Source organism: Quercus robur, chromosome 9, assembly GCF_932294415.1.
Source record: "Quercus robur chromosome 9, dhQueRobu3.1, whole genome shotgun sequence".
Taxonomy (NCBI): Eukaryota; Viridiplantae; Streptophyta; class Magnoliopsida; order Fagales; family Fagaceae; genus Quercus; species Quercus robur.
Genome location: NC_065542.1, coordinates 33,627,320 through 33,699,408, shown reverse-complemented (window position 1 = coordinate 33,699,408; position 72,089 = coordinate 33,627,320). Strand labels below are relative to the sequence as shown.

Genomic DNA, 72,089 nt, shown 5'->3' with positions numbered 1-72,089 from the left:
TTTGACAGAGCTGGTTGGCAATTTGCAAACCTATGAGTTAGGTTTGACAAGAATATGGAAATCTAGTAAGGGAAAGAGCATGGCATTGAAGGCTAAGAGCAGTGACACTAATGAGTCTTTAGACGATGAAGATTCTAAGATGAAATCCTATATCTCCAGGAAATTCAAAAAGTTTATGAAGAATGCCAATGCTAGAGGATTTGATAAAGACTGCAAGCAGTCTAGTTCGTCTCAGTTCAAGAACCAAGACAAAGGAAAGAAGGATGCTAGGGATGGTGATCAATACACTTTTCCCTTAGGACCAAAATGCTTTGGGTGTCAAGGCTTTGGTCACATGAAACAAGAATGCCCTATGTATCTCAAAACCGTTGGGAAGAGCAAGGCACTTGCTGCTACTTTGAGTGACATCGAGCTTAAAGATGATTCTGACAATGAGGATGATGGAATCCTAAATGCCTTCACTACCACTATAAATCCTACTGAGAGGATTTTTGAAGATGTGGATGAAGAAGAGGACTTAGTGGAGACTAAATTTGAGAAGATGGATGAATAAGATGACGTCCACACAGCCTATGCAAAATTATACAAGGTCTTGGAAAAACATGAGAAGTTGTATAGGTTGGCCACCAAGAAGCTCAGTGAAGTGGAGCTTGAACAAGAAGAAATCTCCACGAAGTTTGATGAAGCCAACCAGACCATTGGAGCATTGAGATTTGAGAATGATTTCTTGGCTGGATAGACCAAAAAGCTTAAGGCAGAATTGTTCCAAGTCAGAGCTCAGTTGGAGAGGACTACAAGTGCAAAGCTTGATGAGCTGCTTAGTCTTCAAAAATTTGCCTTCAATCAAACCGATTTAGGGTATGATTTCTCTTCTCTTAGTATTGCTTCTACTAGTACTACTGTTTTTGTTTCTCCTACTAATAATGTTGATTCTGAAAACAATGATGTGAAAAATGTGTTAGCTAGTGAGAACATAGACAAGGGTAAATCTATCTTAGGAACACCCCCTAAACTTAATAAGAAAGAGATTAAGAACCCTAGGGCTAAGAAAGGAAACACTTAAAAGCCTAAACAATAGAAGCAATATCTCTGTCATCATTGTGGAGTAGTTGGACATACTCGACCTAATTGCTACAAGTGGTTAGCCACTCAACAGAGCAATAGTATGATCTCATCAGGAAACTAGAATCAGTTTCCATCCTTATTTGCTCTTTTTGGAGATCTACTCAAAGCCCTCATGTTCCTTTCAAATTTGAAAGGTTTCAATTCTTCCTTCTCACTGTCGGATCAAGGGTTTGCAAAATGGAAAGGTCCCTCCAAGGTGTGGAAGGAAAAAGGCTCCAAGTGATTGAGTCACTTTTTCTCTCTCACTTTCTTGTTTTTGAGTTTGCATTACTTGTGTGTTTTACTTTCTTGTTTTGAGTCAGTCTAGTTTATGCTTTGCTTTGTTTAACATGTTTTTGTTTGTCTATTTTCAATTTTGTTTTGTTTTACTTTTCATAAAAATAAAAATAAAAATTGAAAAATCAGAAAAATACAAAAATAGTGTGTGTTTTGTGTACATTGGTACTTGTGCACATTGGATGGCCATTGAAACAAAGTTCTCTAAACTTTGTATCTTTTGTAGCTTAGATGATCATCTCTATGCACAACTAAGCAAGTGAGCTTTGTGGCTTGTGTTTTTGATGAGTGAAATTAAGTAATCTCCTGTACTTAATACTCGTATCACTCTTTTTTTACGGGAAGGATTAGAAAATCCTAAGAGAAAGACATAAATAACTGTCTCACCACTGTTGCCTGTCAATCATGAAATGACATCTGTATGCTTCAGCATAGCAAAAGTACAATGTCAAAAGCTTAACATCATTGGGTGTTTTCTCTCTCCTATATACCTATGCATGGTTTGCTTAAAAGAAAAATATGCAAAGAAAAATAAAAGCGAAAAGAATCAAAATGCTTTATATATGATTGCAAGCATGTCTTCTAGGAAATGTGGGAGTTATAGGATGTACCTTGAAGGTGATAGTCCCCATCAAGCAGTTATGATTGTGTGTGAGTTAAAGTGATTTTCTCATATCTGAAATCGTCATAACATGTAGACACTTATGCAATCTTGAGATATTTTTCACACACAACACGCAACATTCTTTGCTACTCTTGATACATGTGCAGGTACAATGTGATTTGGCCATTACAAGGAATACATGTGTTAATGTATACTCACTAAACTGTCTAGATTTGTTTTTAAAATAAAAATTTGGTTAGACTTGTTTAGTGTGTGTGTGTGTTTTGGATTCAAATGCTTGACATTTTTCTTGATGAGAGATGTTTTTAAGATCTTAAAATGTTGTTTGGATCTTTGGTTGTGTAGCATGTTTGATTGTATTCATGTTTGTGTTTTTCTCTTCTTTGAAAAACTGTTTTAATCAATCTTGACAGTTGTTGCACACCTCTCGACAGCTAGACTATCTATCTAGCTCTTCAGCTTCCTTTCTCGATAGTTGTTATTGTAATCTTGATCCATCGAGATTCTTGAGATTCAATCTCGACAGCTACTCGATCCATCAATGAAGTTTCTGTATGCTCGATAGATGCTTGATAGCTTCTCGATCCATCAAGGTAACCTTGCTGTTGACACCTCTCGTTAGCTCCTCGATAGCTAATTATGAAATTTTTTATTCTTGATAGCTTTTGACACCTCTCTATCCATCGAGAAACTAAAATTTCTATAAAAAGGGTCAGCGTAATTCTTTTTCTCATTTTCTCCAATTTCTCTCGATAGAAACTCTCTCCACTCTCTCCCAAACCCTCTTTTCTCACTCAAAACCTCTTCCTCACTTAATCTTTGGCCTCAAGGGAAATCTTCTTTTGGTATGATCTCTTTTCTTACACTTTTTCATGCATTTCATCCTTTTGACCTAACTTTTGGGATTTTTTGATAAACTTTGGTGTTTTTCAAAATTATGGAGGTTTGTGTGAAATTTTTGGGATGGGTTTTTGTTTAAATGATGTTAACTCATCATGCATTGCATTACATGTGAATTTTAACTATGATTCATGCATTTTAGATGTGTGAATATTATGTTGAAATGTTGTGTGCTAGTAGGTTTGGATTGGGCTGACCCTATGATGCTTTTAATGTTGCATATTACATGCTTATGCATTTTTCATGCATACGTACCTTCATTTTTTTATATTCTCATACTGAACTACTTGGTTCTTTTCTGTTTGATCCTTTCTCTCTCTTTTTCTTTCGTTAGTTGCTCTATGGCACCTAAATAAAAATCTACTTCGTCCCAGAACCCTCTTCATGCTGAGGCATCTTCTTCTTCTTCCCCCTCTGATTCTACTCCATCTCACGTTCGGTTCTGTGATGATAAAGCCCGTAAGGACTTTTTGGAGAACTTTTCACGTCTAGGCATTCATTTGGAACGCCAAGTCTTTCTATCAGACTTTTCCAATACTGACTTAACAACTGTCATCTATAATAGGGGTTGGGAGTCATTGTGTGGCATCCCAGTGACTTGTCCCTCCATGATCATACAGGAGTTTTACTCCAATATGCACATATTTGATTATTCAGTACCTCATTTTGTCACTTGCTTTTGATGTACGCGCATCGTAGTCACTACAGATATTGTATCCGAGGTGCTACATGTTCCTAAGGTAGCGCATCCTGACTACCTTGGCTGCGATTGTCTGAAGACTGTCTCCAAAGAAGAACTCTCGTCTCTTTTCTGTGAGACACGTTTTTCTTAGGGTGACCATCAAAACTCCCCTTGCTCAGACTTTGCAAAAGGTCCGAGGTTCCTTAACATGGTGATGACATTTGTTCTTCATCCATTGTCTCACTATAACTCTATCACAAAGCCTCGCACTCGATTTTTGGTTATCCCTCCTTAAGAGGTTTACCATTGATTTTCCCTTTCACTTCATTCTATCCCTTATAGATGTTTATAGGGTTACAGCAACCCATTATAAGCTCATTTTTCCTTCGGCTATCACGCGGATTCTTCGCCATTTTTCTGTCTCCAATCTCAAGTCTCCTCATTTTTTTAGATATGTGTGCCATAGATGCTGCTACCGTCAGACAGAGCGAGGCCCAGCTTCGACCGAAGTGGCCACGGACAGAGACAACGACTCCTCCAGCTTCTTTTGCTCCTTCCACATCCGCACCTTCTTCATCGGCGAGTGGTATGACCCTCAAGGTGGTCATGGCATAGCTGCAGTGCATGGATGCTTGCATTGACACACTCATTGATGAGTTATGTCAGGTGAACATCTGTGTCGGCCGTATTGCTCGATGGCAGGCTTGCCTTGGTGGCTTTGTAGAGTTTCCTTCTCCTTCTTTGGAGGCATTTGTAGATGAGGACAACGATGGTGACTCCGACGATGATGATGATGAGGATGAGGATGCTAGCTCTTCTGGTGACGACACGATGATTGCTTGATTTACTTACCCTTAGTCATTTGTGACAAAAATGGGAAGTAGTTTTGGATATGAGGGTAGTTATGTACATAAGGGGGGAGTTAGCATAGGAGTTTTTGTTAGGGGGAGTGTTTCCTTTTTAAGGGATGTAGTGAGGACATACTCTTTCTTTTCTTATGTTTTAGATACATTGTTCTTACTTTGTGATAGAAAACCTTGTACTTATGATGTTATATATATATATATATGATGAGGTTGTTATTACAGTTCTTTCACTTATCTTTACATGTGTTATTTCTTTTCTCTCTTTATGCACATGCTTTTGATATATTGTATGCAATCTTTTATTTCTATTTCACACTAAGATGTCGTGATGAGTTTTGTTTAAAGTGTTCTAGAAATACAGGTTGTCAAAGTCTTCTTGCCATAAACTCTCTTCTTACAAAGTTTTTCAAGAGTTTGTGTTAGGATAGATTTTATTGTATTCAACAAGTGAGTATGAGTTGAGTGATTTATGACTTCTCTCATATGTTCATTTGTTTGTTGTGGTTCTGTCATGGATTGCCAAAGGGAGAGATTCTTAGGACATATGTAAATCATGTTAGGAACATATGTCATTATAGAATTGGCTAATCTTTTGACAAAACGCACTTTACTTGTAATTGGGTAGATCTAGGATGTGTTTAATACTTTAAGGAACAAGGTTTCAAGTTCAAGTGTTAAAGTCGTGCAAGTCTGTCCAAGAATCAACTGAAGAAGTGTTGGATTTTAAAGCTCGACAGCTAGTATCTATCAAGGTTTAAAAGGCTATTTAAGCCCGATGCTCGACAACTGCTCGATAAATAGGGTCTCTATCGAGATTTAAGAAATTCAGATTTTCATCCAATCCATGTATAGATGTTTGGGCTTTCTTTTCTCACAACCCTAAACATATATAAGGATTGTTTTAAGAGCTGTCACAACTGATGCATCTCAATACAAAAGTTTTTCACAAGCATATTGTGAACCGGAGACATATGCCCTAGTTCATCTTTCTCTTCAAGAAGCTGTTGCATTTGTACGTCGTAGGGTTTTGTAACCAAGGAGCTTCATTATCTTCATTGTGTTGATGAACTTAAGAACTTTGCAGCCAACATCCTTCTCAAGTTGGTGTGTAAGCCGCGTACTAGGATCCGTGCATCGAATTGGTTAGTCACGTACTGGGAGCCGTGCATTGAAAGGAGAGCTTGTCAGTACAGAACAAGTCCAATTAGGTATTGGGGTAAGAGTTCAATTGTAGGTTGGTATAAGGTACTGGGATTCTTTTACTTGTAACTGCTTGTTGTGATAATAATGAATTTTCGGCAATGGTGATCTTAAAATCACGCAGTGGGGTTTTTGCTGTGTAGGTTTTCCCTATTTGTAAACAAATCACCATGTCAATTTATTTTCCGCTGCATTTTAACTTAGTTGGTGATTTGTTTGTGCTAGCAAGCTTATTGCATGCTAATTGAATTAATTAATTAACTTGGCTAATTAATTGGTTAATTCATCACAAGGGGTTAATACATTCTTGGCCTATCATGGATGATGGCGAGGGTGGATGATGGCAAGGGTGGATCAGAGACATGCAGCGGTGGAGCATTGTGGTGAGGTTGAGTGGGAAGAAAAGATGGGGAAAACTTGCCATTGAGTGGAGGAAACGGACGGCTTGGGTGGTAAGAGCTGAGCTTTGGAGAGAGTGTATACTGAGAGTGAGGCATGTGAGGAATGAACCAATTTGAAGCCCAAACCCACCTAACCGACGAATCCGACCTGTTCAACCGATGACCCAACCCATTTATCGGGTCGGTTGCGAGTCACATTTTTGGTAACCTGACCCACTCGAGTCGAGTCTGGGTTAGGCCCAAACCCGAGCCGACTTGACCTATGGACAACCCTAAGTTAATTGCATACTAAACGACAAATGTTTAATAGAATTGGATGAAAATACTTGAATTTAGTAAATTTGAAACTTAGAAATCTCAATTAAATAAAATTAAGGTTAAAGGAATGAAATAAATTTCGATCAAACTTAAAAGATCCAATTTGCATTTCAACCTAAAAAATTATATTCAAATATGGTATTGTTGGAAATAAAAAGTCTACAGGGAAGTTGTGAAAGAGTACGAAGGTTCCAAGAAGTTTCATCTTTACTTTTAAAAGCACTCTCACGTGAGCTTGACTTCACTTTCTATTATCTCACTCTCGCCTTTTTCAGCTTTCCCATTTTTTAATTGTTTTATGTCTCATCTTGATTCTAAATAATATGATTATTAATAAAAATGAATAAGTATAATATTTTTTATTAATAATATTGTTTAGATTCCAATTGAACCAAGAAAAAAAGGGGAGGGGGGGGGGGGGCAAGAATCCACCTCATGAAATGCTTATTATTGATGAATCACCGTCCATTATCGGAATAAAATTCTTCTCTTATTAGTTTAACCTTTGGATAACATCAACATCAAGAGTTTAGGCTATGATATTTAGCATGAAAGGGAGACATCAAGAGTTTAGGCTATGATATTTAGCATGAAAGGGAGACAGTGTTAGGATATTGACTGTGTTGTGCTTAGTAGTATGCTTAGCTGTAATTGTAATGTACTTAGCCATGTGCAATGCATGTGCAAGGTGTAATGCTTGGTGTTGTATTTCATTGTAGCAATTAAGTAGTCAGTTAGTGCTGAAGAAGTGGAAGCAATTAAGGGAGTTAGTTAGAAGGTTGTTAGTTAGTTAGTAGTGACTGGTTTGACGGAGTGTGTGCTTGGCAGGATCATGATTGATTGTAATTGTATATAAACATAATTGTTGAATGAGAATGGACAAGCATAGAATCAACCAAGTTTCTCTTCCCTATTCCTCCCTAATCCTTGCTTTGTTTTGGAGGTGGTTGCCCTTGAAGTAACCAACATGTCATCATCCCAATTCTCCATTTCTGTCATCACCCTTTTCCTTCCTTCCACTTTTTTGATTGGCCAAACACTTAACAGATAGCCATGTTATTATACTTCGTCCGTTTGGGAGGTACTTATAAGCCACATTGTTATTTAATTTTTTTTTTTTACTATTTGTAGGTCCTACATAAGTTGCCTACTTATTTATTAACTTTTATTAATTTTTTTCTACTATTTGCAGATCCAATGTAAATCATCTATTTATTATATTTAACTTTTACCTTTTTTTTTTTAGAGTTTGCAACCTACAACGTCTGCTTCTAATAATTGTGTTTTTTTATCATTAGACCAAGACAAATCGGTTTTTGGTATAGGTGAGGATTGAACCCCAGATCTTTTATTTAATTACCAGAGACTTTATCAGATGAGCTAACTGGAACCCACTAACTTTTACCTTTTACTTATAGTACTTTCCACAAAAGCTAGATAAATTGTTCTCAAACGGACACTATCATTTCCTTTACGTCATTGTGCTTAATAGGGTTTGGCCATGTGCTCTAACATACAAAATTATGGTAGGTCTAACTAATCCATTTCCTTGATTAGCTAAGTATATAAAAAAAATGACAATATTTTTTACTTTCTTTGTGTACTTTTTTCTACTAATGGAAAACGACCATATCTCTTTTCAAGAATCAAGCATCACTTATATCAACATTAGATAAATTTCATTCGAAAGTTATACTTGATGTAGTAATACTTTTTTGGTCAAAATGAAAAACTCACCCTTTAAATTTCACAAATTTTCATTTCACTCCTCTAAATTTGGGTTTTGTTATTTCAATTCTTTTAGTTTCATTCATTTCCAATTGATTCCTCTGTTAGTTGTTTCCATCAACTTACCAAAACGACGATGTCTTGGACTTTATTTAATATTTATTTATTTATTTCTTAATTTTAGAAAACATAAACTAAATTAGAGGGGAACGACATCGTTCCCTCCCCCATGCCTAAAGAACAAAATTAATCACCACCCACCAATACCCTAGCCCAATACTAATTACTGAGATATTGAGGGAGAAAGAGGAGTAAAGAGAGAGAAAGAGAGATCAAAAGGGGCAAGAGAGACTGAGAGGGGGAAAGAGGGAGAAGAGAGACAATGAGACTGGTGTTTACAGCGGCTCGGTCTAGGGATACTCGATGGCTCTGCTCCGATCTAGGAAGTGTACTTGGCGGCGCCACTCCAGTAGGCGTACTCGGCGGCTACGAAATCATTTGGTAAGTTGAGCTAGATTTTTAGTTTTTGTTCTTGTGGGTATTAGCTTAATTTTGGGAGCATTTCTTATTTTCAAGCACATGTTCTAAGAAAGATTTTTCTCTTTTAAAATGATTCAGACATAACCCACTGTAATATATGTCTTATATCAGTCAACCATTGATTTATGTCATTAATTCAGACATAACCCACTCTAGTTGTGGTACTTAGGTTAGATCTCCTTATATTTCAATCAACTAATTAAAATTGATTTAAGCTCTATGCCGAGTTTCTCTATTTCTTGAGAGGGAGGAGTGGGCGCTCTGACTTCCTTGCACTATAGAAAAGTTTGTCCCTTCTAGTGAAGGTGCTGTTAGGTCCCTGGGAATTACCAAGTGTATTCCTAGGCTTGTGGGGTTTTTTTTCAAGGGGTGTGGGAAACAATTTTCCAAGTGGTGGGGTGGAAGGCCAGACAAAACCTATGGAGGAGCTTGCACAATCTTGGAAGCGTCTATCCTTATCAGAAAAGGAAGGACCGGGCTGTTGCCTCACTGAAGAAGAGAGTGTGCACCAATTCTCTATAGCTGCAAAATTTACAACAAAGAGAGCCATTAATGTTGACTCAATAGCAAGAACCTTTAACCTTTTGTGGGGGGCGAAGAAGGGATTCAAAATACAAAAGATTGGAGATCATGAGATGCTCTTTTCTTTCGAGACAAAGGAGGATGTTGACAGAATTCTAAGTAGCGAGCCTTGGAGTTTCGACAAGCACTTGGTCATCATGCAACGTTATGATCATGAGCAACCTTTTCAGGACATTAAGTTTGAAAAGACCACCTTCTGGGTGCAAGTCCATGGACTTCCGATGAAGTATATGACAGCTGCAGCAGCGAAAAAAGTTTACGGAGTCGTGGGAGATGTTATCAGCCAATCTGAGCAGAAGCTTTACGATGGGGGTCAATTTATTCGAGTGAAAGTTATAGTTGATGTTACGATGCCATTATGTCGGGGTCGCCTTTTTTCTCTAAGCGATAATAGGCAGGTGTGGGTTTCATTTAGGTATGAAAGGCTACCGAATCTCTGCTATTGGTGTGGTAGCCTCTTACACGATGATCGGGACTGCGAGAGGTGGATAGAAAGTGAAGGGACCCTTAAGGTTGATCAAAGGGAGTTCGGACCTGGTTTAAGAGCACAGCCTTTTGTGGTTTCGAAGAAGAGTGTAGTCTCTGTGCCAGGGTATTATGCCACTAGGAAGAAAGACCAGTGGGGTAAGGATTGCCAACCAACGGAAGAGACGATATCGGTTCAGTCACACCCAGAGTCGACCACCATGCCAAAGGGAGCAAAGGAGGATCATGGCCGTTACAAATTAGGGTGCAATCACAATTCAATGCGTAATGGTCATAGCGGTTTAAACGCCATTAAGACCGCCGACCCAATAATCACGCCCATAAATAATTCCACGAATTATGGGATTCCGGAAGACTCCACTAATGTGGAAACGGTGCCAGCTAAGGAAAATTACACGGCTAAGGTGTCAGGAAAGGAAAAAGAGGATGAAGTAGAATCAGTGACACGTGAAGGAATTAATTGCGAGTGCAAAATTCAGGAGTTGAATCAAAAAATTTCTCATGTACCCACTAGGGTTTCAACACAAGCAAAATGTATTCTACCACCTTGGACACGTAGATGCAGGTCGGTCACATAAACTCAGAAGCAAACGATACCAAAAATCACAGGAAAAAAAAGGGAGCTTGTGATATCAAAGGACTATGTGCAATTAACCTCAAAACGTCTTCAGATTTCTCACAATGTTGATGAAACACCTATCATATTGGCAGAGGCTGATCATCAACCCTACCAGGAGCAATGAATTGTTTAGCCTAGAACTGTCGTGGGCTTGGGAACCTACGTACAGGAAGAGAGCTTGCAGAAATCACACGAGCAAAAGATCCCTTTGTAGTGTTTATGGTTGAGACACTTACAGATGATGAAGGCTAGAGATTGTACAATGAAGTATTGAACACGATCATAGATGGGTGGTCCAAAGGAAAGGTCGAGGAGGTGGTTTGGTTTTGTTTTGGAAGTCCTCCATTAATCTGACGGTAATAGGTTCGTGCAAGTATTACATTGATGCAATAGTAGATAAGGGTACTGAAAATGAGTGGCAATTGACCGGTTTTTATGACGAACTTGAAACAGCAAGAAGGGTAGAGGCATGGGAGAAGCTCAGGTCAATTCCATATCTGATATTCCATGGCTATGTTTTGGGGATTTTAATGAGATAATTAGACAAGATGAGAAAGTGAGCGGTGCTCTCAGGCCCTATAACCAAATGCAGCTTTTCAGAGAAGTTTTAGATGAATGTGGATTTATGGATTTGGGGTATTTTGGACCCAAATTCACATGGGCTAGACATTTTGATAATGGTAACTCAATTTGGGAAAGACTAGATCGAGGATTGGCCACAAATAATTGGTTTTTAAAGTTTCCTGGCACGAGGGTCCACCACTTACGTTGTGATTCATCAGACCATGTCCCAATCCATATTGTGTTCTCCGGTTTGGACCCTCCTAGAAGGAAGAAGTTGTTTCGGTTTGAAGAAATGTGGCTGTCTAATCCTAGGTGTTTTGAAATTGTCCAAGCCGTGTGGGATACGGGTGTTTCTGAATTTGAGGAAGGGATATTGCATAGAGTGGAAAAGTGTGGTAAAGATTTAAGTTGGTGGAATAAGAATGTGTTTGGGAATGTGCGAAGGGAACCAGAAAAATTGGGGAAACTACTCCTCAAGGCCGAAGAGGAAGCTATCCAAAGGGGAGACAATACTAGGGTTAGTCAATTAAAAAAAGAAATTGAAGAGTGGCGTGATAAGGAGGCTACTATGTGGGCACAGAGGTCAAGATTATTATGGGTAAGGCAAGGAGATAGAAACTCGAAGTAATTTCATAGCTGGGCCATGAAAAGATACCGGAAAAATTTGATAGAAGGGATTAGAGATGAAGGGGTCTCATGGAAAACAAATATGGAAGAGATTGCTGAAGTCCTTGTAAGCTACTATCACTTTCTTTTCACTTCTAAGGGTCAAGTGGATGCTTCTAGGGTGCTGGAATATGTGCCCAATGTGATTACTGATGAAATGAATGCTTTGTTGAGCCAAAAATTTGAAGTCCATGAAGTGGAGGTGACCTTGCATCAAATGGCTCCACTAAAAGCACCGGGTCCAGATGGGATGCCACCATTATTCTACCAACACTTTTGGGGCACGATTAGCCATGATGTTACCTCCTCCATCCTGATGTGGCTAAACTTAGGTACCTTCCCTCAATCCCTTAATCACACTTTTATCACTTTGAACCTTAAAAATAACTCCCCTAAACATGCCCACCAATTTCGCCCTATTAGCTTGTGTAACGTGTTGTATAAAATTTTCTCTAAAGTTTTAGCCAACCGTTTAAAGAAAGTCTTACCCTCTATCATTACAAAACACTAATCAGCCTTTACAAAAGATAGACTAGTATCTGACAATATAATGGTGGCTTTTGAAACCTTACACTGCTTGCAAAGATATAATTCTGGGTCCCATGGTTATATGGCTGTAAAACTTGACATGAGTGAGGCTTACGATAGGGTGGAATGAGCTTTTTTAGAAGGGATTATGAGGAGGATGGGATTCAATGAAGGGTGGATATATTTGATTATGTTGTGTGTTAAAATTGTTACATACTTAGTGTTGGTGAACAGAGAACCATGTGGCATGATTCACCCAACTAGGGGTATAAGACATGAAGATCTCCTCTCCCCTTTCCTTTTCTTGATTTGTATTGAAGGGTTGAATGGGTTGATAAAAAAAGCAGAAAGGAATGGGGATATCCATGGCTTCTTTCTTTGTAGAAGAGGCCCCAAACTAACACATTTGCCTTTTGCAGACGATAGTCTTCTTTTTTGCAAGGCTACAATGGAGGAGTGTGGCAAGGTGTTGAACATGTTGAGTGTCTATGTAGATGCTTCCGACCAAAAGAATAAATAAGAGCAAGACGGCACTTTTCTTTAGTAAAGCAATGGATGGTGCTATAAAGGACCAAATCAAAGAAGCATGGGGTGTACCAGAAATCATGCAATATGAGAAGTATTTGGGGCTGCCATCCTTCGTGGGAAAAGGGAAAAAAGCAAGTTTCAACTATATCAAGGAGAGGGTGTGGCGAAAAATCCAAGGATGGGAAGGGAAGCTACTTTCTCAAGTAGGTAGAGAGGTGTTGATAAAGTCAGTCATCCAAGCCATTCCCACTTATACAATGGGATACTTCAAAATTCCAATGGGTCTATGTAACGAGATCGAAGCTATAATAAATTTTTTTTGGTGGGGTCAAAGAGGTGACCAAAGGAAGATTCATTGGGTTAAATGGGATGAGTTGACCAAGTCCAAAGATGTAGGTGGTATGGGCTTTAGAGATTTGGCCAAATTCAATGACTCCCTATTAGCAAAGCAAGCATGACGCCTTTTGCATAATCAAAATTCCCTTTTCTACAAAGTTTTCAAGGCCCGATTTTCCTAATTGAACCATTATGGAGGCAAAGGAGTCAAGGATGGGATCTTATGCTTGGAGGAGTATACTTGTTGGGAGGGATGTAATTCAAAGGGGGGCTAAGCGGAGAGTGGGCGATGGGAAAAAAATTAGATTTTGGCAAGACTATTGGCTGCCAAGGAAGCACCCTCCACATGTACTCTCTTGTCCCTTGGCAGAATTTGAAAGTGCAACAGTGGATATCTTAATCGATCCAAGAAGTAGGAAATGGAATGGAGATACGGTAGATGGGCTGTTCAATACTGAAGAAGCAAAAATAATAAAGAGTATTCCATTAAGCTAGGAAGCAACTGAGGATATCTTATTCTGGCCTTACTCTTGTGATGGAAGATATAGTTGTAAAACCGGTTATATCTTTTTGAAGGAGGAGGAGGAGTTGAATGTGGAATCAAGGGAGGTGACAAATGAAGACAAACAGTTTTGGAGGGAGATATGGTCTATTAGGGCCGGCTCAACAAGTTTTGGGACCTTAGGCGAAAATTTTAAATGGGATCTTTTTATAATTAAATATTAATAAAATAAAATATATTTATATATTGAATTTTTTTATTTAAAATCTATTTTTCTTGCTTTTTGAGATGCAAAATTACTAATTAAGTTTTTGTATTTAAGTTCCTCTAATATTTCTTTTTCAATTGATAATATAATTAATCCACTTAATCTTTCTTGTGACATAGTAGACCTTAAATAAGATTTTATTAATTTTAATTTTGAAAAACTTCTTTATGCAGATGCAACCGTAACAGACATTATTAGTAATATTCTATAAGTAATATATGCATTTGGAAAAGAATCTAGTCTTTTTAAATAATTAAGTACATTAATTGGAGTATTTTCATCTACTTGCACAACTTCTTTTAAAACTATTAGTTCTGAATATAAATCTAAGCCATTAATATGATAATAAACATCATGTTTGAGAAAACTTTCAAGATTAAGACAATATTTTTTCAAACTATTATCATCTTATGCTTTTAGTTTTTCAAAATTAACCAAAAAACCAAAAATATCCTCATTCAGCCTTTTCTCCACTAGATCCTATATTTCTATAGCTAAGTTTTAAAGTAGAAAAAGGTCCACAGAGGGGCAGTCAGACAGAATTAGAAAAACTATATTTCTATGGCTAAGTTTTAAAGCAGAAAAAGGTACACAGAGGGACAGTTGGGACTTTTTATTTTTTTTCCTTTTTAATCTTTTGCATTTTAGGATACAATGGGGCCTTTTTAATGCATTTTATTGACCAATAAAAATGCTTAAAATTTTTTAAACTAAAATATATAAATAAATATATTATATATATAATTTTTTTTTTTTACAAGTGGAGGCCTTCTTTAATTTGGGACCTTAGGTGATTGCATCTATTGCATCTACTATTGAGCCGGCCCTGTGGTCTATGAAGGTTCCACCAAAGGTTAAAACTCTGTTGTGGCGTGCTTGCCGTGAAGCCATGCCCATAAAGAGTGCTCTGTTTCGCCACAAAATATCGCCAGACCCTCTTTGTATTAGATGCCAAGCTTCAGCTGAAACTCCATTGCACACCTTGTGGTCTTGCATAGAACTTGATTTGGTGTGGTCAGATACGATGCTATGGAGCAACAGAGGTTCAGTGCAATATGTGGACTTCAAAGAGCTCTTATCGTGGCAGATAACAAATAAAAACCAGCTCGAGCTCTTCGCTATCACAGCCTGGACAATATGGAATCAGCGGAACTGGGTTCGCCTTAACCAACTAGCAGACGCACTTCACCAGCTTACCCACCTCTCAAAGGTTTGGTTGGATGGTTACCAAGGCAGGCAAATCATCCGATCTTCACAGGTGCAACAGGTTCATCGCTCTGAGAATCGGTGGAGACCGCCACCATCAGAATGTTACAAAATTAATTTTGATGGTGCGGTATTTCCACTTGAAAAGAAAACAGGTGTTGGGATCATGATTAGAGACCACAGAGGCCGGGTAATCGCATCTTGCTCAAAGCTGATACACCAACAACTTTGCAGTAACGAGATTGAGGCGTTGGCAGCTGGTTTTGCTCTCTCGTTTGCACTGGAGGTAGGAGTTAAACGAGCCATCTTGGAAGGAGATTCTTTGAGTGTTATGGAGGAGAAAAGATTGCTGGTCCCACTAGGTTTATTGATTGAGGATACAAAAAGATTGTCACACAGTTTTGATGAATTATGTTACTCTCATACAAAGAGGGAATGTAATGCTTTAGCTCATAATTTAGCTAGATATGCATACGCATACCAGATTTTTTAGCATGGATGGAGGAAGTTCCATCACAATTTCAAAATGTACTTCAAGCTGATTCTTTAGGCTTATTTCAATAAAATAAGTTCCATGGTTTTCCCCTAAAAGAAAAAAGAAAAAAGGTTAGATCTCCTTAACTCTGTATAGTAGTGTCTTACCTTGGTGTATTGCTTACCAAAGTCCTATCTTACCATGCCTCTAGCAATTTCCCTAGTTCTATATGCCTTGGACAAGGCAAGCTATACTTGCATCCCTCACCACTGCAGCTAACAATTCTTTAGCTGTGTAATCAATATTAGCCTGAAATTGGTCAACATACTTTACTGCCATCCAATTTACAGAAACCTACTTGCTATAGAAAGAGCGAATACATGTATGAGTATCATATATGCCCTAATCCAAAAGTTTGCATCCTTATCAATACCTTCCGACACCTTCCAAGGAAAACCTTCAACACATTTATACCTCACCCTAGACTTCTCATTTTTGGACAACAATATGCCATATCCATGCTTTAACTTGTAAGCACGAGCAAACTCTTTGAACTGATTGTTGTCCTTAAAGGACATCCCCGACATAAATTCAAGATCCTTTAAGTATTCATGCTTGAATTCAAGTAATTTTTTTTCTTTTGCTCACCATCAGAATTGTTAGGAGAATGCAACTAGTCTAAGGATGCATAGTTAGATCCACTTAGTATTTCATCCAATGGCCAATTAAAAAGAGTTGGAACTAGATCTAGGTGTAGTAATGATTGGTTTGCAATACTAGGTGGGTGTGACAATGGATGGTTGGCAATATTAGGAGTAGGTTCTTGTGAGCCTGACCATTATGTGGGTTAATGGGCTGTCCTTTATGTGGGCTGGTAGGCTGACTAGCGTTGCCATCAATTTCATTCACAATAATTTCATATGACTTTTCATTGGCTGGGTCTAGATATGGCAAAACGAGCCAAAATTTGCTAACTAGGCCCGACCTGAAAAATACTTAACCCGAACCTAGATTTTTGACTCGAAGCAAAAAAAGATTGACCCGTGACTCGACCCATTTTTTTAACCCAACCTGTGACCTAAACCACTTTTTAAAACATATAATTAAAGCCTAAAAATAAAATAAAATTAAGACAACATTGGTTTAATTGTTTGTTGTGATCTTTAAGGAAACAATTAAGACCTTTACATAACTACATGCAAATGAATTGAAAAATAAATGGTTGAGGCATTCTATAATGAGTAAAGATTTTTAGATATCAAATAGCAAATTACATGCCAAGATAATCTAGTTACAGTAGAGTTAAAAACATATATTTAAAATTATAGACATGTATGAGAAATATTCATAAGTGTGAAAAAAGTGAAGTCAAAGTATCAATTAAATTAGCATAAATTATGAATACTTAGTCCTATTTTTAACAATTCATGTCCAAAATAAGCTGCTTTTCAAAATAAATTATGATATTTTTTGGAATGTGCATTGTTTAACAATGACATGATATTCATAAAAGAGACCATTTATAAATAAGCAAACAATCAAACTTTAATGTATATTCTCAAATTAAAAGAGTGCCAACCACAATTGATAATAGATTATAAAAATTAGTTTTCAAGATTATAAATTTCTTCTATGTTTTTATTCTTTATCAAAATAATTATCCAATAAGGCATCTATAATTTTGTTTTATGTTTTGGAATGTCGATATTGTGTAAAAATGAAACTTGTGGATTTGTCTTACTTATCATTAGTGCTATTTTGTTTTGGTTAGTAATGTTGGAATTTGAATAATTTTAAAATTATTGAACAAGTATTAATTTGTTTAGCTGAGCTCATTCTTGATATGTGTGGTAAATTCAAAGTAATACATTTTACATCAAGTAATTTGTTGTGTGACTTTCCAAATGGCATATGCATGTTGTTTTCTTAAATATTTTTTTTATAATTCCATGTGAAAAATACGGGTCAACCTGACCCGAAACCTGATTAACACAACCCATTTCTAACCGCTTAAAATGACCAATTTTTGACCCCGCAACCTGATTGACCCATAACCCAATTGACTCGACCCAAACCCAACCCGACCCGCCCGTTTGCCACATCTAGCTAGATCATCATAGTCAGTATTATACTAATCGTAAGTCACATCCTCAACATCACCATTCCCATCATGACCCCCAACATCATTCCCTTCATCCACCAAACTACCACCCTCCTCAAACTCATCATCAGTAAGAGCCTCATCTCCATCTTCCAAATCAACATCATTATCATCATCAAAGTCATCAACATCCACATCCACATCCTCCACACCAACACCATAACGAACCAAATCTGAAGCATCAACAACACTGATATCCCTAATTAACAATTTTTTCTGAACAAGGTTTGCATGTTCAACATAAATGTCTATTTTAGGATCAATGGGGTCAAGACACTTAAATAGTTCCTAAGTATCAGCGTCATTGGAAAAATATCTTAGGCCATTGTGAAGATCCAACCCAAGCACAACAAAATAAAACTGGACATAATCTAATACCCCCAACTTCTCACAATAATGTTTAACCTCTGGTACATAAAAGCAATTCAAATCCACATTATCATAAACTTTCACCTTACCACCTATATACTTCTTCTTACCCAAGTGGTGCAATACTCCATTGTAATGAATAAACAATGTAAAATGCTGTTGAGGTCTAAAAAATCACAGTAAAATAAGCCCAAGAAAGAATAAGCTAAGCCCAAGAAAGAGTGAGTTAAACCCAGAAGAAAAAAAAAGACCAAGTCCAAAGGGATTATACAAAAGGCCCTGAGGATCCCGAAGCCCAGAAAAGGAAAAGCAACCAAAGAAGAAAAAGAAAGAACATCATAGCAAAGTATAGGACGCAAGGATCCTCGGGCACCATCAATGAGCGTGAAGAAAAAAGAAGACCAGGACAGATCGATAGAAAGAAAAACAAGAAAAAAACAAAAGGACGCAAGCGACCCTTCATGGCACAGACAGAAAAAGGCGTCGGGGAACCAAAACAAGGAAAAAGAATGTTAACAAAACGATTTCAAAAGAGCAGAACAGGATTCCGCCCAAATAGGAAAGAAACGGAGAAGTAAAAGACACCAGAAGTGAGGATGCCGAGAAGGGCATACCTCAGCACGTCCCAAAGAGGATGGCCAACCAGAAGCTTTCGAAGGAATCAGAACCAAGAGAAGGAAAGAATGAGAGAAAACGGAAAAGGGGACTTACCGAGATGATGAGGACAGAACATACTCTGTTTGCAAAAGACCCAAACAGGGGAACCAACGGTTCCCCAAGACACCCAGAAAACTCCACTATAAAAGGAGAGGATGGGTTGTGAAGAAAGGCAGCGAAAAAAAGGGAAAATAAACACAATAGAAAGAAGAGATTCTCTAGAAAATTATCAGAAAGTTTAGGCAGAAAGAAAATATCAGGGGACAACAAATACTGCTTCCCGATATCCTGTAAAAGCAACTATGGCACATACTCGGATCCAACGAGAATCAAACTTCGCAAGTTTTGAAGGCTGAAATAGCCATTCAAGGCTGCAATTTTTGAGCTTGATTGGACCTTGTATCACGTCCTAGTAAGCTTGTTGTGATCGAATAGATAATGCTTTAATTAAATATTGTTCCCGGGATCCCCACAGTACTTCTCTTTTATTGTCTTGCTAATCCTGCTTTTTCTTTTTTTCTGAGCTTACGTTGTTAATTTCTGGCACTCCTCGATATCCCTGTTTGTCATCTTTTTTGTCAGGAGCATTTCTCTGTATTCACTTGATTCTTAAACAGCCATTTAGCTGCGGTGAGTCAAGGCCCAGTCCACCAAATCCCCTCTTTCTTTTTCATTCAGGCTCGGGATCCTTGGGCCTGAGTATCCCGAAAAAGACACTCTCACAAATGCTAACCAAGAATCTTTTCTGTGAGAATTGTAAATTAAAAAGGAAACACACAACACAACACCAATATATTAGCCGAAAATACAGTGTTAAGTAGCCCACACAAAGCAAACAACTCCAAGTGGGGACCAAGTTGTTTCGAAATAATAAAATTGCATGTGAAGATGTTCAAAAAACAGACAAATAAAGTAGATCGTCCACACAAAAAAACAAAACAAAACAAAACAAAACAAAAAACATACAGATAAAGTTGATTATCCACAAAAAAGAAAAAGAAAAAAAAAATACAAACCCAAACTTATAGGAATGAAATGAAAAATGGTTAAACTTAGAAGGTGAGTTTTACATTTTGCCCCCCTTTTTTTTTTCTTTTTTTCTTTCCCTGAATAGGAATCAATCATAGCACTTGTCAATTTAGTTTAGAGAAAAGTAATTTTAATATTCACTACCAAATGTTTCTTTATTTACTGAAACAAAGAAAATTTCTAGATGTCTTCTACTATGTATAATGTATGCAATTTTATTGTGACTACACATATACTGGTAGAGAATAATCTATTAAATAAATTTTGAAGTGCTTGATTAAACTCCTCTAGCACTAAAAGGACGGGTGTAGATTCTTTTATGTCAAACTATTGATTTTCACAAAACTTAAATTCTTAAGAAATTGTGAATTTAATAATCATTTAATTATTATTCTAATATTCTCCCCGACATGGGTTCAATTTCCTCCTTAATAAATGAAACTTAATTAACATATGATATTTTTAAATGAGGTAGAAAGATAACATGATAGATTATGGGAAAAGATTCCCCCATTCCCTCATAGTTTTAGTTAGATTGTGATATATATCATTTATATAATTTTGTATGGTTTACATGGAGGTTTTATGACCAATGAAGTTTATTTTATAATGAATTAAAAAAAAAAAAAAAAAGATCATTGGATTTAATCTCTCGTTTGAGTTAAATTTAGAGGGAATGAGAGGATAGTCTCCCATAAAGTAGTAAAAGTACTACTAATTGTTCCAAATGTATAAATTGTTAAATTAGTAGTAAAAGTACTACTAATTTATTCATAATTCTAACATTTTCCTACGCCAAAAAATTTTATTTTATGCATGAATAGAAGGGATGAACTATGATGTTTAGTCAATGAAAGCCATGTTGGCTCTCATGAAACAAAAGGAATGTTACAATGAGTCAAAAATATAGAGTTTGTAGCCATTTTCACCAAAGGCAAAATACATAGCGTAAGCTCCAAACAAAGGCCTCCTTTTTTATGTAGAAAATTCAAGTGAAAAGGAGGGAAATTTTGGGTAGCCATTGTTAATAATACGATAAAAGATAAAAGATAAAAGATCAAATATGCATCCTTTTTAGCTTCTTTTTTTTTTTTTTTTTTTTTTTAAATTTTTATAGCAAATGTAACAATATGAATAAGATGACAATGCTTATCTCCAAGCCAATTCCAAGTGAAGGGTTTGCCATATTACTTTTAATCATTAAGTTGAACAATACTAGGTTACGGTTAAGATCCTTCTTCGTATAAGGTCTCATATATTGAAATGTGAAGTTTAAAAATCAATTCATTAATTTGAAGGAGTTTTAATATTTATATATATATAATTTTATTTTATTTTAATTCAATAATTGGGAGGGAGGGTATGTAAACCCTGGAACCTAGATGTCTCTGTTGGGAAACATCAGAAGGTATCAGCTTTAGCTACACAATGCTCTTGGCAATAATTTTTAATATTTGATATAAACTTTTATTTCTATCACCATATTCTAAGCAGCTTTGAATAATTTATAAAATCTAATAAAACTTGGGTTAATTGAGTTATTGCACATTTGACCTACTATTAAAACTAAGTAAATACTTTTTTTATTTTATAATTCATACAACTTATAACAAGGGATTGAGAATTTGAACTCTTCATGTTTTCTTTGGAAATATTAAAAGATACCAATAAGTTGAGCTACAAGTCAACAACGCTCTTGGCATAAAAGAATTTTGAATAACAAAAATCTGACATGTAATCTACATGTTGACATAAGAAAATTTGAAGGGCCCTATCGTAAAAAAACATTATCATGTCTTCATTGTCTTGTCATTTCATATTTTAAAGTTTGCCCCTTCTATTTTTTATTTATTTTTTTTTAAAAGTGAATATTTTTTATATAAAAAATTAGAAAAAAAAAATCTTTTGTTAAATTATTATATGTTTTGGGCGTTGGTTAAGTGTAGTTGATAAAGTTTAGTTTTATAAAGCAAAATTTTTAACAACCCGCATCATGCGTCGAGTGCAGCCAATGGCGTGATCCACGTAACTGAAATTCTGAATCTTCTAAATATCTCACTAGTTATTAGTTATTACTAATTATCGCTTTCAATGTTTCATAAAGAAATAAAAAATAAAAAATTTAAGAATGGAATCCAAAACCTATTCCTTTTTTGTTAGCCAATTGAACTCTAGTTTATCATATTCAAATCCCATTTATTTTGAACACCGAACACTCTTTTAGCATTACTTAGAAGAACCCCAAAAAAATTAGAATAATCAGTCATTGATTGTTTAAACTTTAAGCCCTCCATGTCATAAACATTCCATACCTTTGATGGTGGACTCAATGGTCTTGATTTGAGTTATATAGAATTCTTAATGGTGACACAGCAAGTGCTTCTGAAATGCTTGTGCCTCAAAGTGACAGACACGTGTTAGAATCCAAGCTCTCATACAATCTTCATCAATGGAGGAAAGTAATCAAACCATGAGAGAGAGATGAGAGAATTGTATTAATTTGTATTGATAAATATCTGATGCTCTGCCCTTTATATAATAGGATCAGAGGCGGGAAAACTAACCACTCTAACTAACTTCTAATCTAGCCAATACAGAGTTGACAAGTGTCAAAACAGAAAACTAACCAAATGCTATATACAAACTACATGTAGCTTAAGCATTTCTAATCTAAACTATTTTGTAAACTACTTGTAGCTTAGATTGTCATGTACACAGTTTAACACTCCCCCTTAAGATGAACTGTATATATTTATCAAGTTCATCTTGGAAAGAAGATGAAAGAACTGCCTTTGTCTAAGGGCTTTAGTAAAGAAATCTGCTATTTGATGCCTTGTTAGAATGTGGAAATTCTTGATAACTCCAGTTTGAATCTTTTCTCTAATAAAGTGACAATCTACTTCCACATGCTTTGTTCTTTCATGGTACACAGGATTGGCAGCAATGTACAGAGCAGTTTTGCTATCACAATGCAAGTAAGCAGCTTGTGTATGATGCACCCCAAAGGTTTTGAATAAGGCAATTAACCACACAATCTCACTAGTTACTATGGCCATAGCCCTATACTCAGACTTAGCTAAGGATCTTGAGACAACTTCTTGTTTCTTGCATTTCCAAGAAATTAGAGAATCCCCTAGAAACACACAAAAACCTGAAACAGATCTTCTTGTATCAATCATAGTTTTCAGACCTGGACCGTTCAAAGAACTGGTAAAGGGAGAGGTTTAAGGTTTTTAAGGTCGGACCAAGGTTCGACCAAGGTCGAATTGCAATGACGTCATAATTACTTTAATAATTAATTAAAGCCTAAATATAGATATTAAATTTATAAAACTAGCAAAATTGACTAATATATCTATATATGTGAGGGAAATTTAATAATTTTCAAGCATATATTTAATAATTAAATAAGAAAGATAATAAAATAAAATAATAACCATGAAAACATTAAAATTTTTGAAGTAAAGTTGAATATCTTTGAAGAATTTTAATTATAATTTTTTTTTTTTTTTTTTTTTTTTATATTCCTTGTATGATATGGATAATTTAATTAAGTAGAATAGAATTGTGTTAAGTTGTTTTTATTAAAAAAAAAAAAAAAAAATTGCGTTAAGTTTACTTCAAGTATTTCTTTTGTTTTTGTTGAGCATCAACTTGCAAGCTTAGCTAAGTGGTTAGGCTTTAGCTCCAACTCTAACCGTGCCTAGGTTCTAAACCTAGTAAGCGCACTTTTCTAATTTTTTCTTAATTAACAAGCATGCTTGAACCGGGGTTGGATCGCATGGTTCATGTAGAATCCCCTTGCACAGTTCATGCCACCGATTCTACATGAACCATGCGATCCAACCCCGGTTTAAGGGGTTCACAGAATCAACAATAAATCCAGTTCTCTATGCTTAAAAAACCGGATTTCAGTCTGGTTCCCGGTTAACCCGGTCGGACCGCCTAGTTCGGTCCAAGTCTGATAACCTTGGTATCAATGCAAGCTACCTAGTTAGCACCACAATATGCCTTCGGTTGTAGGCTTGAATCTACAGAAAGAAGCAGACCCTACCCTTGTGTTTTCTTCAAGTATTTAATGATTCTATAGGCTGCTTGTAAGTGAGGAACTTTAGGAGAACTAAAGAATTGGCTTAATTTATGCACTGAGTAGCATATATCAAGCTTGTTCAAGGTTAAGTAAAAAAGCTTGCTAACTAATCTTCTATACTGTGACACATCTGAAATTGGTTCACCAATAGAATTGTTGAATTTTGTAGATGGTTCCATAGGTGTGCTTGCAGGTTTACTAGCCAATAAACCTGTATCAGTAAGAAGATCCAAGGTATACTTTCTCTAGCATAAAGAGATACCTTTTGTAGTTCTAGCCACCTCAAGTCCAAGGAAATACTTTAATGTACCAAGATCCATAAGCTTGAACTTACTATCCAAAAACTGTTTGAAAAAATTCACTGCATCCACATCGTTGCTTGCAATTCAGATGTCATCAACATATACCAAAATGATAATAATGGAACATCCCTTAACTTTGGTGAAGACTGAATAGTTAGATTTGGATTGTACAAACCCATGATCAACAATTGTGGTAGAAAATTTAGCAAACCATTGTCTGCTAGCTTGTTTAAGTCCATACAATGAATTGAGCAATCTACAAACCTCCCCTTTGTTGCCAAATCCAGGTGGTGGATGCATGTAGACTTCCTCATGAAGATCACCATGGAGAAAGGCATTATTGACATCAAGCTGTGTCAAATGCCATTTAGAAACTGCAGCAAGAGCAAGTTAGGTCTTGACAGTGACAAACTTAACCACAGGAGAAAAAAATCTCAAAAAAATCAATTCCCTCAGTTTGGGTAAATCCCTTAGCCACCAAATGAGCCTTATACCTCTTCATAGACCTATCAGCCTTCACTTTCACCTTGTAAACCCATTCACACCCTATAGGAACCTTGCTAGGAGGAAGTGGACACATAACCTAAGTGTTGTTAGCCTTAAAAGCATCAATCTCAGCTTGCATTGCCTCTTGCCATCTAGGATCCAAGATGGCTCCAGCATAAGAATCAAGCTCCTTAGAAATAGAAAGGGAAATGGCAAAAGCCTTATGACAAGTAGAAAGTCTATTCTAAGACAAAGTAGAGGAAATGGGGTAGAGAATACTTGAAGCAGTGGAAGCATTGGAATCATGAGACTGAGTAATGGAAGCTGAAGTTAGGCCTGTACATGGTGTGGTGTGGCTGGTTATGGGGGGGAATTTTGCACCACACCTATAGGGTGCGGTTTGCCCTCATGCTTGGCCGCACCTCACATATGAAGGGTAAGAACCGGTCTACACTAGGTTTGGTTGACCATAGCGGGGCAATGCAGTTAATTCGGTGCAAAAATTTAAAAAAAAAAAAAAAAAAAAAAAAAAAGAATCATCAAGTAACCCACATAGAAATATCAAATAACCCAAATATTAAAAAAAAAAAAAAAAAAAAAAAAAAAAAAAAAAAAAACAAACAAACAAACAGAAAAACGTGTTCAAAATCTTTCACAAAATTTTCAAACAAATTCTCCATCTTTCTAAAATGCATTTCAAGGAGAAGCAGGTATATATTGAGCATTATATAAATTTTCATACCTGGAAGAAAGCATAGAAAGGAGAACCATAGTAGCTAGGTATTGAGCATCAAAACATTCTCTTGAAATTTCTAGATAATAGTCGTGACAAAGAGGAGAGATGAGAGGGGAAACCTTGGAAACGGTGGCATCTAGTGGACGACGGTGGTGGGCTGGTGGCGAAGGTAGGGGCTGAGGAATGGTAGATAGAGAGAGAAAGGGGAAAGGGGGAGAGGCGGACAAGAGATTAGAGATAAGAGAAGACAACATTTAAAAGAGATTCAGAAATTTAACCTACAAACTAAAATGATGTCGTTTTGAACTTATTATTAAAATTAATATTAGTTCCAAAACAACGTCGTTTTGTATCAGATTAAAAAAAAAAAAAAAAAATTAATGAAACGATGTCGTTTTAAATCACTAAACTTAACCCTGGTTTTTTTTTTTTTTTTTTTCTTTTTTCCTTCCTTCTCCTTTCTCACTTTCATGCCTCTTTTCTCTATTACATAGCACTGGTACTCTATATCTCTCTCTAGAAATTTCTTTTATTTTAAAACTAAAACATGATTACATATACATATACGTATATGTTAATATATATATATATATATATATATACACATACATGATAGTTGGTTCAGTTACACATCAAAATGCAAAACCCACAACCGCTCGCCCCATCGACCGTCGTCGATACTCGCAAATTGTCTCCAACCACCGTGCCATACACCTCTGGTGAAGCTCAAATAAGTGTGGTTTGGATTAGTGCAAACTGGTTTTGTCGGCTGTGGGTAGAATCTAAATAGGCCTAGCTGAAGCCAACACGTGTAGAAGCAAGGTTACAATGATAATCATGAAGATAAGAGGGTGCTTTGTAAGGCCTAGAAGATTTTTTGTGAGGCTGAGGTGATGGTGGAGAAACATAATTGGGAATCACAAGTAAAGCAGAAGCAAAATGAGACTGCTTTAAGGCAGAAGGTTTGGAAATTCATTGGGAAGAGTTGCAATATCTGTGGTAAAGGCAGGAGTGAATTTGGCAGAAACAAGAAGAGTAGAAAGGTCTGCAGAAACAAGTGAGGAACTGGATTCAGGCCGAACAGGTTGAGGTGGAAACATTGAATCAAAAGATGAGAAAGAAGGAATAGGAGTGGATTTAGTAGTCCAATGTTTAAAAGGAAAACAAGACTCTTTGAAGACAACATCCCTAGAGACAAAACATGTCCTAGAAGCCAAATCATAAAGCTTGTACCCTTTGGTACCAAATGGATAACCAAAGAAAATACAAGCCTTGGCCCTGGGATCAAATTTGGACTTGTCTCTATCCAAGGTAGAAGCATAACAAAGGCAGCCAAAAGACCTAAGATGAACATAGGAAGGAGGCTTACCTAGTAACATTTGGAAAGGGGTGAGATCATGCAAAAGAGGACTAGGAATTTTATTAATCAGGTAAGTTGCAGTGAGAACACAATCACCCCAAAACTTCAAAGGAAGATTAGCTTGAAATCTCAAAGCCCTAGCAACAACAAGGAGATGCTGATGCTTCCTTTCAACCACTTAGTTTTGTTGTGGTGTTTCCACACAACTAAGCTAATGTATAATTCCTTTGGAAGCATAAAAGGAGTCTAAAGCAAATTCAAGTCCATTATCAAATCTAAGGATCTTAATAGGAACCTGAAATTGTGTAAAAATCATATTGTAAAAGGATCGAATTAAGCATGAAGTCTCAGACTTGTGTTTCTTTAAGTAGACCCAAGTACATCTAATATGATCATCCACTAAAGTAAGGAAATACTTAGATCCATTTAATGAAGGAGTAGAATAAGGCCCCCAAATGTCAGCATGAATCAGATCAAAACAAGAAGAAGAAGAAGAAGAAGAAGAAATAGATGTAGGAAAAGGCAACCTTTTCTGCTAGGCTAGAGGATAAACAGAACAATCAAATGTTTTACTAATATTGCAAGTAATGACATTTGGCACAAGTGATTGCAACAAGACTAATCTTTGTGGGGAACAGTGACCTAACCTACAATGCCATAGGCTAGTCTTGTCAACATCAGATGTAAAAGAATTGAAATAGAAAGAAGAAAACCTAGACAGTTTAGCAAGTACATCAAAAATAGATGCAAACAATGAAGCAGCAGATTGGCTTTGCAATGTGTAAAGTCCACCTTGCTTCTTTCCCAACCTAATCATCTTCCAAAGCTGTAAGTCCTAAATGAGAAAAAATTGTGAAAGGAAGATGCAACAACTAGAAGAGGATTGAGTCAGTTTACTAATGGGGATTAAATTGACAGAGAAGCTAGGAATGCAAAGCACATTTTCTAACAGCAAAGTAGGAGAAACTTGGATAGTCCCAATATGTGAAACCTTAGCCATATCACCATTAGGCAACTTAAGAGAGATTTGAACTATGGAGTTTATAGAAGTAAAAAAAAAAAAAAAATGTATGGAATGAATCATATAGTCTGTGGCACCATTATCAAAAATCCAATCACTAGAACTGATATGAGTTGTGACTACACTAGAAGAAAAAATAGAATAGTCTAAGGAAGGAGCTGACCAAATATTTGAAACCTCATGTTCCTGAAGACCAATGGTAGGCTGAGTGATGATATTGGCAACTTGGTGTGTGTCAAAACCTCTTTCAGGTGGTGCTTGTGTAACAAAGTGACTGTGGGAATTCAACAATCTAAGCAATTGTTGATACTCTAAACGGGTTAAGTTCACACTTTCATCAAGAGAAGCATTAACTGCTATAACATTATTAGCGAAAGGAGTAGCTTGTGAACCCTTATTCTTGAACTTATAACCAGGGGGGTACCCATAAAGCTTGTAACACTTATCAGCAACATGGCCCAAAGCACCACAATGAGTACATTGTGGTCTGCCAGACTTAGCTTTGTTGAATGACTTGCTAGAATCATTAGCCTTGACTGCTAGAGCAGAAGACTCAATGGTATTCTTCTTTCCAACCTTTCTTTGCTTCTCATCTTGAAGCAAGAGAGAGAATACCTTGCCCAAAGAAGGAATGGGATCCATCAGTAGAATCTGCCCTCTAACTGTGGTATAAGTTTCATTGAGGCCCATCAGAAAAGACATAACACTATCTTCTGCCTAATGACCACAAGAACAGGTTCTATAATTTGAAAGTTCTTGCCACAGAGACTTAAACTTGGTGTAATAGCTATTGATGCTCAAATCCTCTTGTGCTAAAGAGCAAATTTCTTGCCTTAACTCAAAAATGCATGGTCCATTGCCTTGAGAGAATCTGTGTTGTAAGTCCAACCAAACCTCCTTAGCTATCTTGAAATAAACCACACTAGGTTGAAGATCATTTGAGACAAAATTGAACAACCAGGCTAGAACAGTGTTGTTGCATTTGCACCAAGCAGCGTAGAGAGGATGATCCACAAATTGAGGCTTCAACAAAGACCCATCAATGAAGCCTATTTTAGATTTAGCATCCAAAGCTATGAGAACAACCCTACTCCAGGTGCTGTAGTTCTCTTCAGTGAGGTGTTGTACAACTAGTGACACACTAGGATTGTCACTGTTAGACAAGAAATATGGGCTAGAAGAATTCTCCCATGGCTGAATGGTTGGAACAGAGGTACTTGAAGTGCTATCACTCATTTCTTCAAATTAGAGATCAGGAATTGATGAATTACAAACAAGATCAAGAACTAATGCACTACAGCTAAGAATGATGAACTCTAAACCAGAATTCAACAAGAACAACAACGAAAGCTTCAAGATTCTCATAATGAGAATTGAACAAGAATCCAAGAAGTGTATCTAAATCTCTGAAGAATTGAAGATTTAGATGATGAATTCAATCACAAAAACCCTGAGGTTCTATTACAAGAATTGAGAATTGAATTTTCAATGATCAAATCAAGATCCAAGTGAAATTCAATTACTGAAACCCTAAGTTCTGAATTTAATTTGCTAAGAATTGCAAAAAAAATCAAAACAGAGGAGAAAGAAAATTGTGCGTAAATCAAGAGAAAATGCAAAGAAAATTTCTACTTGATCTGAAACAATGCACAAAGAAGACAAAGAATTGAACTAGCAATATATTACAGAGTGTACCAAGAACGAAGACTCTGAACTAGCTCGGCTTTGATACCATGTTAGAATCCAAGCTCTCATACAATCTTCATCAATGGAGGAAAGCAATCAAACCATGAGAGAGAGATGAGAGAATTGTATTATCTTGTATTGATAAATATTTGATGCTCTGCCCATTATATAATAGGATTAGAGGCGGGAAAACTAACTACTCTAACTAACTTTTAATCTAGCCAATACAGAGTTGACAAGTGTCAAAACAGAAAACTAACCAAATGCTATATACAAACTACATGTAGCTTAAGCATTTCTAATCTAAACTATTTTGTAAACTACTTGTAACTTAGACAGTCATGTACACAGTTTAACAACATGCAGCTAACACATGCTTAATTTTGTCCATTTTTATAGAGTTGAATTATGTATGCAACAAAATTAATCATATAGTTTATGAATGAAAATTCCGAAACAAAGTTTAGGATAAGATTGACACTAAGGAATATATAATAGATTTATGAGCAGTTATGGTGTCAGTTAGCCATTCCAGAAGTACAGGCATCAGCACAAGTTGACTGCAGAAAAGCATGATAAGGAGCTATCTTCTTATATATCGATAATTTTCTAGTTTACTTCTACATCAAAATAATAATCTTTGGCTTTTAAAGGAAATAGTTTTGACAAAGTAAACCATACTTTTTGGTTTTTGCTAATGAAGAGAAATTGAGATATTTAAATCGGTTGTCAAACTTATCTTCTCATTGGATTGTTAATAGAAATGAGTTTTATGACAGCGATGAAATAATTTATAAAATATTTAGACTTGAACTAAAATGGACTTATAATTGTAATACAAGGAACCCAACTTGCTAAGTTAGTTTTATTTAGCTTGGGTTGATTTAGTTTATTAGTAGAGTTAGCTACCTTTGCCGTTGCTTCCTAGACATATATTGTCACACGCATGCACTCATGCACACGCACAGTGTAAAATTATACACACACACTACCTTATAATAGAAACAAGAATTTTTTTTTTTTTTTTTTTTTTTTAAAGTAATCCTGCTTAAAGGACCCTTGGCCTCTCATTTCTTGGCTTACCTTTAATTTTATAGGATTAAGAAAAAAAAATTCCCTTAATAAAGGTTTTAGCAACATAAAAGCCAAAAACGTAATAAATAAATAAAAAACAAAAAAAAAAAAATTTTAAAAAAAATTATGTAAAGATGTGTTTTGAGAGGAGGATCACAAGCTATAAGCCTAACCAATTCAAACCCCCCCCCCCAAAAAAAAATCATTTTTAGACACATTTAGACTAATTGAATTTTTGAGGGACCAAATTTAAAATATTCATTTAAATATAATTATTATAAAAATAATAATTTTGGGAGAGAAAAGAGGGGTGGAGTTAGGACCAGAGATTATCTCCCTTTGGTCTCAACGTAAGTTCGTCTCTAAGCTCAGAAAGGTTTGCATTGTCAACTTTATCCAATTTTTTTTGGTTTATGCAAAATATCATTTCTTGTCATTTTGGTTTCCTTCTCTTGTTTATGTTGTTAATGGGTGCGTATTTGGGTTTTATTTTCTTATTGGTAATCTACACATTCACTCGATTGAACCCAAGACCTCACCTCCATCCCATTATTATGGGAGAAGGAAGTGTTAATAGATTAACCTCATGCATATGCATGTACATACTTAAAAGATATACATTAAGATGCATAATATAATTCTCACATATATAATTTAAATATTATTGATAGTCATTCTTATATATATATATATTTTTCAACTCCTTAAAAAGTCTGGTAAAAATATTATTAGGTAGAAAATGTAAATTGTCCATTTTTAAAATTTTTTTTAATGTTCATTAATTCTAGACTCTTTGGTTTTTGTATGCAATAACTTACTTGAATGGATATTTATGATGTGATCCCACATTTGACTCCAAAAAAAATAAAAATAAAAATAAAACTCACTTTAAAAATAAATAATTTAGGACACATGGTGCAAAATTGGACTTTAAAGGTAAAATCCAACTGAATTTTCTCTAAGTTTTGCCTATATATATATAGATATAGATTAGTAAGCTATTCAATAGGTCTTGAATACATAATAACCTCACCCTCCATCTCATTGTTGTTTATCTGCATACTAACCTACATTTGCATACAAGTATACTATTTTTATTACCAAAATCTTTAACTTAACAGGAATTTCCAACTCAGAAAATTTTAAGTATACACACTTTACTACAACTTGAACATATGTCAATCGGTAATTGGATTACACTTTTCATCAAGTATCAAGTACTTGTGGTGTGGTTCCATGTGTAAGTGATAATCCAATCATAAGTTGATATGTACAAATTGTGATAAAGTGTGTGGTCCTAAACTAATTCTTGAGTAATACTATGTACATAACAAAAATTTACAACTTTTTTCACACTTGTTGAGTTGGCTAGCTTTCATTGGTTTAATTTGAGCCCACCACTTACATCAATTCTTAAACTACCACTAACAATTTATCACATCCGGAGATGTCAAATTCTTTTTGTCTCAAAACAAAAGGCAAGGGATTAAGTAGTACATTATTATAACTTTTTGTGGGGCCGGGGGGGGGGGGGGGGGTCATAGTTCAAGGGGTAAAATCATGGTTTTAAAAACCAGACCCACCCAGCCTATTCAACCGGGAACCGAACCTCAATCCGTTCCGGTTATTAGTTAAAAACAGAAATGAAAGAAAAATTGGATAAATAGTACGAACCGTCGGTTCAACCAGCATAACTAGAAACCAGTGCGGTTAAACTGGTTTTAGCACTTCTTCATAAATACTTTAGCTGTTGTGTTTATTAACCCCAAAAAAAAAATTAAAAAAATTAAAAAGAGAGATCTTGTTTTAGATTTAAGAAGAGAGGTTTTGATTTTGAAAATGCTCTCTCAAGTATGAAGTGGTGAAGCCTAAGACACCCATAGTGACCCAAAAACATAAGATTTACTTTACTTACCTTTTGCTCTAAAGAAAAAAGAAAAAAAAAAAAAAAAAAAAAAAAAAAAAAAAAAAAAAAAACCAGATTTACTATATTTGTGTTGAGGAAGAACCAAAGAAGCCCAAAGATAAGCAGATTTGTAATGATCAGCTGCTTCAGTTGAGGCTTTTTTTTGTTGTTCCTGCCTCTTTCAAATGCTCATATTCACGAGAGAGAGAGAGAGAGAGAGAGAGAGAGAGAGTATTGAAGAAAGAGATGAAAAGCAAAAAGTGAGATGGGAAAATGTAAATAAGTGTTGTTGAAACTTGAACCAAATGTGTGGCAGTGGTTGACAGGTTGTAGAGATTTCAAAAAGGTGTATTAGTTGGGATATTAAGTACTAACGTAGAGAATGTGTGGAGGGAAAAAAAAAATCAATTCAGCAATGATATTACTACCCATTGGTGCACTTACTTTTTGTTATTTGAAAGGTTAAAAAATAATTAAAATATTTTACAGTGGGTTATGGGTGCTTGTATATGTTTTTTTGTTTGTTTTTGTTTTGGTTGAATTGTGTTGAGTGGCGTCTAAAAGTTGGTAAGCCTGCTAAAGTTTAATGTTTACTATTATTTAATTTTTTAGTTAAAATGACAAGGTATAAAATTATTTATTTATTTATTTTTATAATTATTAATTAAATTATTTATGATGTCACCGGTTTGACCATTGATCGAACCCCGGTCTGACTAGAAAACTGATAATCAGTCCCCTTTTCGATTCTTTCACCATACCGGTTTTTAAAACCATGGGTAAAATGTAAAATTTAGGGGTCAATCATGCATTTCAAATTTTCAATACAGCAGTTACCTACTTCAAATGTCATGTTCAACTTTTCAAGGAATGCACAACCTACTCTCAATCAAGTTTATCAAATTCGGACTGGACCTGACAATCCGACCCGGTTACCTGTGATTCTTGCCCCAGCTCGATTCTTTAGCAATTGAAAACAAGTCCTAAAATAAATAGGGACCATTGAACGAACCCCGGTCTGACCAGAAAACTGATAATCAGTCCCTTTTTCGGTTCTTTCACCGTACCAGTTTTTAAAACCATGGGTAAAATATAAAATTTAGGGGTCAATTGTGCATTTCAAATTTTCAATACAGCAGTTACCTACTTCAAATGTCATGTTCAACTTTTCAGGGAATGCACAACCTACTCTCAATCAAGTTTATCAAATTCGGACTGGACCTGACGGTCTGACCCGGTTACGCGTGACTCTTGCCCCAGCTTGGTTCTTTAGCAATTGAAAACGGGTCCTAAAATAAATAGGGAAAAATGCATTCATCAAGTATAGAACCAACAACCTTCAACACATTTAAGCCCTCTGTCCAACGCAGCAACCACTAAACTGGTTGGACTCCTTGTGTCAGCCTTGAAATTTGTATTATATTTATTTTAATTTTAAAAGATTAATAGTTATGCATTTAATTTTATCACTATTTACTTAATAGTATTTTCTAAATTTATTTTTGTTCTAGAATTATGCTTTTACATCAATAAATATGAATATGAAATTGGTAAATTTATGTTAAAAATGATTTTATTTTAAATTAAAATGCTTTTTATTTGAAAGATTAATAAACATAATTTTTTAAAGCTTGTTTATATTTATTATTTTCTACTTTATTAAAATAATTTTTTTAAGGGTAAATTTCTATATTTTTACACATTTAATACATTTATTTGTATTTTAACTAGTATTAAATCAATTTTGACATCATCACGGTTCGACCTTAATTGAACCTCGGTCCAACCTTAAAAACCTTGGATCTCTCTCTTCTCCGGTTTTTTGAACGATCTAGGTTTGAAACCATGCTCTCAATCAACCAATACTTTGACTTGTATATGGTTAACTAGCTCTAGGTCAGTTTTTTTTTTTTTTTTTTTTTTTTTTTTTTTTTTAATTATAAAGAAAAAAAAGAAAAGAGAGAGAGAACAATATACAAGTTCTTAATTTTATGATTCAATTACTTTTGGTGATTCATTTATGTGCTAGAAGCGAAAAGGGCAGAAAAGGGTTAAATGGATAAGCCAAGAAAGCTTAAATTTGAAATAGGAATTAGCTTTTCCCAAAGAAAATTATACTATCAAATTAGCATTGGAAACAGATTATTTTTTTTATTTTTTTTTATTTTTTCCTTCCATTCAAGGACGAAATATATTACAAAGGTGCATTACAAAGGATTAGAACCAACTGGGAAGCGACGACAATAGTTCAGTGGCACACGGGTTGCCACTTTAGCTACAGACCAAAGGTCCTTTACAATCACATGAGGAACCCAAAAAACATCATAGTGAAGGCCATTCTAATTCAAAAAGCAAAAGTCAGCTAGTCTAATACTATCCAGCCAATCAATGGCACACTCCTTCCTAATGATCTTTGTAAGACCCTTGCTGTCAGTGAGAAACAAAACACATTGAAAGCCTTGATCCTTGGCTGTCAAACCAGCTTTAACTACAACCTCCAGCAGAGCACCAGTGGATGATCTAGCATTACTACTTGTTGCTCCAAAAAACACGTTATCTCCCTGTAATGTCAGTGCTTCATATGCAATACCATGTCTACATTGTCCCCTGCTCCTAGTCCCTGCAATTTTGATGATTAAGTGCAGATCTGGTTGATTAGGTACTTGTCCAACTACTTGGTCAATTTGTCACTAACTATTGGATTTTTTTTGGGTAACAGCCCCATCTCTTGGAAGATCAAGAAGTAAACTAGTGTCTCTCACTCCTCTGCTTAAGCCGAATATTATGTCATGACCTCCACATGTGAACTCATTTTGCTTCAATAGCTTCTCAGGGACCTTTGCATCAACCTTAAAGGCCATATGAGACTTTATTGTGACAACAAAGTAGTACTCCATATTCTTGTTAATCTCATCATCATCCGCTAGCAAACCGAACATATTGAACCGGATTGCCACCTTATTTATGAAAAGATTGAAGCTAGATTAATATGAACCTCTTGTATTGCTGTCTTCTTCACTAAGCCTCTTGGCAAAGATCAATTTTGTCACCTCGATTACAAGTTTGGCATTCATGCTTTAACTTTAGGAGAGGGTCGAGAGAGAGAATATTCGGATCAGTATTGGGATTTCACCAACTAACAAACCAAATATTTCCTTTTTTAATTTTGTTGCCTGACTTATTGAAATCAAATCTCTAAAATTTCTCCCATTTTCTCTCCTCATTCTCCTATATCACAAGGAGACTTAAGTTTATCAATAATTTATCATGAGACTAAATATCTATTATGGAAAGTTGAATTTCATTAAAGGCAAACTAAAAGGTTCAACATAAACTTACAATTGAACAATGGAAACTACAATAGGTGGTCCGAAATTACATACAATTTCCATAGAAGGAAAGCCTTAGATGAACCCGAAGAAAGTTCAAGCCACATTTAACTTGGAGCTCCCTACCACTAATGATATACCTTGGTTTGGTTGTTGTTGCATTTGATCTAGAAAAAAACCCTTCACTCTGGTAGTGGGATATCAGCCAAATCCTCTCTGTAAGGAATGTGATCCAACTCGCTCACCTCACAAGAATTGCCTAGCCCGTGTTCCATGTTGTTTTGGGTTACTAGGTGGTCATGCTTTACAGGCTCAACAAATGTTACAACAGTGTCTTTTCGGATGGTAAGATAGATGACTGCTAAGATGTAGAGGAGCATTAAGGGAAACACTAGGAGCCCAACAAACACATTTGCAACCTTTGGTAAATTGTTGTGAAGTAGCCAACCCACAAAGCCTGTGCTCAAGTAGTAGATGTTGATGCCAATGATTCCCATGCCTAGGATCCACGAGATTAGAATAACCTACAAGCATAATTGTCCGATGATTAGTTAATAAAAGGATGTTTTCCTTACTCTTTCTTTCTTCTTGTCTGTGTGTCTAATAGAAAGAAGAATGTGGTGTTTTTTTTATTTTTTATTTTTTTATGCTTTGCTTGCTTTGGCCATCTAATTTCATTCCTTTCAACCTTTTTTTTTTTTTTTTTTTGAGATAGTTTTCAACTTATGGCGTCCGCTCCTGATAATAGTTATTTATCATTAGACTAAGACACCAATCGGTTTTTGGTATAGGTGAAGATTGAACCTTAGATCTCTTATTCAACCATTAGAAATATACCTTTAAACTTAAATATGGTTACCTAGGTGTTATAAATTATGTTTTTCAATTAAATTCAATCATGTGACTGCATTAATCAATAAGCCATATAATGTAATTTAATTGTCATTAAAAGAAATTCATTATATTTATGCTATAAGCACTTATACTTGTAGAGTGACCATTGTGTCAAGGATGCACGGTGGTCTAAGATAAAGTATCTAAGAAAACTCTATTTAAATCTTATACATATGAATGCATATGTAGTTATATGATTGAATTTAATTGACGAGTCTAAGATAAAAGTATCTAAAAAGACTATATCTAAATCTTATACATATGAATTGCATTTATGCGTCATTATAAATTCAGCCTATCACCTTAATCAAGGCCCACTATAATGGTTGTACCTTGTTTAAAAGAAAAAGTAGAAAAAGAAAAAGAAGTACAAAATCAACTTACATATATTGAATTCATGTGTGGTCCCATCTTGGTGGCATTGCTACTGAATTTAAGGAGGGGGATTAGAGCAAATGGAAGCTCAAATGAAAGTATCATCTGCAAAGCGCAAAGCAAAACCTATTAAATTTTTATCCTATGTTTGAATATAGGTTTCAACGTTAAAAAAATAAAATAAAAAGAAGACATAGTTCACAATTTACAAACCGATGCAATGATGATAAGTCGGGCAGCACCATTAGATCCTCCAATAATGGAAATAATAAGACTAGGTGTAATGGCAATGCACCTTGTCATCAGGTTTCTAATCCATTTTTTCATCTTAAGATCCAAGAAACCCTATAAAAGCCACACCTTCCTTAAATTAATTAAAATTTAATCCCAATTAATTAGGGTACATATAAACATATATGTTTGTGTGTGCATGTTATATTTTTAATTTTCAAGACCTGCATGATGAATTGCCCTGCATAAGTGCCTGTGATGGTGGAGCTTTGCCCTGAGGCTAGTAATGCAATGGCATAAATGGTTTAGCTTGACCGACCCAATACATTCTACACACATAAATCAATAAAATTATAAAAAATAAAAAATTATGTTAGACCTTGTGCATGGAAAAAATGGCTTTTGCCCCTTTCAAAAAAACAATCTAGCATTTTTCCCTATTTTCCAAATTAATTAGGGAAATGCCTCTCTTTTGAAACTCGATTTTCTCAAAATTGAGTTAAGCCCTATAGTTACGTTTTTAAGGATCCTATAATGACGTTTTAAGGACTTATAGTGGCGTTTTGTAATCCGATTTCCATGAAGTTGAGTTATAGGTTAAAAAAAGAAAAACAATTGCATGTAACTCGACTTCATGGAGATCGGGTTACAAAACGCCACTATAGATCCTTAAAACGTCATTATAGGCTCCTTAAAACGCCACTATGGGGTTTCAGATTTTTTATTATTTTATTTTATAACTTGATTTTGAGAAAATCAAGTTTCAAAAGAGGGGCATTTCCTTAATTAGTTTGGGAAAGGGGGCAAAATGCTAGATTTTTTTTTTGAAAGGGGCATTTGCCCATTTTCTCCCCTTGTGCATAAACATTCTAATTGCATCTAAATTGATAGACTATCATTTGTTCCAAAAGCTAAAAATTTTAAAAAAATTGTTGAAATTAATTATTTAACCATTATTCTAATGTAAAATAATTTCATATATATACAATTGAACCTTGAGAAGGACAGAGGCTGAGTTGAGGTTAAGATCATTGCATTGATTTGCAATCTCATTTGATATGTTATTGGCTAAGCAAACAGTGCCCGATACAGAGACAATTGCAACATTGATTAGAAATGCAACAAACAATGCGAATCCGCTCTCTATTAGGAAATATCGACATGCATCCTGTGATATAACACGACAAGGCAGACATAAGCATTGTGACACATTAGCAAAAAGCAATTGTTTTGGAAAATAAAGAAAGCACTTATCTCTCCTATGCAATTTAATAAATTAAACTAGTTTTACCATCTGTGATTATGATAGTTACTGGAGTCTAAAACTCACTTGTATATAATTTGTTCTTTGATTAAATTACAAATTACATCTTCTAATTTTTCTAAAATTCAATTCAATTCAATCTTGTTACTTTTCAAATATTCATTGTAGTCTTTCCATCTAATTCCATCAAACAGTGCTGTTAGACGTCTTAAAAATGATGTCGTTTTAGAAATTAAAAAAAAAAAATACCAAAATTATATTGTTTTGGGACACATAATTGGCAACCATCCCAACGAAAGGACTACATTGAAAATGAATTGATATTATAGGAGTGAATTGAATAAATCAGAAGTTATAATACTAAATTAAATTTTGAATAAAATTAAAAGGGGCAACATGTAAGCACTACATTCTTACATTGATGCCATGGACAGAATTTGGTATTTTTCTGGATAGCGCAAGAGCCGAGTGGAGAAAGAGATTGTGCCTATTGATCAAAAGAAATGGAATGCACAATATGGTATAACACAAATTAACGATTAGAAGGAAGAAAATAAATAGTTATGAAATAATGAAGGATATTTACTGAAGCAGTAAATTACATACGGCCTTACTAGGGCACCCAAAAGTGCTATGGCATCCCCGGTAGCTCCTTGGCCACTGAGCTTGGGTATAAACATTCCCTTTAGCACAGCAACCGCTGGAGGCTTTACATAACCCATTTCTCCAAAGAAACATGCAGCCATTACGAAGACCAGTATTGTTATAAGCAATTCCAGCTTCCTAACCTGCCAACCAGAAATGTTTTAACAAGAATTAAAACTATAGTGGAAAACGGGAAAGTACATGAATTCAATTTTTTGAACTCCAAGGAGTAGCACTACGGTTGAGACCATGACTCTTTGCAAATAAAAATCTTCTATTCCACTCAATGGCAACTCAAGGCCCAGGCCTAAGGCCCCAATTTTGTAATGGTTTTATTCCATTATAAAAAAAATGCCCCATCCCTTTTTTTTTTTTAAAGCCCAAAATTATAAAGTAATGTTAGGATATTGCGAATTCTACTACTTAGAACTTACAAATTGTTGTGTCACTAATTACAAAAAAAAAAAAAATCAAGCATTCATTTATATGGTGGTTAAAACTCATCAATCACATTCATTACTACATCAATTTGTGTGTTGTACGTAGTAAAATCAATAGTATCTTTATGCCTTAGTAATTTCCAAAATTACCACACACTATTGGTGTAATAGTCACTTCACAAGTATAAGTATTTGTAAAGTGTGGGGAAGCAAGGGCCGGGATTCAAGTCTCCAGTAGGGAGCTTCACATACATATATATAGTTAGATTAGGTTAGAGCAAAATTTCTATCTTGTATATAAAAAAAAAAAATAAATAAATAAAAAAAAAAAGGTAATTTCCAAAATTGTATGATAATAAGTAGTTTAAACAATAGAAAAAGGATTGTGCAAGATTTTTCTCACTTCAAAAAAAAGGTATGTGAAAATTTTACCCATAGAAAATCAACCCAATTGAAAACCATAAACTGTTTGTTTGTTTGTTTTTTTTTTTTTTTTTTTTTGGGGTGGTCGGGGGCGCGGGGGGGGGGGGGGGGGGGATGTTTTAAAGCTTTAATTTTTGTAAGCTAATATCCTATACAATAGATTGACAACATTACCCACCTAAGATTATAAAAACAAACAACATTACCCACTTAATCTCTCATATGGCCACACATCAAATAATCTCAATCTCTTTCTTACACCAAAATCAAAATTTATTATGATGCGTTGCTTTATCTATGATAAAGTAAACCTTATCTTTTAATAAGCTACATTTTTAATTTTATTTAAAATTTTATACTTTAACAATGCATCACCTTATCTAAGATAAATTATCCCAATTATATCAAGTCAACATTGATTCATAATGTTTCACTTTATACTTCACCAAGTATATATGTCATTTGTTTGATTTTTTTTTTTTTTCTTGCACAGAATTTTCCCTTTCATAATGTGAGAGTTCCACATATCACAAAGATTCATGTAAGAGATTATGCATATATCTGCTTGAAGTCAGGGTGATCTAAGCATCTATTTATTTCTTATAATTATAAAAGCTAGCTTGTAACTCTATGCACATGCATGGATACACTTAAAGATATACAATAAAATGTAAAATATAATTCCTATATATATATATATATATATAATTTAAATACTATTGATAGTCATTTTTATATTTTTTTTAACTCTTTAAAAATTTTTGTTAGAATATTATTAGGTATAAAATGTAAATTGTCTATATATATTTTTAATTATCGTGAGGCATTTCCTTTTTTTACAATTCATTTATTCTAGACTCTTTGGTTTTTGTACTTAATAACTCACTTGGATGAATATTTATGATGTGGTCTCATATTTGATTTTAAAATTAAGAAATAAAAATCTTTAAAAATTAATAATTTAAGACGCATAGCGCAAAATTGGAACTCTAATTTGAAATTCTAATTTAAGTTTCTCTCAATTTTATCTGTTATTATATATATAGATTTGATTTGCCAAAAACAAAGAAAAGAATATGCTAAGATTTATATTCTAACGTGTCACAAAATAAGAAATCATTTTCAACAGATCGATTAGTGTACTAATTTACTTGTTTGACTTAGACAGCAAGAATCACGGAGCAGCAAATTCTAAAGACACAGGGCATTATCCACGCAATAAAATTAAAAAAAACAAAAAACAAAAAAAAAATACTTAAAGTCTTAAACAATGATGCAATCCTCCACACAAAGTGGAAAAAAAATAAACTAAAAACTAAAGTCAAACAAACAGTTAAAATGCATACATTATTAATGACTAATTCACAACTTGGTAAATAAATATGCTTCATTTGAGTCAAATAACGTGAAAATTCTTTTGACTAGTAGTACATTTTTTAATCTATTTTTTTTATATAAGATATAATTTCTACTCTAGTTTAATCTAAGTGTATATATGTATGAAACTCTCTCTTAAAGACTTGAACCCCGGCCCTTACCCTCCACAACTCATAAGCATTTATACTTGTGGAGTGATCACCGCACTAAGAGTGCGCGGTGGTGACTAGTAGTACTTGATAGCGACAGAGGAAGTATTGTCATCTATACATCTATATATATAATTGTTGAATAAATATATACTTTACTAGAGGTCATGTAGACACATACCTTTGGTGGAGCAGATCATCAAATTGTCGGATCTTTCACTTTGCTTGCTTTACGAACTCCTCACGATCTCCTTTGTGGAACACCTCCAAGTTGCAGGAAAGGCTACTAGAGTCTCTCCTAATTTCCACGCTCCAAATTCTAGGGAACAGTAGATGATGTCCTAGAGAGACGGCTTATTTTGAGAGAGTACTCAAAATTATACTTATGTTCACTCACTGTGTCTGACCGCTATCTGACTGATGTAGGAGTATTTAAATACTAGTAGAGATTCACTTACTATCAGATATATGTGATCCCTAAAAGATCTCATCTTTTAAATTTTAAATGACTCCACTACTGATATTGATAACTCATATCAATATCTGTTAAGTTCAAATTTAAACTTACTTATCAGATAACCCATGTGGACGATCCATGGGCCATGGTTTATGGGTTAGACCAAAACCAACCCAATTTCTAACAATAATAATAGGTGAAACTGAGAGAAACTCAAATTAGAATTCAAAATTAGAGTTTCAATTATATGCCATGTGCCTTAAATTATTTATTCTTAAAGAGTTTTATTTCTTAATTTTAGAATCAAATATGGGACCACATCATAAATATTCATTCAAGTGAGTTATTAAGTACAAAAACAAAGGAGTCTAGAATAAATAAATCGTAAAAAAAAAAAAAAATGCTTCACAATAATTTTAAAAAAAAATATGAATAATTTACATTTTATACCTAATAATATCCTTACAAATTTTTTTAAAGAGTTAACAAAATATAAAAGTGACTATCAATAGTATTTAAATTATATATATATAGGAATTATATTATACATTTTATTGTATATTTTTAAATGTATCCATGCATATGCATGGTTTACAAGCTAGTTAGGATTAAAAATTAATATCACTGTGAAGGGATTCAAAATTTTAGAGGGGCATTATGCATCAATGATTAAATTTTTAAAGGGATAAGAATTGAATATGGTACTTTTGTGTAGTAAACTAGCTGTGATATACACACATCACACGTGACAAATGTGTGATATAGATTCATATCCCAATAAATCGAATGTATAGAAACACTGACCTAGTCATTTTCCTGTTAAAAGAGGATTCCAAAAGCTAGAGACAGAGTAAATACTTAAAGTCTTAAACAATGATGCAATCCTCCACACAAAGTGGGAAAAAAATAAAGTAAAAACTAAAGTCAAACAAACATTTAAATTCGTACATTTTTAATGACTAATTCACAACTTGGTAAATAAATATGCTTCGAGTCAAACAACGTGAAAATTCTTTGACGAGTAGTACTTGATAGCAACAGAGGGAGTACTATCATTAGAATTAAATATCAATATCATCTTGAAGGGATTCAAAATTTTATGCATTATGCATCAATGATTAAATGCTTAAAGGGTTAAGAATTGAACATAGCGTTTTTGTGCAGTAAACTAGTTGTGATATATACACGTGACAGATGTTTGATATAGATTCATATCCCAATAAATCCAATGCACAGAAACACTGGACCATGTCATTTTCCTGTTAAAAGAGATTCCAAAAGCTAAAGACAGGTCCATAGTCCCCCCACCTTCCCCATTGTATCCGTGTATAAACAAACTGTACTACTTGCAAACTATGTAATAAAAGTATAAAACCTAACAATATGTCACACAACGTACGTAGTTTCTTTTCTTTTTTTTTCTTTTTAAAATTATTTGGGTTGGTCGGGTGCAGGGGCGGAGGTATGTGTAAGGGTGGGGGGGCCATGGCCACCCCCCCCCCCCATTTGAAAATTTTAAAAATATATATACAATTATTTTAATGTTTTTAAAATTTAGTCTAAAAAATAAGAGTTGGCCCCTCCAAATATTTGAATTAATCCAATAATGCTCTTAAAAAAAATAATTGGACTAATAGTTATAAAGATATAACTTTATTTTTTGCAATTCTATTTTTTATTGTAAAATATGCTCTTATATCTGTTAAATATTTGATAAAGTTTTGTATCAAACATGTTCGAATCTATTCTTTTAACCCTTTATGTGACGATTAACAAATTATTGACTCATTAAAAAAATTTTGTCACTAAAACTATACATGAAATGTGTCTTTAGTTACCATATAATGGGTTAAAGTAAGGTAGCTTTAAATATGTTTGGAGACTAACTTATTCCTTATCATTCATGTTTTTGAAAATTTCATTAGTTCAATTGAAAGATTTTTTACCTACTTTAACATAAAATTTGATAATTTGTATTTAAAATAAAACTTTTTAAGAATTTGACTATGAAAATAGAAAAAATGAATTTTATTTTATGAAAAATTGCCATCAAAAATAATTTTAATTGAAAATACTAAACTTTTTTTTTTTTTTTGGTTGGGCGTGTGTATATATATAACTTATCAAATAAAAAAGTGTGTATATATATATGTATGTAAATATAATAAAAAAGAGTGCGTGTGTGTATATATATATGTGTGGAAGTTGTCTTGATAAATATATTAACGTTGCAACTTGGCCCCCCAAAAAAAATTCCTGACTCCGCCCCTGGTCGGGTAAGTAGATTTTTTTTTGCTGAATACCATAAGTGGATAGTTGAGAATAAAAATATTATACACATTTCTTAAAAAATTAAAGGGCCAAAAAAAACGTACGTAGTAGTTGATAGTTGGCCATAAAAATATTAGACTCAATTAAAAATAAAATAATAATTAACGGCTAGCCAAAAACGTACGTAGATAATTGATTGTTGGCATAAAAATATCACACAAAGTACGTGGATATATAGTTGAGCATAAAAATTAAACACCCAATTAAATTTCTTAATAAATAATTAATGGAGCAGAAAATTTTAAATAGGTAATAAAATAAATTACCCCGTATCTTTGTAGGCCAAGAAGTAAGAGTGTATTTAAACCAGTGATGAGAACTCCAGTCCAAATTGGGATGTGGAACAATATGTTTAGTGCAATGGCTGTTCCAATCACTGCCACAAAGTGAAAAAATTGAAAATTTTTATTCTTCCTTAATTTGAACATGATCAAGGAGACATGGATGAGAGGATAATTCAAGAATGATTAGGCTAATGCATGCATCAACATAATATGGTAATGATATCATTTGTCTTTTTAAGTCAATTTTATTGTTTTACCTTCGGGTATGTCAGCAGCTATGACTGCAACCTCTGCTAGCAACCATAGGCAATACTTCACATATTTTGGGTACTCAGCCTTACATAATTCTGAAAGGTGTTTGCCTGTGGCAATACGTAAACAAATACTTATCTTGATTAGCTACTACAAGAAGAATCATCCAAAATAGAAATAAAAAGTTACTACTAAAGAAAAAGAAAAGTCAGCCGTACATAAAAGGAAAGAATAACAGAGCAACAAATAAGTTTCTAGATTTGTTGCTCTGTTATTCTTTACTTTTGTGTACTGCTGACTTTTCTTCTTCTTTATCTACAAAGAAGAAGAAAATTGAGGCAGTAGTAACTTCTATATTTTGGCCTAGAATTTGTTTGCTCTGCGTCTTACCGGTGCTTACACCAAGATTTGCAGCCAGCGATTGAATTATGAGCGCAAAGATCAACCCAATAAGTATCACCCACAGTATCTGAAAATAGCAAATAGCACAACCATGCTTAATATTTCTCTTGTAAACTAATTTCTAATTATTTGGGCCATTTATGTTTGATTCGGTTTCTCCAAAAACAAATTTGTTTGATTCAGTTTATTTTAGGTCCTTAATTTTTGGGTTATCTACATTTTGATCCTTTATGTTTCAAAATTTTTATTTTGATCCTTTATGTTTGATTCAGTTTTTTGGGTTATCTACAAATTTGTTTGATTCAGTTTGATTCAGTAGTGAGTTAAGGAGAATAAAAGAGGGCTAAAAAAAAGATACTGACAAGGTAGAAGAGATATGAGTAAAAAAAATATTAATATTTGTTTTAGTAACTTATTATGATTTTTAAAATAAAATATTTAAAATTTTTAACTCTTGACTCCACTATTATAACATGCATTTTTGTGTTTTGGTGAAGCTAAAATAGCTATATAGCTATTTAGCTTCACTGCTGCTAATGCTCTAACTCCACCAAAAAATATAAAAAGTTGTCAAAGTGATATATTGAGTTATTAGAAATATAACTTTGTATATTATATAAAATAGTAAAAAATAGCGGTAAACCCGAAACGGTATACCGGTATTGACCGGTATCCGAAATATATTGCTCTGCTAGCCAAACCGATACAGCCTCTGGTACGGTATTGACTTTCTTAGATAGGATAGGGTAAAAATTCCTATATTGGCGTTTTTCTTCCTGACGCTTCAAACCGCCGTGGTTTGAATGTCAGTATAGGGTCACTGGACCTATACCAGAGCTTTTCAAAAGCGCCGGGATAGGTCTTAGTGCTTTTTAGACCCTGTTTCGGCATTTTTATTTGTGTCGGGACAGCCTTTACGAAAATGTGAATATAACCTATGCCAGCGCTTTCAAAAGCGCTAGTATAGGTCTTGAATGGATAAAATTTAAAAGACCTATACCAGCGCTTTTGAAAGCGCTGGCATAGGCAGTATCTATTCCAGCGCTCTCAAAAGCGCTGGTATAGGTCTTGAATGGATAAAATTTAAAAGACCTATACCAGCGCTTTTGAAAGCATCGGGATAGGTCTTTTTTTTTTTTTTTTTTTAAAGAAAAAAAAATTAATTTTTTTAGCACTTGTAATGTACTTACAATACATATTTTCCAATACCTATTTTATAGCAATTGTAATGAACCACATAAAATTTCACAAGGTAATCATTATGAAAAATAAAGCTTGCACCTGAAGGTATATCTATTATCATGTGCTTAGATAGGTCATATGCATTAACCACTATTGCCTAACTAAACCAAGAATCACGAAAAGTCCAATCACACAACCAACCACCAAGCTGGTTTTGGATTAAATAATTTATGAAGGCAACTTAGCCAATGAGGTGTAGAGTTGTTCACCCACCAACCATCACATTCAACCATTGACAAAATTTCACCAACCCAACTAACAACAACAGTTACCAACACAAAAACAAACACAGACAAACAAATCTAACAATGACATAGATGCCTATGTGCTGTTTATAACATCACAGAGACCTGAAGATAGATCCCCAGAGGGCATCAAGGTTGAATTAATAATAAACATAAATACATAATTAGGAATATAATTCTTTTCACTTCCTATTGCAGCTCACTTAACAATGCCTTCATCCCAACATGATGCCAGCTACATAATTCTTTTCACCATAGGTCACAAGAATTCACTACTCAATCTCGTTAGATCAAAATATGGATGGTAAGCTACCTGTAAGAACTCGCACCAATGATCAACCAATGGCCACTGCTTTTCAGCAAACGGTAATTGCCACATTCCAATAATTGTATCCAATGCTACAGATTTCTAACCTTGAAATACTAAGAAAAAATAGCTACCTACGTATGTAACAAGAATTTGGGTGACAATGACATTGTATAAAAAAAACAAATACATAATTGAATTTTTAGGTGTTAAATATAATTTTAGTAAAGTATATAAAATGTAGCACAGAGTTGTCATAGAAGCTGAAGGAAAAATCTATTTGTAATCATGCATGCACATGCTGTGTGCATGCATACACATATGCATCCCCATGCTTTTGAATGAACAACCTTTTAAGCTAAATGAAATTTCACACCCATCAGGAATCATTTCCACCTAGATAGCCATAACACTTTGCAAAAAATTCAGCAAATGGCTAATTGTCTCTTTGCTATGTTTCAATTGGCTCAGTAATGTGAGCATGTCTCTCCATATTGTAAAATTTCTGGAAATTATCATCCATAGGGAACTGGAAAAATGCATTTAGCTTCGCCATCTCTGCCTATCAAAAATTCGCCTATCTATGTTTATTCCAACAAAAAAGGGGAAGGAAACATTGTATAAATGAAACTTAAAACATCTAAATCCCCCGCCATTTTTCTAGGGATAATAGTAATAAAAGCTTTAAGAGGCACCAATCCATCAAAGATTCAGTCATTTAGCGTAGTTGTCAAAAGCTCCGATTCCTGCTATATACATGCAATAGTGACTTTGTGATGGTATTATGCACATACAAGGACGCTATATATCTTAGCACAACAGGACAATAATAAAATCCAAAAGAAGAGGTCACTATATAATTTAAGAACTAATGCAAAAAACCGTACATCCCTGGTTCAAGTTTTAGCACCCCAATCTAAGCTATCTTCCCAATAAAATTCAAATTCTATGAGCAGCCAGTGTCACACAACATGAAATGAACACATGTATCAAACATACTTAGACAACTTCAATCATTCTTTCTCAAACTGTTTTTCAGTTTCATGAATAAGTCAAAATTTACTGTTTTGGATATTCTATAATAATGTTACATCTACATCTTGTACGCCCTTAAAAAGAAATAAATTCCTAGTTCACTTAAAAATCACTGAATTAGAAACAGATATTAAAAAATAAAATAAACCAAATTCGAAGCCAAGAGAACATCTGCGTTCATGGATCTAACATCCATACCAAAATGCACCTAAGTCTAGACATTTCCACTCAAAATTAATGGCAGGATTGCATGCAGGAATTAATCAAGTTGATTTTTAACAATAACAGAAGGGCATAAAGCAACTCCATTCTGAGTTCGGAGTAAAAAGACGAGCTTATTGTGCATACACTTCATCTAAATGTTAAATAAGTGATATCACCTTCCGATGCTGATTTTTCTAATAAAAGGAATTATTCAGGGGAAAAAAATAGCAATACCAAGAACTATACCTATCTAAAAGACTAGAGGGAGTAGGAACAAGAACAAGTGGAAAAGTGGGGAAACAATAAAAAAAAAACAGAATATTTTAGTATTAGTGCACCGTTTCAAGATTACACACTGAATATATAAATAAATAAATAAATATATATATATATATATATTACTTATTTCTATTATAAGCTAGATGATTTATATTTATTGATCTAATTTAATGTTTTTAAATATTTCTTTATAAAGAGTGATGAGATTTGTAAGGGTGGTAGGCCCAGTAGTACGTATATATGTATATATTGGGTCGGGGCCCCAATCCAAGAACATTAAGTAGTCTGAGAACGAGGAAACACTGTCAAAGGAGTCCATGTTAATGAATGAAGAGGTGAGGTATGGTCATGAGAGTCCAAGAAAGTGATCCGAGGATGAATGCTTCCTGGGCTGAGCAAAGCCAAGGTCAGAAGGTGCAATCTACCATCAAGAGCAACATTTCGGACAATTCCACTGATTAGAATAAGTATTAGGAAGGTACATGACATAGAGAAGCCATATAATATTTAAGAGAAAGCTGCTACCATCGCATTGAATGTTCTGCACCTAACTCTCTAGCCGCATTAATGTAGAAGTGATACCTAAATAGTAGTTTTCAGCCTTATAGCTACTCCCAGAGACTTTAGGAAGAGGCTGATGGGATAAGGATCAACATTAGCAATCTAATCTACACGTGGAGGGCAGAGATGAAGAGAGGAAGATAGTATAAAATAGAAGGGAGGTCCTAAGAGAAAGGGATCGGAGAATTAAAAGAGATATACTGTAGCAACAAAAGTTGTACTTGTAATCAACTTCAAGAATTATATACAAGAATTGATCTCCTCAGACTGTGTTGAGGATGATTTTCTTAGATAAAACCAGTTTATTTTTACTTTATTGTCATTTGGATCCACTATAATCATTACCCAACTCATTAAAGCCTAGTTTTCCAACCCACTTTCTACAAATTCATTGTATTAGGCTCTTTGGGCCTAAATCCTTTTACCTTTTGTGCTTAGGACTCAAACTGTGTTCTTATAATTGGCACCATTTGTGGGGAATTCTGGTGTTATGGTGAGTTCAACATTCAATTATGGTAGGTTCAAGTCCGAATTGGGAGGAATTTATAGGGTCCCAACGTCAAGATCATTTTGTTAATCTTGAGCGAAAAAGGGATCGAGAGGTCAGTGTGCATACTACCTATACTAGTAGGAGCCAGTCTCGAGGCGGGAGCCACCTTTCTCATAAGGAGAATACCAGAGCCATACAACCGGAGATTGATCATCTGAAAAGGAAGTTGCGCCACGAACGGCGAAGGCGAACTCCCTCCAATTTTGATTTCTCTTCTGGCGATGAGGAGGATGGTAGTTATAGACCCAGGTTAAGGACCCCCCCCCCCCCCCCCAAGTGAATCTTTCTCGTATGAAGATGACTACCATCATGGGTGTGGGAATAAGAGCCTGTCTTGCAAAGGCCTGGGAAATGACTTTATGAGCAAGGCGTTAAATCAAATTTCCAGATCACCTTTCATGTGTAGAATCAAGGGAGGGAGACTTCCTAGGTGATTCACTTAGCCAACATTCACCATGTACAATGGTTGAACAGATCCTGTGAAGCACGTGAGCCACTTCAACCAAAGAATGGCTGTACACTCCAAGAATGAGGCCCTAATGTGCAAAGTATTCCCATCCAGTTTGTGACCTGTGGCCATGAGGTGGTTTGATGGCTTGGAACCAAGTTCTATTGATTCTTTTAAAGAAATCACCCGGACGTTTGGATCTCGCTTTATTACATGCAGTAGAGTTCCTCGGCCCTTAGACTCCCTGTTGTCTATGACCATGCGAGAAAGGGAGACCCTGAAAACATACTCAGATAGGTACTATAAGATGTTCAATGAAATAGATGGGCACTTTGATGATGTGGCCATAAGAACCTTCAATGTCGGCCTACCTACCGAGCATGGCTAGAGGAAATCCTGGTCAGGAAACCTACTAACAATGTACATCAACTCATGGACCGAATTGATAAGTATAAGCGGGTCAAGGAGGACCAACAACAAGGGAAAGTGAAGGCTAAGGTTATCCCTCAGAAGAGGAGGGATTTCAGGTCGGACCGCTACCACAATAACCGACCTCGGAGAGACTTTGCTGGGCAATCAGGGTCTACCACTACTCAAATGTTTAACACGGTGTTCCGAGAACCAATACACCAAGTCTTGGAGAAAATTAAGAACGAGCCATTCTTTAGGTGGCCAAATAAGATGGGAGGTAACCTCATGAAGCGTAATCAAAACCTTCATTGCCAATACCACCAGGACCGAAGGCACACCACAGAAGACTGTAGAACTTTGAGGAGTCATTTAGAGCAACTGGTCAGAGAGGGGAGGCTGAAACAATTTCTACATTAGCCCAACGGACTAGGAGGCTAGAAAGGATCAGGATTTTAGGGGAATGCTTTTTCCAGAGCCCCTTCAGGCACCATCAATGTCATCTTCACGGCCTCGGGGAGAACTAGTTCTCACCCCTCCAAGGTGATGTTTGTAGCCCAGCCACCTGTCGAAGACTCTAGACCTGAGCCAAAGAGGGCTAGAATGGAGAATCGGCTAGTGATGAGTTTCTCTAAGGAGGACAAGGTTGGAACCATACAACCACATGATGATGCCCTGGTGGTCACCCTCAGGATAAGGGGATATGATGTTAAGAGGGTGATGGTGGATCAAGGCAGTGGGGCAGAGATTATGTACTCTGATTTATACAACGGACTGGGCTTGAAACTTGAGGACTTAACAGCTTATGATTTGCCTTTGGTAAGTTTCGACTGCAAAGTTGTTATTCCGAAGGGCCAGATTCGACTACCCGTGCAAGTAGGGTTAGAGGTAGTAGAGATGAATTTCGTTGTAGTGGATATTTATTCTCCCTACACGATTATTGTAGCAAGATCTTGGCTTTATGCCTTGGAGCCGTTTCCTCTACTCTGCATTTAAAGGTGAAATATCCGTCAAGGAACCAGATTAAGGAGCTAATTATGAGCCAATCTATGGCTAGACAGTGCTTGGTCGCTGCAATAATGCATCAACCAAGAGTGGAGTCCTTGGCCTCTATTGAAAGGAGCTTATAGCAATTAAGGACTTCGGTGTTGTCTATGGGTATGGTGTCAGAAGGGGCAACGTGCGAGTACCTGGAGAAAATTACTATTGATGATGATGTGGAGAAGTTCTTTCATCTAGAGACCATTTCGATGCTATCAGAGACAATGTGACAAAACTTAAGCAGGTTGGGGCTATTAAAGAGGTGTTTTACCTCGAGTGGCTAGCCAATATTGTGGTGGTGAAAAAGAAGAGTGGGAAGTGGCGAGTGTGTGTGAACGTCACCGATTTGAATAGGGCCTTCACAAAAGACCCTTTCCCTATGCCTCGGATAAACCAATTAGTGGATGCAACTGTAGGTCATCCTCGGATGAGCTTTTTGGATGCCTTCCAGGGATACCATCAAATACCACTGGCCCTGGGTGATCAAGAGAAGACAACTTTTGTCACTCCTATTGGAAATTATCACTACAAGGTGATGCCTTTTAATTTGAAGAATGCAAGATCTACCTATCAGAGGATAATGACTAAGATGTTTGAGCCGCAATTAGGCAAGAATATTGAGGTTTATATAGATGATATGGTGGTGAAGAGTAAGGTGGTGTCCAAGCATGTGGGAGACCTCGGGGATATTTTTGAGATATTGAGGAAACACAAACTGCGTCTTAATGCTTCCAAGTGCTCCTTTGGCATGGGATCAGGCAAATTTCTGGGCTATATGGTCACTCATCATGGAATTCAGGTCAACCCTAACCAAGTTAAGGCAATTAACAGTCTACAACCAACTCGAAATCCTAAAGAAGTCCAGAAGCTAATTGGAATGATTGCTGCCCTGAACAGGTTTATTTCTCGGTCAGCGGACATGTGCAGACCCTTCTTCTAGTTGTTGAATAAATGACGAGGATTTAAATGGACCCAGGAGTGTGCATCGGCCTTCTAGTAGCTCAAGGAATACCTTTCTTGGCCATCTATTATGTCCAGGCCTAAGGTGGATGAGGTTTTGTTTGCATACATTGCTGTGACTTCTCATGCCGTGAGCTTGGTGCTGATACGGGTTGACAATGGCGTGCAAAGGCCAGTCTACTATGTGAGCAAGTCTTTACATCAAGCAAAAGTTCATTACTTACCACTGGAGAAGACCATTTTAGTAGTAGTACATGTTACACGTAAACTCCCTTACTACTTCCAATCCTACACAATTGTTGTTTTAATCCAACTTTCGCTTTGATCACTACTTTGGAGTGCTGATTACACTGGAAGGATTGCCAAGTAGGGTACAATCTTGAGGGCTTTCGATATCAAGTATATGCCTCGTACCTCTATCAAGGGCTAAGTCCTCATAGATTTGGTGGCTGAATTTGCTGAATCCCCATTAGAAGAGAAGGTAGAGAAGTAAAGCATGGGTGGAAAATCATTTGGTGTGGTCACCTTGCAAGAACTTTTATCCTAAAAGGTATACGTTGATGGTGCAATGAGTCAAAGAGGATCCAAAGTGGGGCTAGTCTTAATACCTCTTGAGAAGATCACTATTGAGAAATTCTTAAGATTGGGTTTCTCAGCCACAAACAATGAGGCTGAATATGTGGCTCTATTGGTAGGGATGACCATGGTTCAGAAAATGGGAGGACAAGCAGCAGAGATATTCTCAGATTCAAGGTTGGTGGTAGGCCAAGTAAAAGGAGAGTTAGAGGCCAAGGATGTAAGAATGAAAGGATATTTAAGTTAGGTTAAGCACTTGCGGTCAGGATTTAAGTCTTTCAACTTGCTACAAATCCCAAGAAGTGGAAACACACATGCTGATTCCCTGGCCACTCTTACAACCTCCTCGACACAAGGCTTGCCTCGAGTTATACTTATTGAAGACTTGTGCAAGCCTACTAAGATGAAAAGGGAGATAGCTCAAATTCATCAAATTAGGGTGGGACCTAGCTGGATGGACCAAGGAGAAGTCAGAGGCTGACAAGGTGCGAAGAAAGGCTCATCGGTTTTTGCTATGCTAGGACCAAAAGTTGTATAAGCGCTCTTTTTTTGGGCCATACTTGCTATGCATACACCCTGAGACATTAGAGCTACTCCTTGAGGAGTTACATGAAAGGATTTATGGAAGCCACACAGAAGGTAGGTCTTTGTCTCACAAAGCTTTCACCTAGGGATATTGGTGGCCGAACATGCAGAAGGAAGTGTAAAAATATGTGAAGAAGTGTGACCAATGCCAAAGATTTGCACCCAACATTCACTAACCAGGGGGAGTCCTTAATCCTTTGTCCAGCCCTTGGCCATTTGCTTAATGGGGCTTGGATATTGTAAGACTTTCCCTAAGGTAGCAGGGAATAAGAGATGATTACTGGTTAGCACGGGTTACTTCACCAAATGGGTTGAAGCCAAACCATTGGCAAATATCAGGGACATGGATGCCAAGAGATTTTTTTGGAAAAATATTGTCACTCGGTTTGGGATCCCTTATACCCTCATCTCTAACAATGGTCTTCAGTTTGATAGTAAAGCCTTCAGGAGGTACTATTATGACTTGGGAATTGCGAATATGTATTCCACCCCAGCTTATCCATAGGGGAATGGATAGGCCAAGGCTGTCAGTAAGATTATAGTGAATGGACTCAAGACGAGATTGGATAATGCGAAGGGAAAGTGGGTAGAAGAGCTATCACACGTCCTTTGGACATATCGGACCACACCTCGCAGGTCAACAGGGGAAACACCCTTTTCAATGACATATAGGGCCGAGGTTGTTATTCCTGTAAATACTGGATTCCCAACACTGAGAACGAGTTCTTTCACTCCGAGCAACAATGATGGGCTATTAGGGAAAAGCTTAGACTTAATTGAAGAGCGAAGAGAGAACGCCATGGTCCAACTGGCATATTATCACCACAAACTCAAGCAAGGGTATGATTCCAACGTGAAGTTAAGGCCATTGGCGCCTAGAGACTTGGTATAAAGAAAATTTTTGGGTACTGCAAAGAACCCAATAAGGGGAAAGTTAGGCCCTAACTAGGAAGGGTCATATCACATCACCTTAGTGGCTGGAATAGGAGTATATTATTTTGAAGATCTAGATGAAAATGTTGTACCATGCCCCTGGAATGTAAACAACCTGAGAAGGTATTATTATTAATGAAAGTTTTCTCTGCCATATTTTGGTTTATTACATTATGCATTATGCTTTCTATTATTTATTTGAATATCAAACAGAACCTTGGTCATACTTGGCTCCTCGGACCATATACCTTGGGTAAATTGATATTTTTCGATTATTTTTCTAAGTGTTAAACAGAACCTTAGTTATGACTGATTCCTCAGACCACATACTTTGGGTAAATTAATACTTCATGACATTTTTCTAAGTGTTAAATAGAACCTTAGCTATGTGGGGTTCCTTGGACCACATACTTTGGGTAAATTAATACTTCATGACATTTTTCTAAGCATTGAACAAAACCTTAGCTATGTGAGGTTTTTCGGACCACATACTTTGGGTAAATTAATACTTCCTATTATTTTCCTAAGTATTAAATAGAACCTTAGTTATGCCTGGTTCCTTGGACCACATACTTTGGGTAAATTAATACTTCATGACATTTTTCTAAGCATTGAACAAAACCTTAGCTATGTGAGGTTTCTCGGACCACATACTTTGGGTAAATTAATATTTCCTATTATTTTCCTAAGTAGTAAACAGAACCTTAGTTATGCCTGGTTCTTTGGACCACATACTTTGGGTAAATTAATACTTCATGACATTTTTCAAAGTGTTAAACAAAACCTTAGCTATGTGGGGCTCCTCGAACCACATATTTTGGGTAAATTAATACTTCCTATTATTTTCCTACGTATTAAATAGAACCTTAGTTATGTCTGGTTCCTCGAACCACATATTTTGGGTAAATTAATATTTCATGACATTTTTCTAAGTGTTAAACAGAACCTTAGCTATGTGGGGCTCCTCGGACCACATACTTTGGGTAAATTAATACTTCCTATTATTTTTCTAAGTGTTAAACAGAATCTTTGTCATGCTTGGCTCTTCAGACCACGTGCTACTTTCTATTATTCATTTAAGTATTAAATAGAACCAGCTGTGCTGAATGGCAGGGACCTTCATAACAGTTCCTTGAGCAAATGGACATTCATGAGCACCACTTAAAGCATTTGAAAGTATATCTATGATCTGTTCAAGAACTAATTTTCATCTCCAGTTCCTTAGACCTACTGATAGGTGGAGAATTGGGTGGAGCCTGACAAGAATGGATGCTCTACAATTATGTATGTTTTTGAGGTTAAGGATGCACATTGTTAAGATCATGGACTTACTAGGTTTAACTTGTTTTGTGCTACCACTTATGTAGATAACCAGATGGAACTATATCTCATTGTTACGTTGGTTAAATATTATGTGAAACAGAAACTATGTTAGGATCAATACAAATATCACAACTTTGAAAGAAAAACTTATAATTGTCACTGATTTGAGCCTTAGAAAAAGGCAAGTTGCTTACAAAAGATCAAACTGAATTACAAGTTCAAAGAACAAAAACAACAGTTTAAAAAAAAAAAAAAAAAAAAAAAAAAAAACAACAACAACAACAACTCATGGTTTCATCTTTATTACACGTTTTTCCTTAGGAGTCTTGGGAAGTTGAATGGTTGTTGTTGTCGAGGATGTCAGACCCTTACCCTTGGGGTCTTCCTTGGCAGGGATGGGGAAAGTTGCCAAAACCAACTCGTGGCTTTGAGAAACCACCCCTCCCTAGGAAGAATCCTTAGGTGCATTCGAGGGCTTTGTCATCTTGGGGGCGACCTCCTTGGGGACTTCTTTCTCCTTGTCAGATGCGTCGATTTGCTCTACCCCTTTATGAGGACTGCTGGGAGGGGGAGGGTCCTTGGTTAGAACCTCTTCAACAAGGCTTGTGATGTTGGGGGCTGTAGAGCCTGGTGCTCGAATTGCAGGGGGGTAGTATACATTTTTTGCTCTTCTAAGTGCTAAAGAGGCCTCAACCCTTGCTAGGTTGAAAGTCTCATTCCACACCTGAAGGCAGTATACTCTACACACCCTTGAGACCTCAGCCCTAAGGGCCTCCTCAGTCTCAGCTACCCCCACATCATAGCCATATTGTTTGGCCTGGTCCTTGGCTTTCTCAGCATCCTCCAACTTTTTCTTTAATAATTTGATTTGCTTCCTGGCAGTAGCAAGCTCGTCCTCGACTTGGCGGAGTTGCTTGTGCGAGGTCTCGGCTTGCCTCTCTGCCCCCTCCAATGCCACCTCGACACTTTTCCACTCCCTCTCGGCCTCAAGGAGCTTGGCATTCAGCTCTTTCACTCACTTCTTGGCCACATTGAAGGCCTCAACAGCAGCAACCCTTCTGCCCTCCTCATCATTCATCTGTCGGTGAGAAATATCCACCAACTCCTTAGCTCTGAAAGTGGCTTGGACAACCTACAAAAAAAACTTAGTGAGTGAGCAAAGCCAAGCATAAAATAAATAAATAAATAAAGAATAATAGACTTAGCTTGAAAAACTCACCATAGCGAGGTCTCTCTTCAGACTTAGAAACACCTCATGTTTCCTCATGGTCCTCAAATCGACCATGTCATCGAGTACTGTATACAATTTTATTGTGATTGCACAAATATTGGTAGAGAATAATCCATTAAATAAATTTTAAAGTGCTTGACTACTCTAGCACTAAAAGGACGGGTGCAGATTTTTTTATGTCAAACTACTGGTTTTCACAAAAACTTAAATTCTTGAGAAATTGTGAATTACCACTACACACTCTCAGTGAGATGGTCATTCCACAAGTATAAGTGCTTGTAAAGTGTGGGGAGTAAGGACCGGGGTTCAAGTCTCCAGAAGGGAGCTTCACACACATATACACTTAGATTAAGCTAAAATAGAATTTCTATCTTGTATCAAAAAAAGTTATGAATTTAATAATCATTTGATTATTATTCTAATACTCTCCCCCACATGAGTTCAGTTTCCTCCTTAATAAATCAAACTTAATTAACATGTGATATTTTTAAATGGGAGGTAGAAAAATAACGTGATAGATTATGGGAAAAGATTCCCCATTCCCTCCTAGTTTTAGTTAAATTTGGAGGGAATGAGAGAATAGTCTCCCATAAGGTAGTAAAAGTACTACTTGTTAAGACATATGTGTTTCACATGTTAAGAACATATGTCATGATTTTATGTAATTGACTTATCCTTTGACAAAATGCACTTTACTTGTATTTGGGTAGATTTAGGATGTGTTTAAATACTTCAAAAAACCATGTTTCAAGATTAAGTGTTGAAGCCTTCAAGTCTGTCCAAGAAAACAAGTTGATAGTGCAAATTCATTAAAGCTCGACAGCTGGCTCGATAGCTGCATCAATCGAGCTTAAGAAAGCTGTTCAAAGTTCGGTGTGCTCAACACCTGCTCGACAGCGTCTCGACACCTCCTATTTGTCAAGGTTTAAGATTTTCAGAATTCAAATATGATTTTCTTGGGATTTGTGAATATAACTTTGGGCTTTCTTTTCTCCTAACCCTAGACATATAAAATGATTGTTTTAAGGGCCGTCAAACAGTTCACAAGTTGCACAAGCATTGAGCAAACTCTGTTCAAGCAAATTGTGACCGGAGACGAAGTTTTTGCCCTAGTTCATCTCTTTCTCTTGAAGAAGTTGTTGTGTATGTGCACCATATGGTTTTGTGACCAAGCATCTTCTTGATCTTCATCGTGTGGATGAACTGAAGAACTTTACAACTAACGACCTTCTTAGTTGGTGATTGAAGTCGCGTACTAGGATCCGCGCAATTGGTTAGTCACGTACTTGGGAGTCGTGCATCAGAAAGAGGAACTGTCACTACAAAACAAGTCCAATTGGGTATTGTGGTAAGCGTTCAACTGTAGGTTGGTAAGGTACTTGGGATTCCTTTACTTGTAACCACTTGTTGTGATAATAGTGGAGTTTCGGGAGTGGTGACCTGAAAATCACCCGGTGGGGTTTTTGCCATTAGGTTTTCCCCATTCATAAAAAAATCACCATGTTATTTATTTTCCGTTGCATAATTAGTTTATTGGTGATATGTTTGTGCTACCATGCGTTTGCATGATAAATTGATTAATTAATAACTTGGCTAATTAATTAATTAATTTCTATCACAATGCGTCATTCAGTTTGTGGCCTATCAAGTGGTATCAGAGCAGGCACACTCTGATTAGGGTTTAATCTTTGCTGTGTTGATCCATTGACCCCTGTTGTCATGGCTGTAACCGGCTTGAAGAGATCTTTGTTTTCAAATACATCTTGTTTTTCTAATCGCTTTTTGGTTGAGTGTTTCAGAAAATACAATTCTAAAAATTATTTGAATTCTCTTACGATGATTATTGAAAAAGATCTTAGTTTGGCTAAGAATAAATTAGACTGTCTCAGAATGAAAATGTACAAAAGAGTTCGTTTGAGAAGAGTGAAAGTTAAAGGCTTAGCTCGAAAATAGACTTTCGAGTGAAACTAGACTGGGGACAGATCTTTCTTCAAGACTTTCGAGCCTAAAAAGGGTGGCAATGTCACTTTTGGTGATGGGAGCAAATCTCAAATTAAAGGAAAGGGAATTATTTCTCTACCTGGACTGCCAGACATTGCAAATGTCCTCTATGTAGAAGGTTTAAGGGTGAACCTGTTAAGTATAAGTCAGATATGTGATCAAGACTTCATGGTACTATTCTCAAAGGGAAAATGTCTTGTTATGGATGAGTTTGGAAAGAACCTCATAAGCGGTGTTCGCACTTTAGAAAACTGTTATGGATTGGTTCCTGATGCTGATATTGTGTGCAACAACATTCGTTTACCAAATGAAGATTTATGGCATCAACGGATGGGACATTCTAGTTACAAACATCTTTCTATTGTACCTAGGCATGAATCAGTCTTGGGAATACCAAAGCTTAGTAGAATGAGCAATGTGGTGTGTGGACCATGTCAGCTTGGAACTAAGCATCCAAGCACTTAGACATCAGCTACATCTAGGCCTTTGGAGCTTCTACATTTGGATCTTATGGGTCCAACTAGAACCGAGTCTCTTGGTGGTAAGAGATACATCATGGTTGTGGTAGATGACTTCACTAGGTACACTTGGGTCATTTTCTTACGATCCAAGTCTGATGCTCCTGAGCACATTGAAGCTTTATGCACAAGATTGCAGAATGAGAAGAACCTGAAGATTGATCAAATTCGAAGTGACCATGGTAAAGAATTCGAGAACTCATATATGGAGTCCTTTTGCCAAAGATCAGGTATATCTCAAGAATTCTCTGCTCTTATTACTCCTCAGCAGAATGGTGTGGTAGAAAGAAAGAACAGAGTTATTCAGGAGATGGCCATAGCCATGTTATACAACAAGGATTTGGCCAGAAACTTGTGGGGAGAAGCTATTAACACTACTTGTCATACAATTAATAGGGTGTACTTCAGACCCAGTACCAAGAAGACCCATATGAGTTATGGAAAGGAAGGAAGCAGAATGTGAAGTACTTCAGGATCTTTCGAAGCACCTGTTTCATTCTCAAGGATAGAGAGAATGTTGGAAAGTTTGACTCTAGGAGTGATGAAGGTATATTTTTGGGCTACTCCACCACAAGCAAGGCTTATCAGGTATACAACAAGAGAACTATGAAGGTAATGGAAACAGTGAATGTTGTTATTGATGAGTCTTCAGATTTTGGTTCTTAGAAAGGAATTAAGGAGTTACCCAAAGAAATTCTTCCTCTTGAGCCTAATGAAGTTTAAGAACTTATTGAACAAGAACCTGCATCTCCAAGTGCTCCTAGTACTCCAAGTGTTTTGGAAGATTCTGTAGACATACCCACTTCACCAGATTCTGAGTCCCATGAGAAAAGACCTTCCTCCAGGGTTAAATTAAATCATCCTCCAGAAGTTATTGTGGGAAATATGAATGAACTCACATTAAGAAAACAAACTATTGATAAATGCATTGCTAACTTTGTATCTTATTCTTGTTATCTATCACAGGTTGAACCCACAAAAGTTAAGGAAGCTCTTCAGGATGAAAGTTGGGTCGAAGCAATGCATGATGAACTTCTTCAGTTTCAAAGGAATGATGTTTGGACCTTGGTACCTAGACCGGAGGGTGAACACATCATTGGTACAAAGTGGATATTCCGCAATAAGACTGATGAGGAGGGCAATGTGAGACGCAACAAGGCTCGGCTTGTAGCTCAAGAATACTCATAAATGGAAGGAGTAGACTATGATGAAACATTTGCTCCGGTTGCTCGTATGGAGTCCATCAGAATTCTCCTTGCACTGGCTTGTCAATTAAAGTTCAAGCTTTATCATATGGATGTCAAGATTGCTTTCTTAAATGGATTGCTCAAAGAAGACATTTATGTGGCTCAACCAAAAGGATTTATTGATCCACACTTTCCAGATCATGTACTGTACCTCAAGAAGGCACTCTATGGGTTAAAACAAGCCCCAAGAGCTTGGTATGATCGGCTTACACAATACTTGGTGTCACATGGGTTCACAAGAGGAAAGGCTGATCAGACTCTTTTCTTCAAAAGAGAAGATGGCGAGCTGATAGTTGCCCAAGTCTATGTTGATGACATCATCTTTGGATTGACTAAGGATGAACTTGCTCATGGTTTCTCAAAACTCATGCAGGCCGAGTTCAAGATGAGCATGATTGGAGAGCTGACTCACTTCCTTGGGTTGTAAATTCGTCAACAAGATTCAGGTATATTCCTATCTCAATCTAAATATGCTAAGAATCTTGTGAAAAAGTTTGGTTTAAAATCTGCCAGTTCTGTCAGAACCCCTATGAGCCCAAATGTTAAACTCACTGTTGACTTGTTAGATAAAAGTGTTGATCCTTCTCTATATAGAAGCATGATAGGTAGTCTTTTTTACCTTACTGCTAGTAAACCTGACATTAGCTTCAGTGTTGGAGTGTGTGCTAGATATCAGGCTAATCCCAAAGAGTCCCATATGACTGCTTTAAAGAGAATTATAAAGTATGTCAAAACCACTGCTGAGTTTGGTGTGTGGTATAGCAAGGACACAAGTGATGTCCTAGCTGGGTACTCTAATGCTGATTGGGCTGGGAATGTTGATGATAGAAAGAGTACTTCAGGGGGTTGTTTCTACGTGGATAATAATCTCTTGGATGAGTAAAAAGCAAAACTCCATCTCATTATCCACTGCAGAAGCTGAGTACATTGCTGCTGGTAGCTATTGCACCCAACTCCTATGGATGCAAAAACTCCTCCATAATTATGGTATCTGTCAAGAACATCTCACTATCTACTGTGACAATACCAGTGCCATTAACATCTCTAAGAATCCGGTTCAACATTCTAGAACCAAACACATAGAGATTCAACATCATTTCATTAGGGAGCTTGTTGAAGATGGTACTCTTACTCTTGAGTTTATTCACACCGATGATCAGAAGGTTGACCTGTTTACCAAACCTCTTGCCAGTAAATGCTTCGAATTCCGTTGTCAAAACATTGGTGTTATCTCCATGGGATGATCTTCTTCTCTTTTTCTTTCTTCCTCATGCATCTGCATCTAGTTTTTATGCTTTGGTTGTTTAACATGTTTTTGTTTGGTTATTTTTTAGTTTTGCTTTGTTTTGTTTTTCATATAAAAATAAACAAAATAAATAAATTGAAAAATCAGAAAAATACAAAAATAATGTGTGTTTTGTGTACATTGGTATTTATGTACCTTGGATGGCCATTGAAACAAAGTCTTCTAAATTTTGTATCATTTGTAGCTTAGATGAGCATGTCTATGCACAACTAAGCAAGTGAGTTTTATGGCTCATGTTTGTGATGAGTAAGATTAAGTTGTCTCTTATACTTAACACTCATATCACTCTTTTTGATGGGAATGACTAGAAAATCCTAAGAAAAAGACATAAATATCCATCTCACCACTATTGCCCGTCAATCATAATATGACACCTGTATGCTTCGACATAGCAAAAGTGCAGTGTCAATGACATTTGTGTGCTTAGGCATAGCAAAATTGGAATGTCAAATATCTTTGGGTATTTCTTTTCTCTCTCTAATATGCCCATGCATGATATGCTTAAAAGAAAAATATGCAAAGAAATATCAAAAGCAAAAAGATAAAAAATGCTTTAAATTTGATTGCAAGGGTGTATTCTAGGAGATGTGGGAGTTATAGGATGTACCTCGAAGGTGATAGTCCCCATCAAGCAGTTATGATTGTGTGTGAGTTAAAGTGATTTTCTCATATCTCAAATCGTCATAACATGTATACACTTATGCAATCTTGCGATTTTTTCACACACAACATGCAATATTCTTTGCTATTCTTGATACATGTGCAGGCACAATGTGATTTGGCCATCACAAGGTTTTACATGTATTAATATATACTCACTAAACTGTCTTGACTTATTTTTGAAATATAAAATTGGTTAGACTTGATGTGTGTGTGTGTGTTTTTTTTAGAAGATCCATGTGCTTAAAATTTTTATTGAGAGATGATTTTGAGAGCTTAATATGTTGATTGAATCATTGGTTGAGTTGCATGTTGGATTGCATTCATGTCTATGTTTTTCTCATCTTGAAAAACTGGTTTTAATTGCTGGCTCGACACCTCCTCGATACCTCTTCGATACCTTGTTGTCTGTCGAGCTTCTTCAGCTTTTTCTAATCGCAATCCCGACAACTTCTTGATACCTGGTGGATCGATTGAGAATGGCTCTACATCCTCGATAGCTTCTCAATACCTGGTGGATCGATCGAGCTTCTGTTTTTGGTTCTGTTGGATTGTTCCTTGACACCTCCTCGATACCTCAGCTGTCGACGACCATTTTCTCGACACCTCCTCGACAGATATCTCGATACCTCTTGATACCTACATCTGTCAAGATTTATTGCTGGCACTATTTAATCTCCCTGTGCGATTTGGAACTCATTTCACTTGATCTCTCTCTCGATACTTCTCTGATTTCTCTCCCAAACTCTCTCATCTCACTCCCTTAACTGTTCCTCAAGGTTTTTTCAAGATTTTTCAAGTTTTTCTTCACTTGGTAAGCTTGTAATCCTTTCATATTCATGCATTTCATGTTTTGAAACCTAAGTTTTGGGGTTTTTGAAAAATTTTGGGGTTTCTCAAAATTGATGAGCTATTATTGAAATTTTGGGATGGGTTTTCACTTAAATGAGCTTAAAACCTCATACATTGCATCACATTAGCATTCTAATGGTATTGTCATGCATTTAGATGTGTGCTATCTGTTTGTGTGCTGATAGGTTTGGATTGGGCTGAGCCGATGATGCAATTTCTTTTGCATGTCACATGTTCATGCATTTCCCATGCATACGTACTCTCTTTTCAATATAATTGTTATATTTGAAATTGCTTGGGACTTTTCTGATTGTCTTTCTTTTCTCTCCCTCTCTTTTTGTTTACGTTAATTGTGTCTATGGCACCTAAGCGTAAATCCACTCCAGCCTAGAACCCTCTTCATTCCGGTGCATCTTCGTCCTTTGATCCTACACTATCTCATATTCGGTTCTGTGATGATGATGCCTTCAAGGCATTTTTGGAGAACTTTTCTAGCTGAGGCATTCATTCAGAATGCCAAGTCATTCTGTCGGACTTTGCCGACACCGACCTTCCCTCTGTCATTTACAATAGGGGCTGGGAGTCACTGTGTGACGTCCTGGTCACCTGTCCTCTCATACTTATCCAGGAGTTTTACTCCAACATGCACGGGATTGATCGGTCAGTACCTCTTTTCTTCACTTGCGTTTGAGGTACGTGCATTCCTATCACACTGTAACTTATTGCGGATGTGCTTCAGGTCCCTAGGATAGAGTTTCCTGACTATCCTAGTTGTAAGTGTCTAAGGAATGTGTCCAGAGATGAGCTCGTGTCTACTTTCTGCGAGCGCCCTTCTGCTTGGGGTAAGCGTCTGTTTACACCATGTTGATCTTTTGCTAAAGGTCCTAGATTCATGAACATGGTGATGACATTTGTTTTGCATCCACTCATCCACTCACTCATTATAACTCCATTACAGAGCCTCGTGCTCGATTTTTGTTATCTCTTCTTAAGCATCTTATTATAGATTTCCCTTCTCATTTCATTCTATCTATTATGGATGTTCATCTAGATTCGGCGTCCTGTGATAAGCTCATCTTTCCTTCCGCTATCACGAGGATCTTACACCATTTTTCCGTTCCTTTTCCCTTTTCCAACCATTTCACCGTTATGTGTGCCATAGATTACACTACCGTTAAATGTAGCAAGGCCCAGCTTCGGTCACGGCAGTCGGATTCAGCAGCTCCTCCCTCCCGTTCAGCTCCATCCCGTTCTGCTCCATCCACATCCACTCCTTCCTCTTCTTCGGGTGATGTGACTTTAGGAGACATCATGGCGCAGCCGTAGGGCTTGGATGCTCGCCTAGATACACTCTCTACGGAGTTGTATCAGGTGAACGTTTGTGTCAGTCGTATTGCATGGCGACAGGCGTCCATGGGTGGTTTTGCTCTTGAGGCTATTCCTTCACCACCTTCTCCCGTGGCTTCTAATTCTAAGGATAAGGATGATGATGATGGTGATGACGATGATGCTTCGGATGATGCTGATGGAGATGCTAGCTCTACCGATGAGATGGCTACTTGACACTCTTACCCTTTGTCACTCGTGACAAAAAGGGGGAGTAGTTTTGGATGAGAGTAGTCATTCTTAGGGGGAGAGTTAGTATAGGACCATTTTATTAGGGGGAGTGTTGATATTTTGAGGGATGCGGTGAGGATAATATGTATCTTTTCTTTTCTTTCTTTTTAGATACATTATTCTTGTACATTAGGTCTTGTGACCATTTATAGACATACATTGTACTTATCTCTTTCTTTATATTGATGTATGTTTTTTTCTTTCACCTACCCCTTCATGTGTTGTTTCTTTTCTCCCTTAATACACATGTTTTTTATACTTGTATGCAATCTATTATTTTTGTTTAACACAAAGATGCATTGATGAGTTTTGTTTAAAGTGTTTCAGAAATACAGGTTGTCAAAGTCTACTTGCCATAAACTCTCTTCTTGTAAAGTTTTTCAAGAGTTTGTGTTAGGATAGATTTTATTGTATTCAACAAGTGAATATGAGTTGAGTAATTTATGACTTCTCTCATATGTTCATTTGTTTGTTGTGGTTTTGTCATGGATTGCCAAAGGGGGAGATTGTTAGGACATATGTGTTTCACATGTTAAGAACATATGTCATGATTTTATGTAATTGGCTTATCCTTTGACAAAACGCACTTTACTTGTATTTGGGTAGATTTAGGATGTGTTTAAATACTTCAAGAAACCATGTTTCAAGATCAAGTGTTAAAGCCTTCAAGTCTGTCCAAGAAAACAAGTTGATAGTGCAAATTCATTAAAGCTCAATAGCTGGCTCGACAGCTATCTATCGAGCTTAAGAAAGCTGTTCAAAGTTCGGTGTGCTCAACACCTACTTGACAGCTTCTCGACACCTCCTATCTGTCGGGGGTTAAGATTTTCATAATTCAAATGTAATTTTCTTGGGATCCGTGAATATGTCTTTGAGCTTTCTTTTCTCCTAACCCTAGACATATAAAAGGATTATTTTAAGGGCCGTCAAACAGTTCACAAGTTGCACAAGCATTGAGCAAACTCTGTTCAAGCAAACTGTCACCGGAGACGAAGTTCTTGCCCTAGTTCATCTCTTTCTCTTGAAGAAGTTGCTGTGTATGTGCACCGTAGGGTTTTGTGACCAAGCATCTTCTTGATCTTCATCGTGTGGATGAACTGAAGAACTTTGCAACTAACAACCTTCTTAGTTGGTGATTGAAGTCGCGTACTGGGATCCATGCAATTGGTTAGTCACGTACTTGGGAGTCATGCATCAGAAAGGGGAATTGTCACTACAGAACAAGTCCAATTGGGTATTGGGGTAAGCGTTCAACTGTAGGTTGGTAAGGTACTTGGGATTCCTTTACTTGTAACCGCTTGTTGTGACAATAGTGGAGTTTCGGGAGTGGTGATTTGAAAATCACCAGGTGGGGTTTTTGCTGTTAGGTTTTCCCAATTCGTAAACAAATTACCGTGTTATTTATTTTCCGCTGCATAATTAGTTTATTGGTGATTTGTTTGTGCTACCACGCGTTTGCATGATAAATTGATTAATTAATAACTTGGCTAATTAATTAATTAATTTCTATCACAAGGGGTCATTTAGTTTGTGGCCTATCACTACTAATTGTTCCAAATGTATAAATTGTTAAATTAGTAGTAAAACTACTACTAATTTATTCATAACTCTAACATTTTCCTACGCCAAAAAAATTTTATTTTATGCATGAATAGAAGGGATGAACTTTGATGTTTTGTCAACGAAAGCCATGTTGGCACTCATGAAACAAAAGGAATGTTACAATGAGTCAAAAATATAAAGAGTCTGTAGCAATTTTCACCAGTGGCAAAATACATAGTGTAAGCTCCAAACAAAGGCCTCCTTTTTTATGTAGAAAATTCAAGTGAAAAGGAGAGAAATTTTGGGTAGCCATTGTTAATAATACGATAAAAGATAAAATATGCATCCTTTTTAGCTTCTTCTTTTTTTTTTTTTAAAAGGAAATGTAACAATATGAATAAGGTGACAATGCTTATCTCCAAGCCAATTCCAAGTGAAGGGTTTGCCATATTACTTTTAATCATTAAGTTGAACAATACTAGGTTATGACTAAGATCTTTCTTTGTATAAGGTCTCATATATTGAAATGTGAAGTTTAAAAATCAACTCATTTGAAAGAGTTTTAATATAAATAAATAAATCAATAAATAAATGAATATATTATTTTATTTTATTTTATTTTAATTCAATAATTGAGAGAGAGGGTATGTAAACCCTGGAGATTGGATGTCTTTGTTGGGAAACATCAGAAGATATCAGCTTTAGCTACAAAGCTCTTGCCATTGAGTTTTAATATTTGATATAAACTTTTATTTTTATCACAATATTCTAAGCAGCTTTGAATAATTTATAAAATATAATAAAACTTGGGTTAATTGAGTTATTGCACATTTGACCTACTAATAAAACTAAGTAAATACCTTTTTTCTTACCAAAAAAAAAAAAAAAAAGGTAAATACCTTTATATATATATATATATATATAATTCATACAACTTACAACAAGGGGTTGAGAATTTGAACTCTTCATGTTTTCTTTGGAAATATCAAAAGATACCAATAAGTTGAGCTACAAGTCTACAAGGCTCTTGGCATAAAAAAAATTTTAACAACAAAATCTGACATATAATCTATGCATTGACATAAGAAAATTTGAAGGGCCCTATCGTAAAAAAACATTATCATGTCTTCATTGTCTTTTCATTTCATATTTTAAAGTTTGCCCCTTCTATTTTAATTTTTTTTTTAAGTGAGTTTTTTTTATATAAAAAAATTAGAAAAAGAATATCTTTTGTTAAATTATTATATGTTTTGGGCGTTGGTTAATTGTAGTTGATAAAGTTTAGTTTTATAAAGCAACATTTTTAACAACCCGCATCATGCGTCAAGTGCAGACAATGGCGTGACCCATGCAACTGCAATTCTGAATCTTCCAAAAATCTCACTAGTTATTAGTTATTACTAATTATCGCTTTCAATATTTCATAAAAAATAAAATAAAATAAATAAGAATGGATTCCAAAACCTAATTCCTTTTTTGTTAGCCAATTGAACTCTAGTTTATCATATTCAAATCCCATGTATTTTGAACAACGAACACTCTTTTAGCATTACTGAAAGCTCAAAATGTGTGAAAACACTAGAGCTCGTTTAGACCCCCAGTTCAAATTACGGCTTGGTTGTTTTAACACTAACTTAATACTAAGTGCAGAATAATGTAAACACAAGCAAACATGCAAGAGAGCTACTCTAATCCATATTTAAAGCAACACAGTAGTAAAATAAAATGAACAAGAGTAGGGAAGAGAGATGCAAACACATATAACATCAGGACGTGTTATCGAAGAGGAAACCGAAGAACTCGGCAAAAAACCTCTCCGCCCCCCTCCAAGCAGAAATCGATCCACTAAACAATTAGTTGGGATACATGGGTAAGCAAGAGACCCTCCAAGCCTAATCTACCCTCTGTACCTAAGCCCTCCAAGCTCCTACTCCAACAAGGCTTCTCGGAACCGTGTCTTGTCTAGCTCTCCAGATCCCGCAACAAGCTCCATGTTGCATCTGCCATCCTTGGCTTCTTCCAATGTTTTCCAGCAGCACCAAAATCTCACTAGACACTCTCAAAATGTGTGGTAAGTGTTTGAGCTATTGACCTCTCAATGGTATGGAAATGGAGAGGTAGGAGATGAGGAAAATCCACAAACAAAGGTGTAGAGAATTGTTGGATTAACAATTTCTAACTCTCAAGTGTTTTAGCTAGGGTTTTCTCTCTGAAGCTCTCTCTTACATTTGTGGGTAATGTGGGTATAAATAGTGTAGGCACAGAAAGTGTGTATCAGACTGGACAGACTGGTAGAACAGAATGTCTCGCGGGTGTCTTGCGGGAAGGCCTTATCTGCGAGATACTCGCGAGACACAGTTGTCTCCATCTGGCCTGACTCTTCGCATTCCAGCATGTGCAAGGCACATGAGTTTCTTCGCAGGATGCTAAGTCGCGAGCTACCCGCGAAAACACTTTATTCTTTAATAGCTTGAGTCTTCACACTCTCTCTCACTATCACACAACCCTTACAATAAATTCCCACAACAAATACATGGTACAAAAGATTGAATAAAGTTCCAATCAAATTTATCACGGAATAAAAGCCAACATAATACAAATTTGTAAATCACAACTTTACAATCTCCCCCTTTGGCTATTTCGTGACAAAACCCCTAACAACAGACTCTAGACTTAAACATGAGTTTGGGAACAATGGCAAAACTCACTCACACCTAATCTAGAAACTGTGAAGCACTTGCAGTTTATACCTGTAACCTAAAACACTCGCACATAAACAAAACTTTCATTAAACTTATGACAAGTTGAACACAAGGTATGAACAAGAGCAAGCATAGTGTGATCAAGTATGTAAACAATAGATATCATGCAAACAAACACTTGATCAAATAAGGGCAGTCATTAAAGAATGACTCCAATGAACATATAACAAGTAAATGTTCATCCGGACATGTACAACAAAGCAATCACTTATGATTACTTGCATGTCCAATCATACAACCAATGCAAATTACACGAAGTATATATGCATCTAGGAACAATCCTACTAAGGGCACAAGTGTGAAGTACTCAAGACATATTAGCAATATCTAGAAGTACACAGAAAATACTACACAAGCATTGAGAAAGTCACAAACTACTAATAATAAACTGAAATTAAAACAGAGTATCAAAGCTTTAAACAAAAAGCAGTAATAGAGAACTGTAAATGAAAACAGCTATTAAGACTAAAAACAGTTTAAATCAAAACAACTAAATATGTGTGTTACCTTTTCAGAACTCCCCTTTCACTATGCACACTTCCTTTTCTTGTGATGCTCTCCCCCTTTCTATATGCTATCATCCAATCTATACAGTCTGTACATGGAGTATGCTCTCCCCCTTTTTGGCACGAATAGCTAAAGGCTCTCCTCTAACTTGCGTTGAATCTCATCCAGCTGTGTCTCAATGGCAGTGAGGCGCATTTGAACCTGGTTGTTGGTGGAGTGGATGAGATTTGTAAGTCCTGACATATACCCATGCAAACCTTCTACCAAGGTGGTGAACCAGTCAGTTTAAGAACTAGATTGACCTGGCTGTGGTGCAGGGACATGAGAAGAGGTAGTCTCAGTAGTATGAGCAACTGATTCATGACCGGAGAGAGACACAGGTGGTGTGGACAGATTTTTCTTTTTCTTTTCAGTCGAAGAGTGACTTTTTCTCTTTTCAAGAGATGACAAAGAAATTGGACGACGATGAACCACAATCTTTCCATCACTTGGCGGACGAACTCCTTCATTCAACATGATTTTCATGACAAGACTGCGGAATGGAAGACATAATTTTGCTGCTGATTGTGCAGCTGTTTTTCCTATAGTTTGGAAGATATGAGTACAAATGTCAATCGGAGTTCCATTGATAAGGTCGCATAAAAACGGTGCCCGTCCAAGATTAGTAAACCCCGTATTGGATAATGGATATAGATTGAAGAACATGAGACAATGGATATAGATTGAAGAACATGATGAAGGTGAGAGTTTTCAGTTTAGGTTTGAACTTCGCTGTTCCAATGGAGGTGCCTTTTGCAGAAACTACACGTTCTTCTCCCAGAATATGAAGGATGTCTGACACAGCTGGTTGTCTGTCATCATAGGGAGACCTGTTTGCATTTGCAGGTCGAGTGATACGAAGAAGCTTTGCAATATAATCCAGATTGATGGTGAATTCTTTTCCCCGAACCCAACATTGTAGTTCTACACTAGTGTATCTTACATTCAAATAAAACTCCTTAACCAATTCATCAACCGGATCTTCGAAGTTTCCAAATAACACAGTCCAATCCCTAATTGCAAAAATCCTCAGGATAAAGGTGGATCCTAGAGTGTGAAACTGAACAATACACTCCACCATAGGAGGAGCATCCTGAAAAATGCTAGAAAATGTCTGAGAGTCGAGGGGAGTCTTAAACCTCTCACTGTTTGGAACTTCAGATGAGTGTCGTGTCCGTTTTGACACTGGTGATGAGGGAGTGTCAATAACTGGATCTTTGCCACGAGAAGAACGGCGAAGCATCTGCACAGATGAACACAGAACATACAGAAAAACATGTGCAAAAACACAAAACAAAGCACAAAAACTTGATTAGATTCAAGTTAGTTCAAAAAAGAGTAAAAACTAACTTGAATGGAGTACAAATAACTTAAACCAACATGCTAAAATAGTCAAACTAAGAACACATAGACACAATGCATGATGTTAAGTAGGTGTGCATGTGTGTGCATATGGGTGTGTGTGCTGATGCATGATAGTGTGCCTAGAGGGTGCCTAGGGTGTGCATGGCATGGAATTGAGGCACAAACTTAACAAAGTGAGTAAAACACACACAAGATGATTAAAAAAATGATACAAATGGTCAAACAAGACCAACACAGAAGATTAGAACTCAGTTGAGCCCAAAACAACACAGAACTGTCACTTAGACAATCTGTCAAACACATGACATGCACCAATGCACAACAGTTGTGAAAAATGCATGAACATTTGGAAAAATGCCTCAATACATGCTCAAAATGCCACATGGGGCCAACATAGGTGCACAAATAGCAGATAGAACACAACCCAATCAAAGATTTTGAAAAAATATATACTGGAAAAGGAAACCAACCCAATTTTCGAAAATCCCCAATTTTCAAAACCCTAAGCATAACTTCTGCATAATCCAAAACTAAAAGATGAAAAAAGTGTAAGAAATACATACCTTGAAAGGATTTTGCAGAAATTTGCTTGAA

General features: G+C 36.0%; 1 pseudogene; it reads right to left on the bottom strand.

Annotated features, from left to right (window-relative positions):
- Positions 1-35,618: 35,618 nt before the first annotated feature.
- Positions 35,619-47,017, bottom strand: LOC126700992 (metal transporter Nramp5-like; annotated as a pseudogene).
- Positions 47,018-72,089: the final 25,072 nt, after the last annotated feature.